The 72,089-nt window shown below is 47.8% G+C and overlaps 1 protein-coding gene across 2 annotated transcripts; it reads right to left on the minus strand.

The window, feature by feature from the left end:
- Positions 1-23,600: 23,600 nt before the first annotated feature.
- On the minus strand, positions 23,601-25,379 carry PJA1 (praja ring finger ubiquitin ligase 1; the record flags this gene model as incomplete). 2 transcript variants are annotated; one of them, XM_084258571.1, is made up of 2 exons in its annotated part: positions 25,213-25,379; positions 23,601-24,639 (listed from the first exon to the last, which is right to left on the minus strand). In XM_084258571.1, the coding sequence occupies exons 1-2, from the start codon at positions 25,338-25,340 to the stop codon at positions 23,601-23,603; spliced, it is 1,167 nt and encodes a 388-aa protein (XP_084114697.1). In that variant the 5' UTR covers positions 25,341-25,379. The 2 variants fall into 2 exon arrangements, with proteins under 2 accessions (XP_084114697.1, XP_084114696.1); XM_084258570.1 differs by having other exon boundaries at positions 23,601-24,648; positions 25,213-25,355.
- Between the last annotated feature and the right edge of the window lie 46,710 nt (positions 25,380-72,089).

The raw sequence follows: 72,089 nt of genomic DNA on the forward strand, positions 1-72,089 counted from the left end.
ATGTGCATGGACATGCCGGCACAGGGCATGCACTGATCGTGGTAGACACCGAGATCAATGAGCTTTGGAACCACACCACCTGAGTCCAAGCCTACCAGCTGTGTGACCCTCGATATGTCATTTTACTTCTCTTCGTTTCCTCCTCATACATCTGGTGGTAAAGATTAACTGATGGAATGAGTGAAAAGTGCATCGAACTTTTGCTGGCACAGTGTGTGCTCTGAGTGTTGATGATTATTGTTATGAGACAAAGGCCTGCGAGGAATGAAATAGAACCCCCAACCTTCTCTGTGGCACCACATCCCCTTCGTGAACAAAGACATTAGTTGAGGCCAGTCAGAACATATGAATGGGGTTCCTTTTATTCCGCTTCCTAAAAAGCACAGAATGACCCCTCCAGGTCTTCGGCCCTGCTTGTCAGGGCTGCTGCAAGTGAAACTTTAGCCAAGATGGCTCAGGCTTGCTCCCATTTTAGGCCAGAACTGTCGAGACCCATGGTGAAGAGATTTCTTGGGTTAGGAGAAAAACCATCAGCTAGCAGCCCACTCCCTCCCTGGGCGACAAGCAGTGGGAATTAGGAAATGAATACATCTTTCACACACCTGGCTCTGCACCCCTGCCCCCTTGGCTGTCCAGACTATAGGCACTTAGTTTATTGGGCCCAGTAGCAGCAGTGGAGCAGAGCACAGCTGAGGGTCAGCCCCTGAGGTCCAGGCCTAGTCCTTTGCAGGCAGGCAGTGCCCTCTGAAGATCCTCGCCCCATTCACAGGAAACAGCTTCCTGGAGACATGCTGCATTTTCCCAGGTACCTGCTCCAGGCTTTCACAGCTTCTTCCAGATACCTGAGACAGCTAGGCCTTTGGCCACCCAGAAGGAAGCAGGAACCCAAGTTCTGTCACCCTTGGGCCAGTGCTCTGGGCTGGGCTAAGACTGCTTTCACACTTAATGCTGCAGCCTTAAGTGACTCCACCCCTCCTTTGCCCCCTCCCCTGACCAGTCTGCCTGCCTGCCCTGCCCCTAGTGCCTTGTGGAGGGAAATCAGGAGAAGCTGAGGAATTGCTGGTAATTAGTGTGTTTTTAAAGGCTTTTCCGTGAGCCTTTAGCAGATTTCTGGGGAAGGCAGCTTGCCAGGGAGCATTGAAATGGAAATCTTGTGTTCTAGCTTGGACCCTCTTGGAAGGAGAGTCTTCCCAAAGAAAAAAGGCCAGAAGCCCCACCCCCTCCCCCAGGTCCCCCTGTGAGCTGCTGTGGTCACATCCGGGCTGAGCCATGTGGGGAGGCTTTGTGGAATGGCATTTCTATTCGCAGGCCTCAGCTGCACTCAGGACCCCTCGGTTGAGCCCCCACGTGAAAGGCTAATCCACAGACCCTTACTCCCATTCTCCCCCACCTTGAGGACACATCAGTTCACCTCCCCAAAACACAGAATAGACAATCACTCACATACCTCACGCTCCCAAAATGGGAGGCACTGGTCCTGGAATGTGGTTCATTCCAGGTGACCTCCTCAGAAGCCACTCAAAGGTCCTATACCCACGCAGGAACTCTAAAAACCAAACAGTCCTATGAGTAGCATGTGACATTTTGCAATATCTTGGCATGTCCATGAGTCCCTTCCCCCCTCCCCCATTAACTAGATGAGGAGCTACTGTGAATCCTATTTCACAAATGGTGCTGCGGGATGACACTAGCAAAGTAACAGAGCTGGGCCCAAAGCCGAGCTCTTTCGGATGCCTTCCTCCACTCCCCACCCAGGGCTGCCTCTCCCACATACTGGCTGACAGGCGGGCAGGACCGTTCTGATACAATCCTGGGGCCTTGTGGTCTGGGATCATTTCCTGTGGCCTGAAGTACTTATTTGCAAATTGTAAGGACTGCCCGGTTTCTGGAGGCCTGGCTGAATGCTTCCAGCTGGGAATTTAACCTTCTCAGACCCAGCTGTGGATACTGAGAGCCATCTCAGTTCCCACCCATTTTCCTAGAACCTCCAAGGTCAATTAGTTGTGTATGGGTGGGAGACAGTGGAGGAACCCTGGACTGGCACCCAGAAGGCCTGGTCTGGGACTGGCTCTGCTGCCCACTTGCTCTGTGACTTTAGGCAAGTCCTTTCACCTCTCTAACCTTAAATCAAGACATAGGAAGAGTGCTTCCCTGATTTGATTCTCAAGCCTATCCTCCTGTTTTCCTTGGAGTATGAATGGGTTAACCTCCCCTTCAGCAGCTCTTCTGCACCTCAAGGTCTTAGAAGATTCTGAGAGTTGGCCAGGTGGGCTCTTGGGAACTATGGAAAGCCCCCTTTCCCCTCCAGTATTGTATAGATGGGCAAGGTGAGGCACAGGAAAGGGAAGTGACTTGCCCAAGGTCATCCAGACAAGCTAGTGGTAAGGTCAGGATTAAAATCCTGCTCATTGGGCCTCCCCTGTGGCACAGTGGGTTGAGTGCAGCACTGTGAAGCTGTCCATAGCCTCTGCAGCACTAGTTCGATTCCTGGCCGGCCAGGGAGATTCCCACATGGCATGGCAGACCTCTCCTGTCTCGCCTGCTGCTCCCCTCAGCAGTGCATTTTGGTCGGTCTGCCTGTTCTGTTCCCCACTCTGTCTCTGGTGAATCCTCTCACCCTTCTGCACCTCTGGCCTATACCCCGGTCTTGTATAAATAAAAAATAATAAAATAAAATCCAGCTCAGTAGTGGGGTAGCTAGGATGGATAGGAGATTTTCACCTTCTATAATTTCCCAACAGCCCTCCAAACCATTTCAATAAAATTGTAATACTATTAAAAGCACATTTAAAATCCTATGTCAAGTGTGAATAAGAACACCTTCCAAAACACTGTTATTTTTGTTTACCTATAACATCCATCATCCTCCAAGTAAATACAGTATTTGCTGGCCTCCAGAGATGTCCAGTCTTCCACTGGACCACTGTTGCCCTTAAGGTCCTCCTAGAGAAACTAAGTGGTGGTGTGGAGGGCGTGAGCTCCTTGCCATCTTCCCAGATGCCTCCTCTGTGTCCGTGAATGCACACCAGTACTGGATACCTCCTCTGGACCCAGCTGATGGTCCTGGCCTCCAGCCCCCAGTCTTCCGTTACACAGGCTCTAGGAAGACAAAGTATAAGGAGAGTCTTAGATTTACAAAAGAGGAAAGGCATGTTCACCGCTGTTTCAGGGAGACTGTGTGTCTTCCCCTGGCATCCTCCTTTTGCAAAAAGGAAGTTTCTGGGTACAGAAACATCAAGTACACATAACATCAAGGAGTCAGAGCATGTTACAGCTGCAGTAGCCCTAGGAGACCTCCAGTTCAACTATCTCAGGCTAGATATGGAGAAACTAAGGCCCAGAGAGGGGAAAGAGACTGAGAGCTGGCAGCAGAACCAGGAAATCACCCATGCCCAGCAGCCATGGCTTTTTTTCGACCCCTCCCTGTACCCTGCTGCCTCTTGCACCCACGTGCAGGATCACCCACGTGTACACTAATGCAGGTTGACAGCTGCTGGGAGAGTCACACAGGGAACCACACAAGGGCCCATTCACTCTGACACATACCCCAGCAGGCTGTCCCCTGACGCATTTTTCTCCACCACCACCCGGCATCCCCTCTTCTGTCCTTGCCCAAGTGCACAGTCAGCCCCATAGTGATTCACATGTCCCTGCCTGCTGGCTGTCCCATCTCTCTTTGTCGATATAACTGCCCAGAGGAGAGCCAGGTTCACAGATGCTGGGGGCGGAGGGGGTGGGGCACTCAGGATCACAGAGCTGAGATGGGTATCTGTGGTGTCTGTGTGAGTTTAGGCTGGATCCAGAAGGCTTTTCTAAGTGGCCCAGGGCACAGCAAAGCAAGGGGAGGAATCTTTAGTGTTTGGAGAGAGAACAGGAGAGAAACGGAAATAGGGCTAAATAGCCAGCAAAGGAAAAGCCCAGGAGTGGTGACCTGGAGGTCTATTCCGACAGAAGTGGAACATAGTCCTAGAAAAGCAGCCAGGCAGCCATCCAGAAAGTGTTAGTCTAGGGACCACTGGACATTAACTGGGCTGGGGTGGTGGGGGATGGATAGAAGTGTGGGCCAGCAAGGGTGCGGCAGAGCCTCTCTGGAGCCTAGATAGGAGTTGCTGAACTGAGAGGCCAGGCAGAGGTCTCTGACCATAGCAGTCCAAGGGTGATAAGTCTCTCCAGGCTGAATGCTATTGGACAGTGCCTGACACGCTGTGGGTGACAACATATGATCACTAGGTGAATGAATAAATGAGTGAGCTAGTGAGTGAGTGAATGAATGTGCACTGTCTCCATTTATCATGATGGTGCCCAATGTCACTTCACAGCCAAGAATGGCTTGATGTGACTGTGTGAGGAAGGGCTAAAGGGATTGTTACCTGGAGAAAAGAATCTGAACCCTTAGGCACTGCTTGCAGTACCAGGAGGCCGGGCACAGTGGGGCACAGTGGCCGGGGAGACATCTGCCTGGGCTAGCAACACCCCTCATGGTTACTTCATCTAATCCATTCCCTGCTCCCATGTTTTGGATGGAGAAACTGAGATTCTGATTGGGGCTTGAATTTTCCCGGATGCCCCCGTGGTGGCCAAGCTCAGCCTGGAGCTTGCTTTTCCCTCCTGGTTTAGGCAGTCTGCTATTTCCCCTTGCTGCCATGGGTCCCACTACAGAAGGACCTTGAGGCTTGAACTCAATGGCTTCTGGACCTGGCTCAGGTAGGCCAGGTAAGGGAGTGGGAGTGACCAAGTAGGGCAAAGAAAAAATAAAGACAGAGGGGAGATGTGTTTCTCTGGGGAGAGAGGAAAGGCCACCTGGCCATGAACAGGGCCGTGCACACGGGAGGAACACATCTGCCAAACCCCCCCTGACACTGCTGATGGTCAAGTCAGGGGCAAGGGGTCTGTTCCCCACTTCCCACACACTCACCTGCACAGAGTCCCAGGGTGTATATCCCATTGTGTGACAGAGGGTAGTTATGAAGACAGCCGCCATCCCCCCCGCCCCCATTCACATCAGGGCTGGCACTGCAGCTAGAAGGGAAGTACTGGGTGACTTGGGGGCAAAGGCCCTTGGATTCCACACACCACCGATGGATATTTTTCTTGTTAACACACAATGCTGCTTGCATAACTGGAACTGGCTAGACACTGTGAGAAATGTTTAGGGCTTAAGAAAAAGCAAGAGGAGGAATAAATAGCCACAAAGCCGCAGGGCCCCAGGGGCTGCTTTCCTGAGGATGTCCTGCTCCCCCACCCTCCCGCACTGCCACGAATGGGGGGTCTGCAAAAGAGGCCATAAGGCAGAACACACTCTCTTCGTAGCAGCCCAGACTAGCTTTGTCAGTAGACAGGGCTTTCCTCTGGGGACCCACTCCACAGTGTTCCATGGCCCCTTGCCTTTTGACCCAGCTGGCCTAGCCTCGTACTCTGTTTGGGATCTGGCTTCCCACCAAATCCACTCTCTAGGCTGGGTCCAGGCTGCGAGAGCAGTGGTTGGGCAATGTCAAGCCCAAGGTCTAATGGAGGTCTCTACACGCCCTGGGTACGTCCTGGTAGTGAAGCCAGTCATCTCGATTCCGCCTGGGGCCTGTCCTGAGTCTTAGCCCCGAATCCAGCGATAAAATCATCCCTGAGATAGTGAGCAGTGGCTTAAGGGCCTGCGAGAGATGTGAGGCAAATGAGAAAAGAAAATCAATTTTATCAGATGATTTAGGAAAGCTGCTTTGGCCCCAAAGCGGCCAACTTCTTTGTCTCCTTGCCTGCCCCCCTTGGCATTCTAGAATGTACAGGCATCATCTTTAAGCAGAGGGTCCGGAAGAAAGAACAAAGGGAACTGTGGCAGGATGAACAACCCAAGAGCAGAAGGAAATGTCTCTCTGGCTGTTGGGAGTAGGTAGGCAGGCACATGGGCATGACACCCTCCATCAGCAGCCAGGGGCAAGGCCAGCCAGGCCCAGAGACCACCTTTCTGATGGACACTTGCTGAGTGAGCCAATGGTGCCAAGACAGCTGAAATTCCCTCATTCTAGGATGCAGGGGGAAGCAGGGTAAGAAATATTATGTACCCTGACCCCTGCCTCTCAGTTACTTTGCAGACAGCACTTCCTGTCACCTTACCCCGATGGCTTTTCTAGAGGCAAGACTGCCTGAAACTTCCTTTTTTCATGCCCACCTCAGTCTTTCCCATCCTCAGAAAATTCTCACCTCCTTTTGGGAGTGGGACTCCTTGAAAAGACCCCATTCTAGTCCCCAAGCACCCCCATTCCAATTTTCACTCTGCCTACCCCCTGAAAATGGGTAAGGGGGAACTGTTGACTGGCACCCCTGGGTCCCTAAATGAGAAGCATGTTTGTTTATAGCCAGATGAAATCCATCCCTACCCCCACCCCTTTCCCCCGGCCACTTCTGTGTATACATCTCAGAAGTTCCTACCACGGCCTCTACACCAGGCTGGTTTCTCCCAACCTTCCCACCCCTGGATCCCCTAGAGGTGGAGTTGAAGCAGCTGCCACATTCGGCGTGGCAGAGCCGCTGGCTCAGTACAAATCAGAAACACATTGGAGGCAGGCAGGCCGGGCGGGAGCAGACAGGCCGCGGCTGGGGCCCATTAAGGCCGGAGCCCGGCCTCACTGTTTGCCATCTCAGCAAAGACTTCAGGTCTGCCTCCTGATTGTTTGTTTGTCTCAGAGATGAGAATACCCAAGAAGGCAACTGACAAGGACCGTGGAGGGGGTGGCGGGGAGGCCCTGACTCTCCCTGGTTCTCCCCACCCTGGAACTCAGAGAGTGCAGGAGAAGCAAGCTGCCTCATTTCCCTACCCCCACCCCAAATTCCAAACAGATGTGCAGTCAGATTCTTCCTCTCCTTGGTTGGGGGAAACAAAAGAAATTAAAAATGGGACCCTAGAGACACTACTTTGGGGAGAATCCTAATATAAAGAAGGGATGAAAGGGAGATACAGGAAGGACTTCCAGAAATTCAGATGAAATGGGAAAAGTGGGGGCAGCTTACCCCTGCCCCTAAAGACAAGTTCCAAAAGATTCCTATCTGGGGCTGGGCGGTCATTGGCAGGGGGTGACTAAAAGGATGATTACTCTGGGAGGTCCCACTTAGTCTCAGATGTAAAGGATTCAAAGATGTCTGTGGACATGAAGAGAATCTATATATCTTGATTCAGTGAATCCTGACTTAATCAGGCTGGTATTCGAGATCATGGAGTCTGGCTCCCTTGCTGGGATCTAGAGCCTCTGAGGCCCAGAGGTGGAAGGCCTCCCGACACCCTGTCCAGTGCGCCTTGTAATTCCCACCGCTCCCTGTCTTGGGTCGTGATTTTGTGAGTCCCTATCCCTCTCTGTCTCTCGCCAGCTCAAACCTAGGGTTGGAGTGTAGTCTTTCAAGAGACCTCTGTGAAGTCTGAAAGGCCTCTCAGATTGCCTTGGCAGCCATGGTCCTCTCTGAGGTTTCTATCAGTGCCTCCTTCCCTGTCCAGGCCAATCTCTAACACCCATTGTTGCTTGTGGTCAATGAGCCATTAGGTGACCGGGCTGGTGGCAACACAGCTTCCAGCCTGCCACTGGCTAAGCCATCCTCAGGCACGAAGAGTCTCATGCCCTGTCTTGCCTCCCTCCTCTCAATCGGCCTGCCTCCTTGCCAAGTCCAGTATAGTCCTCATCTCCTTCCATGCCCAGCAGAGGCCAGGCTCACGCTGTCTTTGGATGTCCTGGGAGCTCCTTCTGGAGACTGGCTGGAGATGTTCCCTACAACACATGCACCTGTGCACACACATAGCCATTTCTAGAAGCATCTAGTGATAGTTGCTCTGCTACTTGACCCTAGGGGCCTGGCCAAGCCTCACAATACATTTAAGACCTGGTGGTAACAAATGGCACATTGTCCACTTGTCCCAGGGGCCTTTGAGAACTCCTGAATATGTTGGTGTCCGTGCCAATGGTGCTAAGCATTAATGCTAAGGGCAGACTTGGGGAGATGGAGATTTTCCTTAAGCTCTGTCCCCTCCTCTCTCTCTCTCTCTCACGCACACACACACTCTCACACACATCCTCATTTCTCTCTCTCCTCTCTCTCTCTTTCTCTCTCTCTCTCACACACACACATCCTCATTCCTCTCTTGCCTCCCTTCCTCCCTCCTTCCCTTCCTCTTTCCCTTGTTCCATCCCTCTCCCTCTCCCTCATCCCACCCTCCCCACTTCTCTTTTTTCTTGCAGTAAATTCCAAACAGATGGGCAAGTCTTCTGTCCCACTTCTGATGTTGAGGGAGAATATCAGCCATGGGGGAGCCAGAAATCATTCCCTTCCTCAGACTGGATCACCCCATCCTCGCTGGCTCTCAGATTCCAGTGTCTCACACCTCACTGGATTAAGCCAAATATTTTAAAGTATTTCCTAAATCCTTTTTGTTCTGAGTCTACTATTGACACTTGTACTTTCCTCTCAGCAGGGTTTCAGACGTAGTGGGGTGGAGAAGGAGGGAGGGTAGCAGGACACATTTTCTAGGATTCAGATAGCTGCAGGGCCAGACCCAGGCTGCAACCCCATTACAGGGGTTGGGGGTGAGCTCAACTCCTGGGCATGACTGAGAATTATCAATGGGATGTAGTGTGTGTGAATACCAGTGCTCTAAGCTTAGAGACAAGCACCAACAGAAACGGCAGCATTTGGAGCAGTCAAGTGCTGCTTCTTGCTTTGCAGCAAAAGCTGGGTCTTGTTATTTGAGCTATAGACAGAGGGATTTATATGTCTCTGTGTGATTTTCCCTCACAATGCCGAGACCCAGAATTCCCATGCACAGCAGGGCTGGAACAAAGCCTTTCACATCTAGAGATGCTCCCAGAAAGAGCATCAGGGCCCAAGTTGAGCTAAATGGCCTGGTTTATCAGGCCTGCCACCTTTTATCAACACGGCTGTGGCTCCAGAGCCACCACCCTGGCCCCGAGGGTTTTTCCCAATCTCAGTTGGAGTGTCACCTGCACCCCTGGACCATTGAAGTTGACCCTTGAATGTCAACATCATCTGCAGCTGGTCCCAGGCTAAGCCATGCCCATCTTCCTGGGCCTCTGATTCAACAGCTAGCCTCCTAGCCCATCAGCCTGGGCCCATTCTAGCACTGCAGGAGGATGCCATATTCGGGGTGCAGTCCCCACTTACTTCCCTGACAAGTGATGACAATAATGCTAACACCTTTTGAGTAATTACTATGTGACAGGCACTTTTCTAAGAGCTTTACAAGTCTTCTTTACACGAGGAGCCTGAAGCACAGAGAGGTTTAGCAACTTATCCAAGGTCACACAGCTAGCAAGTGGCCGCATAGGGATTCAGTCTAGCAGAAGGGTCAGGCCCTCAGCATACAATCACTGCTGCCCACCTCTCCCTGTCATCCCAGGCTTCCCCAGGATTTGCCTCAGACTTCCCAAGCCCAGGCCCTGAAGTTCTGCCTCTTCTGCTTTCTCCTTAGAGTCTCCTTACCAGATACCACCCTCCTATATGACTCCAGACCAGCCTCTGGCCCTGGGCTGCCTGGCCCTGCTACCTACCTGTCCTGGTATTCTAGAAGCTCCTCCATTACCTGCCCTGCCCTGTCTCAGGCCTTTCGTCAGAACTGACAACATGGTTACTTATGCCTATATTTCTATAGGCAACACGAGCCACATGTGGAATTTTCTAAGTGCCAAGTTAAAGTTTTGAAAAAATCGATTTTAAGAATATATTTCATTTCACTCAACATCTCCAAAATATTATCATTTCAACATGTAATCTATATAAAATGATCAATGAGATATCTTTCTTTCTTTTTCTCATATGTTATCTTCCAAGTCACTTTCAGTGCATTGTGGTTCTGATCAGACACATGTGAAGCATCCCGTGGGCACAGGTTATGGGTAGTTACTGAGCAGCATAGATCTAGAGGCAGAGTGTAGACTGGGAGGACCCTGCATAGGAGGGTATTAAAGTCGCCAGGGAGGGGGTTGGCAGCACTGTGTGAGGGAGGTGGGAAGGATGATGACTTGGGACTCCAGAGCTCCAGAGTTGACTGTTAGGGATGATGCCAAGTCGCTGGTGAGAGTAGAAAAGCCTCTCCTTCTCAGATAGTCCAGCAAGAAGGTTGCCATAAAGACCTTCTAGCTTGAATGTTCCCCTCTGTCTCCCCGCCATGTCCATGGTATCTAGTCATCCGCAGAAGCCGAGTCCAGAAAGTAAGACAGTGCTGGAAGGCATGATGAACTCCAGCAGAGCCCCCTTTCTGCAAAACATAAAACAGTGGCTGTACTGCCTCTTCTGGAAATATGCCTGGTTACATGGAACTTTGTCCTTCATTCCTCATGATCAGTGGATGCTGAGACTTGGCCTTGTACTGTCACAGACACGCCTCAATCTCTACAAATAGGATCAGGTCATCTTTCCAGTAACAGAAGGAGTCTGAGCAAAAGTGAGTTCAGCAATGTGTCAGGCAGTAGTTCTCCCCTTTTTAGACAACACGCCTGGCTCAATGATTCTGTCTTCATTCCTGCACACTCCTCCACAGGCTATGTTCCCTACACCAACCAAAAAGGTTTTGATACAAGTTTGAGTTTCTGGAGGTTAGACCAGGGGTGTGGGTGGTGTGTGTTAAAACGGGTATTCTGAATATGCACACGCCCTGGAAATTCTGTAATCCAGCCCCCACCCCCTACCCCTACCTCCTGGCCATCTTAGAGTCACTGGCCCAAACTGAAACCTTAGAGCCATTAGAGCAGTGTTTTTACTAGGGTTCTGATCCTGAGATTTGAGGGAACACAAGAGTTCCCAAGTGATTTGGACTAGTTCTAATACAACTGGGACAACATTGGCCCCATGAGAATGATTCCTTGAAGGAAAATGCAGCCTGCTTCAAGTCATCACTGGAGGAAAGTGATCTTATCACCAAGGTGAAATATCTGTAGAATTCAAATAGGTATTCTGCTTCCAGCTCAGGGAATGATTTTTCTTCGGTGATTCAAGCCTTTGTTTCTGCAGGTACAATCTATATGTCTGTAGGGTCAGGCACGCAAATGGGCACCAGAACACAGAAAAAGGGACATTCTGTTTGCAAGTTATCCCTGAGAACTACAGTTCCAAAAATGGTTCTCAGGCCCTGGCTATGGGACCATGGGCAAGTCTCTGCGCCACGGCACCCCCATCTGCAAGGTGGGAGTCTGCCCTGCCCTACTGTGGCCCAGGGTGGCTGTGAGGCAGGGCCTGATGAAGTAACTGGAGCCCAGGAGGGGTGAAACACATCCCTGAGTCAGAGGTGAGACTGGAAGAGACAAAGGACCCAAAGATTTTACATAGGATCTCCAACAGGATGATGCATAATACATTTTTTAAGGTTTATTTTTATTTATTTATGTGTACAAGAGCTGGGGTGTAGGCCAAAGGTGTGGAGTTTGAGAGGATTGGCCAGAGATAGATTGGGGAGCAGAACAGGCAGATTTAGTGAAATACACTGCGGAGGGGAGCAGGGGGCGAGGCAGGAGAGGTCTGCTGTGTCATGTAGGTAGCTCCCTGGCCAGGGGTCAGACTCATTCTGCAGTGGCTGGTGATAGCTTGACAGAGCTGAGACTTTAACCCCTGTACCATGAGGGCGGCCCACATAATATATTTTTAAAGCATGTTGTGCCTATGGCAGTCTACCTTTTGAGAAACACTTGTAGGAATTTTAATCTTCATAGCAACACTGGAAAATGAGACTTTCCATTTTACTGCTGAGGAAGCCGTAGCCCAGAGAGGGTCAGTTACTTATCCAAAGTCACACAGTTAGTAAATGGCAGAACCAGGGCTTGAATACTAGGCTGTCTGATAATAGAGATATTCTCTCCTTACATCACACTGCTCCTGATGCTAGAACTGTGCACAAGCACATAACACTTTTTGACAGACTCCTAAAGTCCAGACACTACCCTAATCCTTTATGCATATTAACTAATTTACTGCTCGCTACAACTCTTAAGTACCGTTATTACCCTCCTCATTGTATAGAAGAGAATATGGAGGCACAAAGAAGTAAAGTCACATAATCTAAGGTCATCCCCTGCCAAATGGCAGAACTGGGATAGGAAACTGGCATCCTAGGTTGAAGCGTTAAACCACTGCCCTGAGCTGTTAGACCAGGCTGTGTTCCTGGGCCTAGGGGCACTCTGCAGGCTGAAGGCTGCATTCCTTCCCCAGGAGCATCAAGCCACCATGCCCACCTTTAAGAAAGCCCAGCCAAGCAGAAGCAAGCTCAGTCTGACAGAGAGCAAGGTGGTATAGTGGAAAGAATGTGGCCTCTGGCATCAGACAAACCTGACTTGAAATCTGGGCTTTGGAAATTACTATGTGACCTTGGGCAACTCACCAACTTCTCTGGTTGTCAATATCCTACTGCTAAGCACCTTTGTGAGGAGTAAATGAAATGGCTATATAGAAACATGAATTATACACTCGAAAGTGCTCTAGAAGGTTAGTTGTAATTGTTAGTTGTTCTATAGGGCTAAGTTTCTCTGTCCAGGCTGGGCCCAAGCAGTGACTCAGAGACTGGGCTTTAGAAATGCTAATGCCAGGCATGAGTGACAGGCCATGGACAATGCAGGAGGACGCTGTGAATGGGGCAGTCAGGTCTGGGAGTGGGGCTCCCCACGTGGGAGAGAGAGGGGGAGGCTGCCGGAGGGGGGAGGCCATTCCCAGCAGAGGGGATCCCAGACCCTGCTAATTGGAAGGGGCTGGGGCTGCGGGGGCAGGAAGGGGGAGGGGATTACCTGCGGGTTGCAGCTGACAGAGGCGGGGGCTCTGAGAAGGGGTCCTGCCAGGGGCTAGGTTGGAAGCTGCAGGAGCCTAAGCCCGGGGGCCAGGGGCTGCAGACCCTGAGTTGGATACCAGAAACAGCAGACAAAAAGGGTGAGGGCTCTGGGGACTGGGAGTGGGGACTAAGCAGAGGGTTCTGGGTTGGGCAACTCTGTCCTGGACTGGAAGTAGGGAAGGCATGACAGCTAGTTTCCACACTCAGCTAGGAACCTGACCCCCTTTGGTTGACATGGGACTCAACCTCTGCAGTGTCTGAGCACAGTGAGGGCAGTGTGAGTGTGTGTGTGTGAGAGAGAGAGAGAAAGAGAAAGAGAGAGAGACACAGAGAGAGAGAGACAGAGAGAGAGACAGAGAGAGAGAGAGAAAAATTGAGAGAGAGAGAGAGAAAGGAGAGAGATGGATCAGGGTGGAGATGTAAGGGCTGCTGGGTCCCTAACCTCCTCCTCCCCCTTCTCCTCCCTTCCATCTCTTCCCTCTCCTCTCCCCTCAGTCCTCTCCCTTTGCCCTCCCCTCCCCCTGCAGCATGAAGGCTGTTTTTGTTCCTCCTCCTGGCCTAGCCCCTGAGGTGTGCAAACAGGAAGGACCTCTCCCTGGGCATGAGTAAGGAGGGAAAAATGAGGTGTTGAAAAGATGACAAGTCACCCTGTCAGAGCTCACCTTGGCAGGGAGCAGGCGGCAGGGCTGGCGGGCCATGGGGGGGGGGTCTGCCCTGGAAGCCAGCCTACATGTGCCCAGAGTCAGGCAAGCAGATCCTCAACAAGCAGGCACTGTGTATGCATTTGTTTGGTTTAGAAAAGTGCCCCCCATCTCAACCATCAAATATTTCTTCCTTTCCTTCCCAGTAGGAAGAGTAAAGGCTGCTGGGCAGCGGTTTGGAGCATGATTGAAGGGAGCTGGGTGATGTGAGGGGGCAGAGCAGGAGGCCCAGATCCCTCTTCTAAGCTTCAGCCTGTCTCTAAAGGCCTCCTGGACATCCCCTTATGTGTCTCAAAGGAACCTCAAATTGGACATCCTAAAGTAAAGTCTTCAGGGACACTCTACCAAGCCCTGCACTGCCCCTCCTGTAGGGTCCCATCTCAGTGAATAACTTCATCATGAAATCACCAAAAAGCCCATATCTTGGGAGTCATCCAAGACTTCTTCACACCAATAACTGGATTAGTCTCCTGATGTGGTCAGTTCTCCCACTTCTCTCTCCAATTTGTCTCTTCTCTTCCTCCCCAGGGTAACACTCAATTTTAGTTTCATTCATTCATTCATTCATTCACTCATCCAACAACTATTTAGCCACTGAAGATACAGCTGTGAGCATCTGACCTCACTGGTGCTCCTGTAGAGTTTTGGGTCAGACATAGCTGGGCTTACTGCAGTGGGGTGGAGTTGATTGAATGAACCAGCTTCTAAAACTTTCCTCTAAAGCCTAATGGTTAAGAGGAGTGATTCTGGAGACAGCCTTCCTTGGTTTGGATTCTGGCTCTACTATTTATGGCTATGTGGCCCTGGGCAAGTCACTTAATCTTGCTGTGCTTCAGTTTTCTCACATAGAAAATGGGTTACTGATAGCACCTACTTCATAGCATTATTTAAAGTTATCACGGTGTTTATTGGTATTGTTAAATTTACTATTTAAAGTTTGGAATCAGGCAGGGTCTGATGATAGACCAACTTATAGGATCGCTGAGGGGGACCTGCCTAGAATGTAATGGATTAGATGGCAAGAATATGGCAGCAGATGCTTGTCATGGCCCTGCCAAAAAGTTTATGTGGGAACTCCAACAGAGTCCTGACTGACTAGCAGAGACCTGTCACAGGACATCCAGGCACAGAATTCAGAGATCCAAAGGGTAGAAAGCAAAGGGTAGCATAGTAATTACTGTCAGGAAGACTGGGGTACCAGCCCCAGCTCTGCCACTTCCTAGCTGTGTGATCTTGAGCTGGTCATGTCCCCTTCTAAGCCTCAGTTTCCTAAGGATAGCAGTCAGCAATGTGTCAGATACTGTTCTGTGCATTTTAACTGTTCCCTGAAAAGGAAACGAGTATTATTTAACTCCCATTTTACAGATAAGAAGACTGAGGTTGGGCCTCCCCTGGTGGCACAGGTGGTTGAGCACTGCGCTGTGAAGCTGTCCGCAGCCTCTGCAGCGTCAGTTCCATCCCGGCCGGCCGGCGAGGGTCCCACATGGCAAGCAGACCTCTCCTGTCTCGCCTGATGTTCCCCTCAGCAGTGTATTTCGTCAGTCTGCCTGTTCTGTATTCTGCTCTGTCTCTGGTGAATCCTCTCACCCACCCGTGCTTCTGGTCTGTACCCTGGTTCCTGTATAAATAAATAAATAAATCTTTAAAAAAAAAAAAAGAAGAAGAAGAAGAAGACTGAAGCACAGAGAGGTTAAGGCACTTGCCCAAGGTCACAGACCAGATGAAATGCAGTTAGGATCTGAAGGCAGGTATTTCTGAGACTAGTGATCACAGTACCTTCCTTGCAGAACTACTGTGAACACTCACGATATGCTTGTAGAAGTGTTTGGTAGCTGGCTGGCAGGCTGCCCAGGGAAGACTGTCTTCAGGCGATGGGTTCCAGCTGCTGGACCAAAGCTGCAGAGACTGGGCCAGCAAAAGGAAACCTGGACCTCAGGCATCTGATAGGATACAAGGCAGCACCACAAGGATAGGCTAGAACCCTCCTGGTGAGAAACAGGGCTCAAGGTTAAGTCTGGGTTAGAGGCCAAGGGAATGTGAACCCCTGAGACTGCTCGAAGGCAGAGCCCGTGTTGGGCAGTTCTGATTTCCCCAGTGCACCACAAAAGGAAGTAATTAATAAATATAGGAAGGAAATGCCACTTTCAGAGTGTCCCTTATGTACTGCCACTGTGATGGCCCATCCCTCCTGTCCTCTTCACAGCAGTCCCATGTGATCATCCCCATTTTACCGATGAGGAAACCGAGACTCAGAGAGGTAAAGTGACTCACTCAAGACCCAGGCCTAATAAATAAGTAGTTATCAAGCAGCTCTTTGAACCCAAAGAGGAAAAAAATCAGTAAAGACGAAAGCCCCCTCTCCCATGCATGCAGAGACGGGAGGTCCACTTTAACATTCCAGTTATACATATCTCACCACCTCTCCCTCATGCTGCCCACATGAAGGACAAGCTCCACTTCTGCAGATCCGACTGGACTGGGACTCAGTCCATCAGCTCTTCAAAGATGTGTTCTAAGCTTTTGCAATGGAAGCCCTACCCATCTTGGGCCTGAACCTGACACTGTGGGACTCCTCTGCTTAGGAAAAAAAGAGGCCTGCAGGAACTTCCGACTCCAACAGGCCCAGATGAGATCCAAGCCGACTACTCTTTCAGCCTAGACAAGCCTTCAACTCTGGGCAAGGCTTGGGCTTTTTTTTCTCCAGTGCCCAGCCTTGGAGGGAAGTTTTGGTCGATGTGGCAGCCATGCCTAATCAGACGGGGCCCCATGACACAAAGCTCCTTCATTTAGGCCTGAGGAGGGGTCAGGCTGGGGCTGGGGAGGGGCCGCAGCAGACACAGAGTCCATCCAGCCAGGACCAGCCCACATTCCTGAGCAGGCCTGGATAGGGTGGGCATGCTCAGCAGGAAGCCAAGCCCCTCACCAAGAGGGACTGGGCTGCCACCATCTGTACACACAGACAGCAGTGAGCAAAGGACCTCGGCCAGCAGAGTCAATTGCACAGAAAAAAATAGCAAACATTTTCTTCCTCCTCCTCCCCCATCTTGCCTCACTCAGCTTCCAAGGGGAATGCTGGACTCCTGCTAAGTATTTTTCTCCAGACCAGGGCCAGGCCTCCAGATTCAGCCTGGCTAAATTACTGAAGAGAGAGAATGATGTGTGTGTGTGTAAGGTGTGGGGGGTGGATCTTACGACCCCTGGGCTCGTATTGTTCTACCTCCAAAAAAAGGCTAGAAGACATGGTAACAATTAACAATAATAATCGTCTCATGTTTATATAGCATATATAGGCCATTCCCTTATCTCATCGGCTCATTCCAACTATCCTGTAAGACAGCGATTCTTTCGGCCCATTTTAGAGATAAGCAAACTGAGACTGAGAGACAGGGAATGTGCCTTGAAGAAAAATCATTTTGGACACAGGTCTGACTAAAATTGCTGTGGTCTTTAGTTGCCCAACTGCCAAAGGACTAGGTTGGCTGAGGGGGGCCTTCCTGACTTCTCTCAGGAAGAGCTGCCTTGAGAGGTTTGAGTCAGGGTTCCAGTAACATTTGATTTTCTTTTAACCTTTTGTCCATGATCACCTGCTTGCTAAAGGGAATTTGAGAAATGCCCTGCCCCCCAAAAAATGGAAAGATAATTACCTATAATCCCACCACTGAGTGAGAACCACTGTTAGCTGACATGATGGCAGATTTCCCAATAATCTTGCTGTTATGCACATAAGCAATCTGGAGATCTCTTTCACATACCTGAGATGAGTGTGGAGCTTCCCTGGGCATGAACCACCCTCCAGCCCCCAGACCTCATGAGGCCAGCTGGTCCGTGGACTTCTCCCTGTAAGACCTGCTTGGACCAAAGTTTCTGGTTCCCAGGGGGCCCAGCCTTGTGGCTTATGAGCCCTGGCTGACTGCCATTCTCTCACTTGCATCCTGACAATTGACTCCCCACCTCATTACTAGAAGTCACCTGGGAGAATCCCTGCTCCAAGACTCAGGGCCTAATATACACAGGCGCACACATGCACCACACTATTTCATCCTCCCCTGCCCCTGCCTTTGTTCATCCAGTTCCCTTTGACTGAGGTCTTTGCTCTCCTCTCTCCCCCTCCCTTCTCCTCCCTCTGTCCCTCTTATACACAAAGTAAAAAGAAATCAAATTAACAAATATTCCAAAGAGACACAGCAAAAAGTAGGCTCCTTCCCACCCTGACTTTAGCACCTGTTTCTTGTGGATCTTTCCAGAGGCATTTCTACTACAGGTGGGCATGTATCTCTTGTATCTCATGCATGGTAACTGGATCCACTCTTTCATGTTTGGCTTTTGTAACTTCTTGGTCTTCTTACAGGCAAGCTCCACCTCTGCCTCCTGCTGAGTAAAGCTGTCTAGTGAAGTGTCTGAAGGCTGTGCCATAATTTATTTAACCAGGCTGTTAGTGATGGACATTGAAATGCTTTCCAGTCTCTTGCTACTGTAAACAATGCAACAATAAATATCCTTGTACAGACAGCCTTGTGATTTTGCTCTTGTAGGAGAAATTCCTGCTAGTGGAACTGCTGGGTAAGGGTGTGCATATTGTAAATATCGCTACATTTCACTAAAGGGCCCTTCAAACAAACCAGTTGGCACTCCCACTGATAGATAATATTTGAAAGGGCCCATCTTCCCTCCTTTATTTCACCTGGCTAACACCTCCTAGTGCTTTGGGGGCGGCTGCATCCTGGATACTTGCAAGGACCAGTCCCCCTCCCCTGCAGTCAGCCAGACTGCTCCCAGGTCACCCCAGGGTGGTCTTGAGTATCTTGCTATCATCTCTGGGCAAGTCTGTCTGCCACACTAGATGGTGAGCACTTTGTGGGAAGGACTACATCTTATTCAGCTCTTGCAGTCCTCGGTCCGACAAACCACAGGCAGAAGACCAATACATATTTGATGAGCCGAACTAGTCAGCATTGATTCCCCAGCTCCAAGAGCTGAGTGGCCAGGCCTGCATTTGCAGAACCTGAGCGTGGTCCAGGCTAAGCAGTGCTTTGTTCCTTGTTCCCCTGAGTGGCTGGAGATTTGTTCTCCTGTATTTATTTGGTACCTGATTCCTGTTTTCCTCCAGGCTGCCTCCGAGGCCAAGCTCTAGCCACACTCCTTCAAGTGTCTATAAGCAGCTGCTACCTCCCAGGCCCCACATCTGGTGGAAAAGCCTTTCCATGATTCTGCAGCTCATGACTCCTCTTTCTCTGCCCAAACGCCCAATGCCTTCTTGTGGGGGGAGGGGGGGCAGGCTGCTCTTGCCTAGTCCTTCAGCCCAAGACCCCCACCCAATCCTCAACACACAGGGGTTGGAAAAGGGGGGAGAAAAATATCCATCTTACTTCCCACACCTCGTGAACCCACCCCCACCCCTGCAAACAGACTTTTGTTATCTCTTCAGAACTGCCACCACCTGTCTGAACCTTGGCTTTCTTATCACGTGACTTCTGGGGCGTGGATAGGAGGATCTAGTGACATCACCGAACATGAAGGGATCTGAGGAAATCTTATCGAAATGTGAGGGATGATGAAAGTTCCCTAATGTTTTACTGCCCTCTTTGGGGCAGTGAAGTCCTGAGGAAGGAAACAGTATGGGAGACCTGTGGGGGTTGGCAGAAATGGGCAGCAGTATGCCTGGTTGCAAAGGCCCATTCTGCAGATGGAATGCCAAGGCAGGCTGAAAGTGTGGCTCAAGGATCCCAGCACCTAGCTTGCTCATCGCCAGGCCTTGTCCAAGGTGGGCAGAGAGAAGGTGTCCTCTCAGCTCTGTGCTAAACCCAGGCCAAAGAGGGGTGTGCTGAGACCAGCTGCTCTATAGTGTCCATCTTCAAGATGAGCAGCACCGCCTCTCCACAGGCTCTGGGCCTGACAACGGCCTCTGAAACACTGAGGATTCAGCAGGACAAACAGAAAATGGGAGAGAGGGTGGGAGGGGTGAAGAGGAGTCCGGGGGCCTGCAGAGGCTAGGGCAGGAGTGGGACTAAGGCTGGGTCAGACACATTTGGTTGAGCCAGGGTCCCCCTATTCTCCCATGACTATTCCTGGGTTCTCTGAACATAACCCCTGCCTGAGCCTACCTTTCAAGAGAACTCATCCATCCTATGGGCAAGTGTTGCCGAAAACTTTCTTGTCCCATACCAAGTGCTGGAATGATGGAAATGATCAGGTATCTCCTGGCCTCAATGACTCACAGAGATGGGGCACAGAGATGGGAGGAGCTAGGGGTATCAGAAAATATTGTTTTTAGAGCTGGCATGCGACCAGAACTCTTTAAAGGTTGGGTAGAATTGACAGCGCTGGAAAGGACATTTCAGGCCAGAAGTCCAGGCATAAACTTAGAAGGGTCTAGCTGGAACAGACAGCTAAGAAAAGATGGGGCCTTAGAGCTGGGAGGGACCTTAGAACAGTACAGCTGTCCTACCGACCAGCAGTGGGGGCAGGGGGTGACCTCAGGAAGCTGGAGTGCTATCTTGTAAGTAGTCGTTTATGCTCCAAATCAGTGACCACACAGGTGGCCTATTTATCGCAAAGTCAAGAAGCCAGTCCAGAACCCCACAAGGGTGGTGTGGCTATGGCACCTTTAATGAATATGCCAAGTACCCTATTCTCAAAAAACGACTGCTTTAAGGCTGAAGCCAGCCGTTCTAGAACCACGGCTCCAGGTGGGTAATGGGTCCACCGCCTTGTTAAGAGAACTCGCCTGATACTCAGCTATTCGGGATATCCCACGTGACTAAGAAAACAGACACAAAAGTGGGCTATGGTATCAGCAAGCAGGCCAGTTAGGGTTCTTAGTTACAAATAATGGAAATCAGCTCTAGCTAATTGAAGCAGAACAGTTTTAATGAAAGCGGGGGGTGGGGGTGGCTTGGGAGATTGTCAGGGAAGCTGGAGAATCAGAAACACAGGAACCATGGAACTGGGCAGCCAGAGACACAGCCACATCCTACACAGGAGTTACTGGGTGCCAGAACTGACCTCAACATGGCTGGGTACTGAGTCATCACCACCGTGGCATCACAGAGGCAAATGCTTCCCCCTGCCCCAGCTCCTTGACTCCCTCCCTCTAGAATGAAGGTATTGCACATGAGGCTCGGATACACTTAGTTGAGGTCACAAGTTTGAGCTACTCAGGACCCAGAGGCCCAGGTCTAGGCCTTCTGGGCCTCCCTTGTTTGGAGAGCTCACCTCCAGCATGACCCTCTGCACAGGCAGGCTTCTCAGACACCAGCAGGGGGCTGCTCATGCTGGGGAAGAGTACCCTTCCACAGATTTGCTTATTGTGACTAGGGGAAATTAAGGGCTGCTGCTGTGCACAAGAGCAGGGAGGAAGATGACCGGGGCCCCAAAGGTGCTCCTAACCTACTTCCTCATGGGGTGCAAATCAGTCCCTAAGGTTAATATGAGGCCAACCACCACAATCCCACCCAAACTGGGCCCTCCAAGGTCACAGACTTCTGAGTTCCCGTGACAGCTGAGGTGCTGGCTGAAGGCCAAGAGGGAGTACAGAATGGCTGTAGGGGGTGAAGTTATAAATATCAACTTGACCAGTTGCAGAAAAATAAAAGGCCTGTGGCTTCCACCCATGATTCCGTATTTGTGGTAAGTGAATACTCCTTTCTTTTTTAAAAGTAGGGAAATGTTTTATCTATTTTGTTAATATTCCTGAAAATGGACTGACAGTGAAAAAAAAAAATCAAACAAATCACTTCTGGGGAAAAATATCAAAAAGCGCCCTTCCTCACTCCATTCCTACCTCTGACCCTCCCCAGAGGTCACCACTGCCATCAGGTTCTGGGTCTTCCAACATTTTTATGCATTTGCATATGCAGTTTGGTTTTGTAAGGTTTTGTTTTATAGTTAACAATTTGTCTTGGATAACTTTATAGTTAACAATTTGTCTTGGATATTTGTATCAGCACCCTTTGTAACTGCTGCTTAGTAGTATTAATTCCATACTACCTCAGCATCTAAGCTGGGCGGAAGGACATGTGCCGCCTTGTACTTTGAAAGATAGCTCCTACAGATTGCTCTCCACAAAGGCTGCTATCGATTACATTCACACCAACAACACAAGTGTTCCCATTTCTTTTCTGCCTTGCCCAAACTGGATATTATCCTGAAGAAAATCTATTGCTTTCTGATGGACACAATATGTTTCATTGTTGTGTTAATTTATGTGTCACTGATTGCTAATGAGGTTGAACATTAACAATACCCAGGCTGTTGGAGCTGTGGAAAAACAACTCTCATAAACTGTTGGTAGGAGCATAAATTAGTGCGATCACTTGGGAAAGCAATTTGGCAATATCAAGTTAGGTTGAAGATGTTCAAACCCTGTAAACCTAAAAATTTCATCTCCAAATACTTACCCCAGAGAAACTCACACAGGTGCCTCTATTAAGTAGGTTCATTACCACAAAATAATGGGAATGGATAAACTGTGGTCATTCACACAATTGATTATTTTAATATACAGCAGTTAAACTGCATGAACTAGCTCTGCATGTATCAAAATGGCTCAATCTTTTTTTGAAGATTTATTTATTTATACAGATCCGGGGTACAGGCCAGATGCACGGGAGGGTGAGAGGATTCACCAGAGACAGAGGGGGAACAGAACAGGCAGACTGAAGAAATACACTGCTGAGGGGAGCAGCGGGTGCGACAGGAGAGGTCTGCTATGCCATGTGGTACCCTCGCCGGCCGGCCGGGATTGAACCAGCTCTGCAGAGGCTGCGGAGAGCTTCCCAGCGCTGCGCTCAACAGCCTGTGCCACCATGGGAGGCCCAAAATGGCTCAATCTTGAAAACAAAGTTGAGCGAAAAAATCCTGTTGTAAAACGATACATACATTCTATCAATGATATCCATTTAAAAAACAAACACCCTATATTGGTTATGGATGCATGTACATGTTAGCCTACACATATACATATAGCTACACATACATGCACACACATGTAAAAACAGAAGTGAATACACTCTGGATAGTGCTTACCTCTGTAGAGGAAAGAAGGTAAATATAATGGGTTGGGCAGCAGGAGAGAGCATGCACGAGAGTGAGAGTGAGAGCGAGAGCAAAGCTGAAGCCAATATGGCCAAATTCATTCTGAGTTCACTCTGTGTAGCTGGGTGTAATGTAGGTGGACACCTTTTTTAACACAGCACTGGTCTGGCAGGGACTTTTCAATTCCTCTGTGTCACTGTGTTAAGGCATGTTATAAGCAGCTTTTTTTTTTTAACCCATTCCCTCTGAGATTTCTATTTCTAAAAGTTGATGTTAACTCCTTCATCCCTACAGTCAGTTTGGATTTATTCCCATTAGCGTGCCCTGGTTTTACCATGCTTTTTGTTTCTTTTGTTCCCCTAGACCGACGGCGTCTTCTCCATTGCCCCCATCACAGTATGAAAAGCATACACTTTACTCCTACTTTCAAAAAGAATTATCCTTCATTTTTGCTGCTGAGTCCGCATTCCCAGTGAAACTAACGTCTTTTCTACTCCAGGAATGCCCACAAAACCTATTGAATGTAGATGCAAGGGATCAATGAGAAAGTCACTTAGTACCACTGTTTTAGGTTTTAGGCAAAGCCAAGCAATTCCACCATACCATGTAAAACCAGAAGAAGAACTTTAATAGGCTTTTACGGGCACTGCAATTACAGGAACATTAACCCATAACATGCAACAAAAATGATGCCTCTTGGACATAGTTAACAGATTAACCTGATGTTACAATTAACAGCAACATATTCTACTAAAGGAAACAACTGCAATTGATTTCAACTTTCCTGTTAGAAAATGTATGCTCTTACTGCAATCTCAAGTAGCATTTAGAAAGTTTGGTTTTTCCTTTCTAACCTTTAAAAGACAGTATGATTTTTAATGAGTCATACATGACCATTTTCACATTGGAGGAAAAAAAAATCACAAAGAATCAACAGGTGTAGATTAATCAAATGATTGTTTTCATTTTAATGGTTTCAATTTAATTGTTAATTGTGCAAGGGCTCCTGCAGTATAGTGGATTTCAGATGGGGAAAATCATCAGACCAAGAGTAAAGTGCCTTGGTCTTACAGTGGGGGAGGGAACATGCAGCGGCACACAGGGCAGGTGCCTGACTTCTGAAGCCAAATGGACACGCATGGCTTGTGGAAGTAGTGGTGGCAGGGCAGCTCGGTGGCTACCTCCCCCTTCACATATTCACTGCAACAGATTGGACAGCACATTTCCTGCCCTACCGCACTGTGGTCTTCAGTGACCAGGATCTCAGGGAGAGTGTCGATGCTCTCCTTGCTCGCCGGCGGATTGGCCACCTCCACGTCTACCGCGAGAGACTCTAAATGCGCAAGGGCAGTCTCCATGGCCTGGGCCAGGCGTTCTTCGAGTGCCATGTATGTAAGGAACTGAGGATCCACATAGGAGATGGCTTCGGCCACACCGAGCCCATCGGCAAACCCATCAAAGAGGCTCCAATCCACTTCGAGATCTTCGCTCACACTGGAGTCGTCTTCCAGGTTGTTGTTTCCATCCAGCATGAACACCCCGGGCTGCAGAAACTCCTGGCCCGAATCATTGTCACCCTCGCTGCTGCTCTCATTTTCAGTATACTGGTGCCAAGGGGCTTGTCCTCCTGCTGGGGATGCCTGCACCTCTTCCTGAAAAGATGGTCCGCAAGCTTCTCCGAGTTCTTTGCTGCCAAGGCTACTGGCACCGGCGGTGGCACCAGCAGCGGTAACAGCACTAGCTTTAGCTCTGGCTTGTTCAGTTTCTGGCTCTTCTTTCCCCAGCAGTGTCTCCCAACTTTCACTGCTGGAGGACAGAACTTGCTCCCGACCTCTATACTTACGACGCAGAGTGGCGGTCCACTCTTTATCACTGTCAGAGTCTTCATCACAGTACTTGTAGTAGTCATCACTGTATGTCCAGAAGTCAGGGTCGGCCATGGTTCGCCTCCGTCTTGGCACCTTTTCTGGCTTCACTTGGTCGCTCCTGGCTTCCCTCTTGTCTTCTGGGTACTTTGGCTCACAGTAGCCACTTGAACTCTCACCTCTGCCTCTTCTTGCCAGGCCATCTGAGTGGCCATCATCAGCATTGGCAGTATCTCTCCACCTGGAAGTACTGTGTGGCATATCATCATCATCATCAGTATCAAAAAATATTTTTGGTTTCACACAGTTGGGACTGGCCAGATTTCTAATTTTGGGCCTCACCACTGGTTCCTCTGCACTCTTTGCGGTGTTTTCCCCACCACCACAGATACTCACAGGAGCCCTGCTGGGACACACAGGTAAATTCTGCTCCTGTCTCTCCCTCTCCAGGTGGTCACCATTTGTAGCCACCTTGCATTCTGCAGGCTTCTGAGAAGCCATGCTACCTTGCTGCAGGAACTCGGCTCTGCTAGCAGAGCACCTGGCTGCAGGGGCTGGCTCTAGCTTGTCAAGCTCCTCTCTCACATCATGGTTAAAACCAGAGAACTGTGAGGGCACTCCCGCCAAAGACCTTGCACCTTTCTCTGCATCATGCAGCTTATCATCTTTAAACTTGCCAGTTTTCCCTCTCACCGGTGCACGCTCAACAGGCCCAGCCCCCTCCTCCTCACTATCATCTGCCCCCAAACAGTCAGCATGTCCATAAGCCATTCCTCTTCTGCTCCCCGAAGCCCTATACTCTCTTGGCGGGTACCTGGAGTAGTCCTCATCATCAACATTCAGGCTCGCCCCTGAGCTTGCACTGTCGTCCCAAATCCGACGTGTGCTAGAAAAAGGCGATCGGCTCCTCTTGGTGGTTTGGCTGGGGGCTGATCTGTGCATTGGGACTTCAGATGTCGTATTTCTCTGCCAGTAAATCCTTTCCTGCTGGCTCGTGGATGGCCTGAAACCAACATAAGCATGCTCTCTTCCATATCGCCTGCGCTGCTGCCACCTGAAACCCTTCTGCTGGCTTGGGCCATACAGGCTTGCTAGATTCCTGACTCACTGCTCTAACTTAGGAGGCTTTCCAATACAGCTGGGGCACAAGTGGAATGGCTCCTGCCCCCTGCACACTCTGCAGAAGAGAGTTAAATTGGTTCAGAAGAAAGAAGCAGGGAGACTTATTTTGCCTCCTGCAGACAGGTAACAGAATAAGGGGCATTTAAATTTAGTTTCACTTTCTTCTAAGCCCTGGAGTAGCATTCCAGTGGCTGTCAGGTAAAGACCTGGAAAACATTTTCAATATTGGCAAAAGGATCACAAAACTGGGGTTGTAGGAAAGCCAGATTTAGGAGAGAATCTGACAGAAGGTGGAGGTGACTGGACACTTGGCAGGTGGATGAAGTACTGTGGAACTGTGCCAATGTGGGAAGAGGAAAGAGCACCATGCCTTTTTATTTATGGGGTGTCTGCATTTTTCTGAGCCCTACAGACATGCAGGAGAAATGCAAATTGGAACAGGGTGGAAATCAGAGATCACAGCATGTTCATGAGTGCCTACATATCAGTGGGGAGAAGAGGGGCAGGTGGAGGGGGAGCAGTGATGATGCAATGGAGAGCTGTCTATGTGTGTAGGGGGGAGGGCCAGGTAATGGTGGGAAAAGATGTGTCAGAGAGAATGAGACCCATTCTAGATGTGAGTAAAAAATGAGAAGCATAGGAAGGGTGGCTTCAGAGGAGAAGGGTGTGTGTAAGTATCAGAGTAAAGTGGGGGGGGGGCAGCTGGAATCTCTGGGCTGCCATGTTTATGTTTGTGGCAGGCATAGATGGGTATGGTGGCAATGGACAAGGGTGTGCATCAGTACATGTGTGTGTGTTCATCCAAGTGGCAAGTTACATTGGTGAGGAAACAAAACTAGAAAGGGGTGTGCTTGCTGTGGGCGGACCAGGGGCCAGCAGTCAAAGGATGTCTGCATAGGCAAAAGTGGATAGCAGGAGGGGGGAGGCGTCCCCCACAAGGATTTATGTGTCAGTGTATACACAGCAGGTGCCAGAAAGGAGGGCTATCTATGCACATACGGGGCAGACAGAGAGCAGGAGCTGGGAGCATTTGAGAGGGTGTGTGAAGGAGTGTGCGTGGGTGCACTTGTATGTAAGTGGAGTATGAAAAAGGAGCAAGCAATCCAAGATGTCCTTATATGTGTGTTGTATGTGTTGTGTGTACACATGAGAGCACACAGGCACAAGGAGAAGGCGGTTGCTTCTGGAGGTGTGTGTGTGGCAGGCAGTGAGAGGCAAGGAAAGGCACTGGATGGTGTGTGGTGCTGTGTGGGGGGGGGAAAGGCACAGGAGGGCATGACAGTGTGTGGGAGAGTGTGTGTGCATGTATGCATGCAAGCACTTACTGGGGAAGGGAGACCAGAACGTTGAGTATTGGGGTGGCGGGGAGTATTGGGGTGCAGTGTAAGATTTCTGTGTGTGGGTGTATGGGTACAGGTGAATGTCTGTATGTATGTATGCCTGTGTTTGTGGTGTTTGTGTCCCAGTACACATGACCGACAGGAGGTTGGGAGGGGGCACAATGTCACACGGAGAGACATGAGAACATTATCAGCTCCATGGACAGATCAGATCCAAAAGGATGGCGGGGGGGGGGGGGAGTGGAAGAAAGGGGCGTGTGGGGTATAGTATTTCCCTAGGGCTAATTTGTTTTTGCAGAAAATTCTTTTCCTGGAAATAATATATTTACCAAAAAAATGCTAACAATTCACCTTTCAGTAAGACAACGGCAAAATGGGGGAAGAAAGGCCACGGGGTACCCTGCAGAGAGACCAAGAGGGAAGGAGGGGACTAGAGGCAGAGGAGGTGGGAGAGGGCCTCGACCACTACTCCCCTCCCAGATAGCGATGTTTGGAAACCCTGGGAAGCCTGGACAGGCCACACGAAAGGGACGGAGGATGGGGCCCACGAACCGGCCAAAGGAGGACACGAGCCTCACTCCGCAGTGAGGTCCCGCGTCTGCCCCACCCCTTCCCGAGGGGTGAGCCTGAAAACTCCGTTCGCTGAGACTCACAGCCCCAAACCCTCGCCCCCGCGCCCGGTCGCCGGCGCCCACGCCGGGCCACTCGGCCCTCCGCCACGTCGGGCCGAATCGAGGCCGTCCACGGCCTCTCACTCACCCAGGGACGACGCCCGCACGCTCTCCGGAGGAGCAGAGCTCTCGGACGTCCAAGCGCCACGACCGCGGAGCCGCTGCTCGCCGGCCTTCAGCTCCTCCCCCCGCCAGACAGCAGCGCGGCGGGCGACGGCGGCGGAAGTGATTGTGGCGTCGCTGGTCCCCGCCCTCTCGATGTGGCGGGGGCGGCAGCGGCGTTCGACAAATCAGGGTGGGCTCAAAGGCATTATTTCATGTTAAATGACGAAATCATCAAGGATACTGAAAAAGACAGCAAAAAATGTAACCAACAGCCAGCTTTCACAAATGTTAAACCTCTAGCCATCTTCCCTTCTGTTTGTTTGTTTTTTTTTAATAAAAGGAAATCTGCAAATTCTTTCTGATTAATTCCAGTGTGAAAGTAATTATAGGAATATATCCTATCCTAAATTAGATGTTACGGTTTGTACTAGATGTGTTAAAAATGTGAAACTATATTTAGGGTTACAGTAAGCTTGGATTTTTTTCTTTAACTTGGTGGTTAAAGCAAATTCAGCTGTTTATGGTGGAATTTGTTGCTGTTAATCACAAAATCAAACTTCTCTGCCCCAAACAAATGGTGGATCATGAAGCACAAGTCAGGTTCACAATTCTGAACCCTTTTTTAAATCGCACTTTATAATGTATCTCTGATATTTGCATCAAAGACACATTTCTTGTATTCACAACAGTAAAGTTTTGTTCTTAGTGGAAATAAAATGCATATTAGGATAACCAGGTTATGGGGGGGAGGACAGAAGATTAGAAATAGAATGTATCAGCCTCAAACCACTTAAAAAATGTGTAGAACAAAGAAAAACCCAATCTTTCAAACGGCACAAATGGAGTGGGAGGAAACAAGAAAAAATTTTACAAAGCAAAGGGCAGTAACAAACCCAAATATATCAGTATGTATTATGAATTGACATCTCCTATATAAAAAAAAGTAAACTCTCATTTTGAGCATTTCGTTTTTAGAAAGCCATTATATGCTATGTATATGAGTTTCACCTAAAGGAATGGAAAATACAAATCAGTTAAATAAAAGCAAGCACAAAGGGGCAAGGTCTGCGGGAGGGAGGGAAGAAATTTTAAAAAAGCACAGTGTACCACTTCAGCAGTAATAGATGAGGCAAACCTTGGTAGGATTATAAAGAGAAATTGGAAAGTGTGCCATCACAGCGGACATTTAATGACACTTTTTATGGCATAGAAAGATCAGAGTGCAAAATAAATAAGGATATAAAGAGATTGAACAACACAATAATAAGCCTGATCTATTTTTTTGTATTCAGAAGAGGATGCATTTTTCATAAAAATACTTTCAAATATTTCAAACACACTAAAAAATATAGTGTAAAATAAAAGTGGGGATGTACATCCACACAGATAGAGGAAGTTTTATTTTCTTCAGATACTCAGATTCCTCTGATTTTAAAACAAACTATTACAGTTGAAACCCTCACTTTATCCTATTCATCTCGTGTTCCCAAAAGAAGCACTGGTTTACAAGTTGATGTTTCCTTTCACCCATGTTTGGCTTTCCTTTTCTACATATGCATATATCTACAACTGATACACAGTATTGTTTTCTCTAATCTGAATTATGTACATAGTATCATGATATTTAAGTGGCAAAATATATTCTCTTGCCACTTAAGTTTTTTGCTCTATTATTTCTTTTGAAACTTGGTGATTTTGATACATTTAAATCTAGGTCATGTATTTTACCTGCAGAATACTATGGTTTCAATCTTGCAATATGATATTACTATAACATGATTGCATGGACTTCTGTTCCATGAAGTATCCAATTTATTCATCTCCTTCCCTGCTGGTGGACTTGGGTTGTTTTCTGCTTTGTTTAATCATCAATGAAAATTCAATGAACACCACAGTGCATGGTTTCTTGTCACCATTTGGAAGAGTTCGTCTGAGGCAGAGCTTCCCATCTGGATAATGACATCTCTGATCTATTCACCCACCCTTCTAATATATGCATTCAATATTCAATATCCAGGAAGATGGCATGGTATCATCCAGGTGGTGCTGTGGGGATTTTTCATCCCAGTGGGCTGATAAAATTACAGCATTTTTAATGTGTGCTTTGATGTGAAAAGAGTTGGAAAAAACAGCTCTGGTGTATGTACACTGAAATAGAATTTTGGAGTCAGAGTATGTAGTATTTATCTACTGATTTGTAACAAACTGTCCCAAAATTTAGCAGCTTAAAGCAGCAAACATTTAGGATATCACGGTTTTTGTGGGTCGGTAATCTATGCCTGGCTTAGCTGGGTGCCTTTGGCTCAGTCTCTAACGAAGTCACTCTCAATCTGCCATATCATCTGGGGCTGCAGTCTCATTTGTCGGCTCAGTCGGGATGGGAGTTCCACATTCAAGCTCTTTACATGACTGTTGGTGGGCTTCAGATGACCCACTTACACACTCACTCATGTGGTTGCTGTCAGGCTTTGATTCCTTGTGACGAGGGCATCCTGTGTCTCCCCACAATATGGTATCTTGTGAGAGAGCCAGAGAGTACCCAAGAAAGATGACTAGCCCTTTGAGCCCAGAAAAAGGACTTGTAAATCCTTATGCTCAGAATAACATCCAATACTTTTGCCATAATCCTATTTATTGAAAACAACCCACAGGATTTGTCCATTTCATCTAAGTTACATGGTGAGCATAGAGTTGTTCAAAATATGTCATTATTATCCTTTCAATATTCATAGGGTTTTTAATATTAATAATGTTGTTCACTGTTTTATTCCTTGGTCATCCTGTCTAGAAACTTACCAATCTTTAAAATAAAATCAACTTTCTGTTGGATCTTCAAAAAAAGAAATAAAATATACAAACACCTAGCCAGTCTCACAAAGAAAAAACGGGAGAAAGCACAAATAAATAGCACCACAAATGAAAGAGGAGGCATCACAAGAGACACAGCAGAAATAAAAAGAATAATCAGAAACTACTATTAACAGTTATATGCAAATGAGTTCAACAATCTTGAAGAGATGGACAAATTCCTACAACTTTATAATCACCTAAAGCTAAATAAAGAAGAAATAGAACACCTAAACAGACCAATTACAAGCAGTGAACTTGAAATGGTAATCAAAACCCTCCCCTAAAACAAAAGCTCATGACCAGATAGATTTACAAATGTATTCTACCAACATTCAGAAATGAACTAGTGTCTTTCCTACACAAACTCTTTCAAAAAATTGAGAAGGAAGGGATAATACCAAACATGCTCTATGAAGCCAACATTACACTAATACCAAAACCAAACAAGAACAACACAAAGAAAGAAAACTACAACCCAATCTCTAATGAACACTAATGCAAAAATCCTCAATAAAATTTTAGCTAACAGAATCCAACAATATATCAATAAGATAATTCACCACAACCAAGTAGGATTTATTCCCGGAATACAAGGATGGTTCAACATCCAAAAATCAATCAATGTAATCCAACACATCAACAAAAAGAAATATAAAAGCCACATGATAATATCAATAGATGCTGAGAAAGCTTTCAACGAAGTCAACACCCATTTATGATAAAGGCCCTCGAAATTCTCTGGACACAAGGAACATACCTCAACATCATAAAGGCCATATATTAGAAGTCCATAGCCAATATCATTCTCAGTGATGAAAAGCTGAAAACATTTCCCTTAAGATCTGGAACAAGACAAGGATGTCCACTCTCACCACTGATTTTCAATATAATACTGAAAGTCCTAGCCAGAGCAATAAGACAAAAGAAAGGCATACAAGGAATCCAAATAGGGAAGAAGAAGTAAAGTTATCACTATTCGGAGATGATATGATAATACACATAAAGAACCCCAAAAACTCCACAGAAAAACTTATCAAACTAATCAACCAGTTTAGTAAAATAGCAGGATACAAAACCAACATGCAAAAACCAGTAGCTTTCCTATATACCAACAATAAATATGAAGAAGAAGAAGAAGAAATCAAGAAAACCAGCCCTTTTATTATTGAAACAAAAAAAAAATCAAATACTTGGGAATAAACCTAACAAAATAGGTAAAGGTCCTATACAAAGAAAATTATAAAACAGTGTTAAAAGAAATAAGACACAAAGAAATGGAAAGACATCCCCTGCTCATGGATTGGAAGAATTAACATTATCAAAATGGCCATCCTACCAAAAGCAATTTACAGAGTCAATGCTATTCCAATAAAAATTTCAATGACATTCTTCAAAGAAATAGAACAATTATTGATGAAATTCATATGGAGCCACAAAAAACCCCAAATAGCCAAAGCTCTCCTGAAATAAATAAAAAAATAAATAAAAAAGGGAATGGAGGTATCACACTCCCAGACTTCAAACTATACTACAAAGCCATAATAATCAAAACTGTATGGTATTGGAACAAGAACAGACACACAAACCAATGGAACCAAATAGAAAACTCAGATTTACAGTGAACTAAACTTTGACAAAGGAGCAAAAAATATGCAATGGAACAAAGAAAGTTTGTTCAATAAATGGTGCTGGGAAAACTGGGCCGTTACATGAAAAAGAATGAAGCTTGACTACTACCTCACATCATGCACAAAAACCAACTCAAAATGGATTAAAGAACTAGACATAAGATCTGAAACCACAAAATATATAGAAGGAAAAATAGGTGAAACACTGCATGACATACACCTCAGTAACATCTTTACAGACACATCACCCAAAGCAGTGATAGTGAAGGAAAGGATAAACAGCTGATACTACATCAAATTAAAGAACTTCTTTACAGCAAAAATGACAGTAACCAAAATAAAGACACGCCACTGATTGGGAGAAAAATTTTCACACAGCACCAATGATAAGGAACTGATCACAAAAAATCTACAAAGAGCTGACAAGACTCAACAAAAACAAAATAAATAACCCAATCAAAAAATGGGCAGAAGACCTAAAAAGAAACTTCTCCAAAGATGAAATGCAAATGGCCATGAGGCATATGAAAAAATGTTCAACATCGCTTGTAATCAGGGAAATGCAAATCAAAACAATGACGGGGCCTCCCTGGTGGTGCAGGCAGTTGAGCATAGCACTGTGAAGCTGTCCACAGCCTCAGCAGTGTGGGTTCGATCCCAGATGGCTGGGGAGAAACTCACACGGCACGGCAGACCTCACCTGTCTTACCCGCTGCTCCCCTCAGCAGTGCGTTTTGGTCGGTCTGCCTGTTCTGTTCCCCACTCTGTCTCTGGTGAATCCTCTCACCCTCCCGCACATCTGGCCTGTACCCCGGTTCTTGTATAAATAAATAAATATTTAAAAAAAAAGGATAGTGCTTTTTAAAATAAAAATCTACAATGAGATACCATCTTACACCAGTGAGAATGGCACATATTAAAAAACTAGCAACAACAAATGTTGGCGAGGATGTGGAGAAAAAGGAACTCTCCTATACTGCTGGTGGGAGCGCAAACTGGTCCAACCACTATGGAAAGTTGTGTGGATGTTCCTCAATCTGCTAAAAATGGAGCTTCCATATGATCCAGCAATTTCACTCTTAGGTATCTACCCAAAGGACACAAAAACATTAATTCAAAAGGACACCTGCACCCCTATGCTTATAGCAGCACTATTTACAATAGGTAAGCTATGGAAACAACCCAAACACCCAAAAATAGACGACTGGATCAAGAAGATGTGTTATATATACACAATGGAATATTACTCAGCAATCAAAAAAGATAAAGTCATGCCATTTGCAGCAACATGGATGGAGCTGGAAGGGAACATGCTCAGTGAAATAAGCTGGAAAGAAAAAGAAAGATACTGGATGGTCTCACTCATAGCAGGAATTTAGAAGACCCAAATAAGGGATCAGGAAAAAGACTAATTATAATAAAGTAAAAATCAAAATCAACAGGCAACTGTAAACCTGATGTGGTGGGGAGAAAGGAGTAGGATCCAAACAAGGATAGTGGGAATTTTACAGGGACTATAACCAAGATGAGAATGCAAACATCATACAAAAATGAAAAATGATGTGAAAATATAAAATTTTAAAAATAAAAAATCAAATTTTGTTTCATTGATATTCTCGATTGTTCTGTTTTAAATTTCATTTATTTTTGTTCTTTTATTATTTCTTCTGCTTTTACTTTGCAATTAATTTGCTCCACTTTTCTTGTTCTTGTTGGAAGCTCAGATTATTGATTTTATACCACTTTTCCCTTTTATACTGTATGCATTCAATGTTACAAATTTCCTTCAAATATATCCTTTTGCAATTTATTGCATCTCACAAGTTTCATTTTCATTTATTTCAAACTTTTTTTTTATTTCACTTGAAACTTCTTAATTCATGTGTTATTTAAACATGTTCTTTAACCCTAAAATATTTTGGGATTTTCCAGCTATTTTTCTATTATTGATTTCTAAATCAGCTCCAGTATGGTCCGAGATCATACTTTGTACAATGTCTATTCTTTTGCATTCATTAAGGTGTCTTTTATGAACTGAGATGTCATCTATCTTGGTGAATGTTCCATGTAAACTTAAGAAAAATGTGTATTCTGCTATTTTTGGATGAGGTAGTCCACATATGCCAATTAGATTTAATTCACTGATGGTGTTACTCAGTTCAACTACAACCTTACTGATTTTCTGTCTGCTGAATCTGTCAATTACTGACAAAAGAGTGTTGAAGTCTCCAACTATAAGAGTAGATTCATCTGTTTTTCTGTGACGTCCTATCAGTTTTTGCTTCATGTATTTTGATGCTCTGATGTTGGGTGTGTATACATAAATGATTGTTATGTCTTCTTGGAGAATTGACTCCTTTTATTATGCAATGCCCCTACTTATCCCTGATAATTTTCCTTGTTCTGAATCTTTGTTTGAAATTAACATAGCTACTGCAGCTTTCTTTTGACATGTTAGCATGTTTGTCTTTCTGTATCCATTTACTTTTATTCTGTCTGTGTCTATATCTGGAAGATAACATATTGGTTGGTAGACATATTGGTCTGGTAGACAATATATTGTTGAAACTTTAAAAACATCAATTCTGATAGCCTCTGCTTTTCCATTGATATATTTAAAGTACTAACATCTATAGTGATTATTGATATAGTTGGATTAATACTTACCATATTGGTAACTGTATTCTTTGTTTTTGTTATCTTTTTTTTTTTCCTTTGGTCTTTAATTTCTACCATCTGAGTTTAATCAAGAATTTTATATGGTTCTATTTTCTCTCTTAGAATGACAATTACACTTTTCATTTTTACATTTTTTAGTGATTGTCTTAGAGTTAGCAATATGCACTTACAACTAATTCAAGCCCACTTTCATTACTATCCATGTCATGGGTAGTAAAATTACCTTATAAGAGAGTATTCTCAACTCTTCCATCCTAATCCTTATTAATATTATTATCATTCATTTTACTTATCCATAAACTATGAATACCCAATATATTATGGTTATTATTTTTTGAACAAAGTTATTTGTTAGACTGGTTAGGAATAAGAAAAACAGACCATTTATTTCATTTATTCCTTCATTTATTCCTTCCCAAATGGTCTTCCTTTCTTTATGTAGATCCAAGTTTCTGACCTATTTTATTTTCTTTCTTATTCCTATGCAATATTTCTTCAAGGCAGATCTCAGAATTAACATCCTAACACACTTGCCATATTCTATTAAACATGAGTTACTAGATCTAGCCCTCACTCAAGGAGAAAGGATTGCAGGGGGGATTCTAGGAGGTGCAGTTATTGGGGGAAAGAGAGGGTAGGAGCATTTCAACTTCAATATGCTTTTCAAAGTGGTTGTACCAATTTACATTCTCACTCCCAGTTTATTCACATCATTCCCCCCACCCACAGTCCACTGTTCTTGATTCATTAAGATGTAAAACTTGTTGCCAATTTAATGAATATGGGATATTGTTGTTTGACCTTGCTTTTCCCTAAATTACTTTTCTTGTTTGTTGGCTATATGGCTTTCTTCTTCTCTGAATTGTTTGGTCATATATTTTGTCTATTTTACTGGCTTTATCTTTTTCTGGTTATGTTCTTGTTATTATTCATTTCTAGGAATTCTTCATGTATTCTGGATACCAGGTGTCAATTATATTTATCCAGTTGCAAATACCTTCCCTCATTCATGATTTTTTAAATATAAATTGAAATTATAGAAGCACTTAAAAGAAACCTCCAGGGAATATTTTTTATAATCCTGAAATGAAGATTATGACAATATATACAGGAGCAAAAAGGAAAGAAAAGATTCAACTACGTTAAAAACAAAATTTTATGGTAGACATATGTGTGTATTATAATAAATAATTCTAGGGCCTCCCCGGTGGCGCAGCGGTTGAGTGCTGGGTTGCAGTCTCTGCAGCGCCGGTTCGATCCTCGGCTGCTCCCTGGCCACTGGAAGAGGGTCCCACATGGCGCACAGACCTCTCCTGCCGCCCGCTGCTCCCCTCAGCAGTGCACTTCATCATTCTGCCTGTTCTGTTCCCCGCTCTGGCTCTGGTGAATTCTCTCACCCTCCCGCGCTTCTGACTGTACCCAGTGCTTGTATAAATAAATAAAAATAAATCTTAAAAAAAAATAGTCTTAAAAAAAATAATTCTAAATAAGGACAAATGAAAACCTGAGGAAAATGTCTGCTGCTAATTTCACAAACATAGTGCAAGTGCTCCTATAAATGAATAAATAACCAACAAACTAGTTTTAAAATGAACAGAGGATACAAGTAGACACTTTATTGGAAGGGACATAGAAATGGCACAGGGGAAGATACTCAAACTCCAAGAAGTCTACTTCTAGTAATTTACTTACAGATATGCTTACACATGATTGAAATGAAATCTATGTAATTATACTCATTGCAGCATTGTTTTTGATAGTGAAAGAGTAGAAAACCTGAATGTTTGTCAAAAAGGAAATGAATAACTATCATAATGGAATACTTACTATAGAGCATCTAAAGATGCAGTGTCTAAATCTACATGTATCACAATGAATAAATCTAGAAGAATAAAACATGTTGTAAGAACATATGCACTTTAAAATAGCATTTATATGTTTTTAAAACACATATAAGGCATGTGGGTATGGATTCTTCTTCTTTCCAGAGAACTGATCATTTGATCACTCCTTGTCTCTAATAAGATTTTGGGGCAAAGGTCAATTTTATCAATACTGCTTCCTAGTTCTCTTTTGATAAGATATTTTTCTGCTATGTTTTTACTCATCTTTTCTTTAGAATAGTTTAAGTCAGTATTTTTAAAATTACATGCAAATATTTATGCAATTTTAGACACTCTCATAGAAGAAAATCCCAAGTATATGCTTTGAAAATTGTTGTCTTTTTTCTTTTGATTTTTTTCCTTTCTCCTTCCTCTGCCTATATCACTGCTTCCCAAAACCTAGTCAATCATTTTATATTTTCCTTCATACTTATCTAGTCATATACAGACTTTGTATATGTATATACTTATGTATATGTATATGTATATACATATATGTGATACTCTTGTAGGCTTTTATCTTTCCTTTTTAATGAAAATGAAATCATATATATGTATATATATATATATATATATACATACACTTTCCAACTTTCATTCTCATTTGATAATACCCAATGGAAATCAACTGGTATGGTTGTAATTATTAATCTTCAATGCCTACATAGCATTTCATGCTGTGGCTGTACCAAAATCTAGCCAGTCACCAACCTAATTGATAGGCAATTATGATTTTCTGGGTTTTCAAAAGAGATATTATGGGCAATTCTGAAATATACATCTTTGTGCATATAGGTTGTTAGGTGCAAGGGCTTCCATTTCCATGGAATGATATCCCAGAATTTCTAGGTCAAATATGTATTTCATTTTAGTAGATGGTGCCAAAATGCTTTCTCAAAAGGCTAGAGCCTTTCCCATATACATAAGCAATGCATGACCCTTCATTGTGGCTAATTTGACTTGTCCTGGGGAAGAGAATCCTGACCCTTGCTGTGTAAACTGGACTCCTCTCTTGGGATTTGAAACTCAGAAGGTGACACATAGAGACCGAGAAGATTAGAGCTGAGTAATGTTCACATCAATCAATTCTGAAAGTCAGCTCAAAGTCCTTATAATATAGCCCGAATTTTTGCCCAAATTAACCAGAGTTTAATTCCGTTGCTTGCAACCAAAGGAGTCTTTCATAAGCCTTGCTCACCAAATGAGCCCTGAACCTGGTCACAAACTTAGCCTTGATCCCAGCTACAGATTCAATTCTGATCCAGGCTGCAGACTCACACAATGGAGTCAGAGACCTAGGGCCATTCCTGACCCAAGATATCACTAACCCCTGCTTAGCATCTCTCCGAGGTATGCACCGAGCTGCAAGGGGGACCAGTTGACCTGTGGATACATATCTTCAAAATGCACTTTAAGCCTGGCACCTGAAGTTAAGGACGATTTACAGCAACTAATGCTGTCTTTGGAGACAGAGGGGAATGCTTTGTGCTGCATAATTGGTACAAATTAAATCAAGAAGTTTGGGGGGCTTCTGGGTTGTAGGGAATAATGGATCCAAAGGGAACCTATTGAAGGGAGAGGACCAAGGGACTGGTTTGTGGAGGCAGGGAGTGAAGGCAGCCAACTCAGAATCTGTTTCAAGGGAGTGGACACAGAGCAGAGATATGGGAGCTCAGGAGGATGGGGCTGAATCCCCTGCTGGAGCCTCAAGGGCCCCAAAGAATCATAGAAACTGTGCTCTCCAGGATAGGCTAAGAGGAATTGCCATCAAGAGAGGGCCAGGCTGCCCACAGTCCAGAGGTGTCCTTCTTTGACTCTCCCAACAATTCGGCACTGCTTAAACCGGCAGGCTGGGTCCCTATGCTGCTGGGTCCTTTCTTTCCACCTTTCCTCCATCCTGACACCCCCACCAGACCCCCCTGCAGCCATCTGCCTCTCCCTCCTTCCCTCCAATCTCCTACCCTTCATCTCTTCCTCTGGCCTAGCTTCCCGTTGCGTGCCTCCTGCTGAGTATCAGGGATTAGGACTGTCTACTGTGGGACACAGCTCCCTTCTCTTCTCCTCCCCAGGACCTGCAGGCTCTTGCCAAGATATGGTCCCAGCCTCTCCCTGAGGTTTGCTGGCATGAATCAGGCAGAAGTTGCTGGAGTTCCTGGAGGGGCAAAGTCAGAGTGTGGGGAGGGGACTGCCATTTGTCAGACACCTATTACTGGCACTTTAGCTACACTCCCTTGTTTAGTCTTCTCAGCAGGCCTATAAGAAAGTTTTGAAGTTCAGATGGGGAAGCTGAGGCTTGGAGAATATAAGGGATTTGTCCAAGTCTAACCAGATACAGGTGGCAGAGGGAATTTGGAGCCAGAACTGTGGAATCCAAAGCTGACTACTTCTAGGCCGTAGGCAAGAACATGGTGACCTCCGCTCCTGAATAAAAGGGTAGATAACTTCTTGGAGAAGGCCTGGAGCAGGTTCCTGGATCCACGGCTGAGCTCCTGGCCCTGAGCTGCAGGGAGTGAGTGGAGAGGACTGGCTAGGGTAGGCCTGTGGTTAAGCTAGAGAAGCAGAGAATGGGTTCTCCTTGTCCCTCCTCCTATAGCCTCTGCTCAGCAGGGCTAACCACCCTCCTTCCCTGAGGCTTCCCCTCTCCTCTTTGTGCCTCCATGATCCATCCACAAGGGAGAGGAGTGAGCTGATGGTGCTGGCAGATTGCGAAGTGGGGGTGGTGGTGGCAGGATAGGCCAGACGCAGTTGACAAGCAAGAACTTGTGCCTAACCCGGGGTGGATTACTTCCCCTCCCCAGGCCTCACTGTTCCCATCTCAGCAATGGAGAGATTATAGCAAACAATGGCTGAAACCCAAGCCAGCTTGGCCAGTGTGTTTGTGGTGGGGCCTGCCTGGCAGGGAAGTGCTGTGGCCATGTCAGCAGAGAGAGATTTACCCTCAGAACATGATTGGGGGTTTGGCAAGGGCAGGAACAAGGGTGAGTCTGGAAGAAACATCGATGGCTGGCACAGGACCAGCTCCTCCTGGCCCCACCTGGGATCCAAGCCCTGCCCCTGGCAGCTCTGTTTACAATAGAAGGGTGGAAGAAAGCAAATATGGAGGTGAAAATATGCCTTTTTTTTTATTTTTGCAAAGTGGAGTACTAGGAGAAGTGCAGAAAGGTAAGAAAGAGCTGCAGACATTGCTGGGTGCTGAGAGAGAGAGAGAGAAAATGGCACCTCCCCCCTCCAAATTCTACCTTCTGACTTCTAAGACCTGCGATAATAGGTCACTTCTCAAACTCAGTTCTAATTTCAGGCCTGATAACCCTGCTTGCCATGTGATCTGAGCAAGTCTTCCTCTCTGTGCCTCAGTGTTCCCTCTGCATAATGAGTGTTCAGGTGTAAATTCCCTCCAAGGGCTTTGACAGCTCTCATATTCTAGAATCTTCTACAAGTCTATTCTGAGTCAAACACCTGGAGCTCAGTTCTGCCTCAGGCACTGGCATGTGAGATGATCAGCTGTGGAAGACAGAGCATCACTGGGACTTTGGGATCAATCTAGAATCCATTGTGAACACTTTACCATACCCCAGAGACATGGATTCACTGGTGTCCTGTCTGTCTTTCCAGCCTCCCCACCCCAGGTTCTACTGATCTGCTTTCCTTGCCAAGTGCATGTCATACTCCCCTATTGCTTCAGTACATTTACATTTGCTGTTCATCATACTTGGAATGCCGCTTCCCCACCTCTTAGCTGGTGAAATTTTCCTTCTAATTTGAGCTGAAATGTCTTCCAGGAAGTCCTCCTTGCTGGCCCCATAGCCTAGGGTTGCTCTGGCTCTGATCCACTCTCCTCATGCCACAGTACTCATCACATTAGTAATTACGTATGTCATGATTTTTGTATCCATCTCCTACCTCAAATTACCATAAGTTCTGTGAGGGCAGAGACCCTGTTGTGTCCTTCATACTCTACCCCTGATGTCCAGTAGTCCAGGAAACTTTTACCAAACAATTATTTCTTGAAATAAAAAATCCCTAATAGTTCCCACATGTAGTAAACTTACTGGGGAGCAGGTTCAGACATACAGGGTCTAGTTTGGCCCTTATGCTCCCCCTTCTCATGTCTTAATGAGCTGATAGAGGGGCAGAGAGGGGGTGGGGTTTTGTTGTGCCAGATTTTGTCTTGGCCCAGTGGCTGGGCCATGCAGAGTAAAGGCTGGGAAGCATGTTGCCTTCTTCCTGCCTCCTTTTTTGCTGCCACCACTCTTCGGGAGGAGCAGCAGCTGTGGCCTCTCCTCATGTTCCCATAGCAACTAGTGCTTACCTCCCGCTCATACTGGTTCCTAATTGCCTGATTATGCATCTTCTCCCCCACCAGCCCAGAAGCTTCTTGAGAGCAGGGTCCATGGTGGGTTTTACTCACCATTGCATGCTCCAGGCTCAGTGAGTATTAGTTAAATGAACAAAAATGAATGCATGACCATCCATGCACATGGGTTTTTAAAAGCTTTCATCACAAACAAGGCACCTGGCGTCCTGTAGTGGCTGAGGGAGGGGACTGGAGGACTTGTGCTCCTCAACTTACCTCTCCTGAGTGGTGTGGGTGGCCGCCCCCCCCCTCCCTGCTGCCTGGGGAAGCTCTTTAGAAAACAGGCCAGGCCGACTGTATGGAGCTGTCTGCGGGAGGGCATGCCAGAGACAGTGTGACACCCTCCCCTCACAACACCCCCAGGCACACTCCCTCACCACCCCCTTCTCAAGAAAGCCATCTCAAAAGGCCAGCTTTTGCTTTGTGAATGACCAGAATCATTGAGTTTCATACTCACTTCTGATGTCTGTGCAAGCTCTCACGGCGGGCCCTTCCCCTCTCCATTCTCACTCAACCATCCTGATCCAACTCAGCCATTTGCCCCCTGAGCTGCTCCAACCACCATTTTCCTGCTTCCCCATCGTATCTCTTTGCCTCCTCCTTCCCCATCTCCTCCAGCACATAGCCAGGGGGTCCCAAACAGAAATCAGCTGCCATGTTCCCAGGCACCCTCACAAAGACAGTGGATGCTGCCATCATTTTTGCCTCATGAGTCCACCCAAGCCACTAAGGCTGCTAGAGGGAAAGGCTGAATCAGCAGCACCTTAGTTTGATTCTTAAATATGTGTTGTCTTAAATGTTTGACTCTGGTCCAGGTGCTCAGCTAGTGAGCCCCTAGCTCATGAGGATGGGACCTATGCAAATTCCTACCCTAATGCAAGGGATAGGGGAAAAAAAGCAAAGCTTGGTGTGAGCTTCACTTTGCACAGGGTGCCACGGCAATGTCTGCTGAAGTATGCTTGTGCAGAACGAGAGCAGGCCCATTTGGACTGGGTTTTCTATCAGAAACTATTGTTTGCAAGCAACAGATACCGTCTCTGATCAACTAAAGAGAAACGAGAACTTATGGGGCTGGGTGGGGGCTAGGTTCTGAGCTTACAGAATCAAGGAAAAGGCTAGAGAACTGAGTTTGGAAATAGGTGTAAGAAAAGGCAGCATTGGGGGAGGGGTGGGAGAGACCTGGAAGCAGAAATGGTTTGATGCAGATGCTGCCCCAGAAAATGAAGACGTTCCTCTATCCTTTCATGGCTCAGTCCAGAGCCACATCCAAGGACAGTATCCAGTGACCCAACTTAGTCCCCTGCCCTAACCTCTCCCCACTAGACTGAGCTGAGGAAAGGACTGCTATGTTCCCTTGTGTAAGGGTAGGAAGGACACAGTGCAGGTTTTCTGATCCAGCAGACCGTGTAAAGGAGTCAGAGTCCTCAGTGGCTTTTGAAGGCTTTTATTGGGATTTTACTGGGTACACAGCAGGCAGGTGGGGGGGGGGGCGGGAGACTGGCAGTGCTCCCAGCCCCCAGCAAATCTTCACCCTATCTGGCCTCTCCGGCATTCTCTGGTGGTCTCTGCTGCTCTGCTCTCTCGGTTCTACTTCCGCTTCTCTGCTTCTCGGCTTCTGCTGGCATCTCCGCTACGACGCCGCCCCTAAAAGCCCAGTCTCAGCCCAGGTGAATCCCATCTACCTATGCCCACACCCTATTCCAGGTGCCCGCCATCAGGCATGCATTCGGGACCACAGGGTTCCATCATCTATCCTAATGGCGGGAGGGCAGAAAAGACCGATACTTTTATCTTACCCTACACCTTGGCATCCATGGCAGGAGGCAGACACATGGAGCCACTTTTCACCAACCTTACCCCCTGTGAGACAGAGACAGTTCACTCAAAGGAAACGGAAACCTAAGAAAGTGACAGGGATGACGCACAGAGTCACAAGTGACAAATGTCCATTCCCTGCCTGGCAACAGCAGAAGAGGAGGAGAAAAATGAATGGGCAGAGCTGAGGGGAAATCTTTTGTGTTTCATGCTGGTGAAAGGAAAGAGGTGAGGCAGGAGGGAGCGGACAACTGCAGTGTGCCACATGGAGTGGGTCACAGCAGGCTGACCAGATGGCTTCTAGAACCTTTACTCTGAAGGTGTCAAGAATGGATCAGGGATGGCAAAACTGGAGAAGAGACCCGCAAGAAACCCTTTCAGGAGATGGCGAGGCTTAGATTCCAAATTTGGTCATGGACACAGAAGAAATGATGGATTCAAGAGCCAGTCAGAACTCAGAATGTAGAGAAGTGCAAGAGCTGATGTGGGTGTAAGATGATGTGAAGGGGTTCAAGAAGAGGAAATGTTTGGAAGAGTTGGCACATTCTGCATGGGCTTCAGGAAGCATCCATACAGTACTCATTAATTCAATAGTTAATGTCAACCTAGCCCTATTCATATGTGTTAGGAGAAGGAAGGAGGGAGGGAGGGAAGGATGGAGAGAGAGAGAGAGAGAGAGAGAGAGAGAGAGAGAGAGAGAGAGAGAATAGGCCTTCTCATACTATGGGTGGGAGCCTAAACAGACCCAGTTGCTTTAGAGAACACAATCTGAAAATGTTCCATTGTTTTAAATATGCATACCTGGCATGTTGACTTCCAGGAATTTATCCCAAAGACATAATTTAACAAGTGTGTACAGATCGATATATGTGCAAGGATGTCACAACACTGTTTATAAGGGTAAAAAACTGGAAACCACCATGATCCTCATCAATAGGGAACTGATGAAATAATATGGGGTATTACTTTGCCACCAGTAAGGAGGGTCACAGATGGATCAGAGATGACAAAACTGGACATACCCCTGTCCTCTACATCAGGCCTGCTTTCCAGTCTGAAAGACCCCAGCAGAGGAGAAGCAGAAAGCTTTAATATAGTAAAGTTTGGGATTTCCTCACTGACAACTGGCCATGCTAATTCCCTAGAGGAACTGGAGGAGGATGTTTTTTAATTCTCTGAAAATGCGTGAGAAAGTTACGAATTTCATCCAGAAAGGAGAAGAAAAATGGGTCAGAGAGAGCTTCAAGGAAGAACATTGTTTTCTGCTTATGGTGTTCAACCTGTTCACTAAAAGTTACAGTAGCAATGATTATCTCTGAGGAGCTAGGATTGAGCCAGGAGGCAGAGCTTTTAGTTAATACTTTCAATACTTAGTATTGTTGGAATGTTTTACAAAGTGTACAAATCACAGAAGTTCAAAATCAGTGGAAACAATGAAGATACTCACATTTGTGAAGCAGTTGGAGGTACTGACAAGAGTTTTGAAGATGGAAACTTCTAAAGAAGGGGCCCTCTGGCTGCCTCAGCATTGCTGACCTGGGAGGCTGATACTTTGTTACGAGGCCTGCCATGTGCACTCAAGGACATTGAGTGGAGCAGCATCTCTGGCCTCTACCCACTAGCCACTAGTATGAGCCCCCACTCCATGTTGGGACAACCAACATGTCTCCAGATACTGCAAACATCCCCCTGGGAAGGCAAAGTCACCTCTTAAACAGGTCACTGACAACATCTCTCTGTGCTCTACTGGTCTTGGAGTCAGGAGATGTGCTTGATTTTGGTTCAGTCACTTAGTAACTATGTGACTACAAACCTCACATTCCTCATCTGAAAATGAGGTGAATAATAACATGGTGCTGGGGACTGCTGTGAAGAGGAGGTGTCTGTGGTCCCCTGGTGGCCAACTGGAAAGGCATGACATGGCTCTCCAGCCTTCACCTCCACAGAGTCCACTACAGGCTGCAGGTGCTTCTAGGCTCTGGGGAACCCCCACAATCCTTTGGGACAAAGGCTGACCCCAAATGGGCTCCTAAGTCTCCCCTCCCTAACCACCCACCATCAATTTTAATAAAGGAACTGCCTTTTATTTAAGACCAAACTTCCACTTGAAGCTTGAAGTTTTGGGGTACAAGCATCTTTCCAGCATCTCCACTGTCCCCACAAACACAAGTATCTTCATCGTTTCCACTGACTTTTAACTTCGGTGATTTGTGCACACTATTCATGTCTGTATTGGGCCCCCTGTCATCCTGCCTCCCTGGAGAATCTGACCACACCCGTGACCTCTTCCCTCTTCAGGACCACCAGCTTCTCCCTTCCAACCGGATCTTTCCCAATTTAAAGTGCTCGGTTCTCTCTGATAGAAAGAACCTCCTTCCGGGTCTCTATTTCCTCCTCCCACTGTTGCCCCATCTCTCTTCTCATCTCACTCTTTTAAGGTACTTCACACTCAACCCATCTCAAACTGATCACACCATCTTCCTCCCCAACTCTGCTCTCTTCTCCTGCCCCTTATCATAGCAAAGGATGCCCCTCCCACTACTTGCACAGACCACAGTCCAGGAGTCAGTTCCCTCATTGCCCACACCACCAAGCCCAAAGCCAATCCTGGTCACTTTAATTTTTTAGTCACATTGCTTTAATGATTATTTCTAAATAGATTCAGAAAATCAAAATAACATAAGAATGATGGCATGAGAAGTCTCACTTCAATTCCATCAACCTCGGCCACCACCCCAGACATACAGGTGAACCACCTTTATTATGGAGGGGGATTCTGCCTCAGAGTCCTTAGGGAACAATGAGCACAATGAATATTCTTATTTTATTTCTCCCTTTCTTCCCCAAATAGACAATGTCCACACTGTTCTGTACTTGATATTTTTCACTAAACAATGTATCTTGTCACTCTTTCTGCTAAGCCAGAATGGCAATTCTAAAACACAACTTGGATCCCATCACGCCCCTGCTTAAAGCCCATTATGGCTTTCTGGGTTCATTCAAGGTAAAGACAAAACCCCTTGTGACAGCCTGTGAAGCCTTGTTTGCTCCCCCCACCCCCTGTCCACCAGTGCCTGGACCTACTCTGGCCTTCCCCCTTGCCCCTGCACCCCTGCTGACTTTCCATGTCTTCTCTTGTTCCCCTGAATACAACACTCCCCCCTCCTCTCTTCACCTGGTTCATTTCTATTTGCCTTTCAGATCTCAATTTACCTGTCTGCTCATTGGGGAAGTCTTCCTTGACTTCTCTGCAGGCCAGAGCTCAGGGTTATATTCTCATTAGCTCTAATCCCAGGTAAAAGTATCCTATTCCTTATAGATCCACGAGGACAGGGGACTGATCTGTCTTTGCTTAGTATCAAGGAAAAATGTTGACACAATTAACAATAGAATAAGGCATATAGGGGACCAGCAGAGGACCTGACATGTAGTAGCTGCTCAGCAAGTAGTGCTTTCCTCCTCTTTGCTTTCACTGTTCTCTCTCTCTCTTTTAAAAAGATTTATTTATTTATGCATACAAGAACTGGGGTACAGGCCAGAGAAGTGGGGGTGAGAGGATTCACCAGAGACAGAGTGGGGAACAGAACAGGCAGAATGACTGAAATACACTGCTGAGCGGAGCAGCGGGCAAGACAGGAGAGGTCTGCTGCGCCATGTGGGTAGCTCCCTGGCCAGCCAGGGATCAAACTCATGCTATAGTGGCTGCAGTGAACTTCATTGCTTGCATCTTAACCCCTTCCGCCACCAGGGAGACCCTCACTATTCTCTCTTTGCTCTGGATCCCCTGGCAGGCTGCCTCCCCTTCACACTTTTCAATAATGCTGCTCTCTGAAACAAAACCTGAGAGCTTTGCCTGGGCCTCCCTCTCTGCCATTGGGCCCTTTAATTCACTCCTTCCTCCTGGAAATCCTCTCTCTCATTTAAAAATGAGCCCCGTGATATGCACATCAAAGACATCTTTACAGACACATCACCCAAAGCAGTGATAGTGAAGGCAAAGATCAACAGCTGGGACTACATCAAATTAAAGAGCTTCTGCACAGCAAAAGAGACAATAACAAAAACAAAGAGAAACCCCACCAACTCGGAGAACATTTTTGCACCCAACACTAATGATAAAGGACTGATCACAAAAATCTGCAAAGAGCTGATGAGACTCAGCAACAACAAAGAAAATAATCCAGTCAAAAAATGGGCAGAAGAGCTAAACAGAAACTTCTCTGAAGAGGAAATGCAAATGGCCAACAGACATATGAAAAAATGTTCAACATCACTTGTAATCAGGGAAATGCAAATCAAAACTACCATGAGATACCTCTTACACCAGTGAGAATGGCACATATTAAAAAAACTAGCAACAGCATATGTTGGCGAGGTTGTGGAGAAAAAGGAACTCTCCTGCACTGTTGGTGGGAGTGCAAACTGGTCCAACCACTGTGGAGAGCTGTGTGGAGATTTCTGGACCTACTAAACATAGAGCTTCCATATGACCCAGCAATTCCACTCCTAGGTATTTACCCAAAGGACACAGAAACATCAATTACAAAGAGCACCTGCACCCCTATGTTTATAGCAGCACTGTTTACAATAGCTAAGCTTTGGAAACAGCCCAAATGCCCAAAAATAGATGACTGGATCAAGAAGATGTGGTACATATATACCATGGAATATTACTCAGCATTCAAAAAGATAAACACATGCAATTTGCAGCAACATGGATGGGCTGGAAGGGATCATGCTCAGCGAAATAAGCCACAAAGAAAAAGAAAAATACCGGATGGTCTCACTCATAGCAGGAATCTAGAAAACTTAAATAAGGGACCAGGAAAATGAATAACTATAAGAAAGTGAAAATCAAAATAAAAAAAAAAAACTATGAACCAGAGACACTTTTTGGGGGGTGGGGGGCGGGAGGGGAGAGATTGGGGTCAGAATGGGGGGGTTGCAATTGTATGGGGAATATAAAAATAAAATTTATTATTTAAAAAATAAATAAATAAAAACAAAAATGGAAAAGCAAATAAATAAATAAATAAACATGAGCCCCTTTCTCCTGACTGTGTCTTCTCTACCATCTCTCTCTGCCCACCTCTGCGGTATTGGGGTCCCTCAGTTTCCATCCCAAGCCCCTTTGCTTCTCCCTCTATCCACTTTCTTCTGCCAGCTCACCCATGCTTGCAGTTCCTACTACCACATGTATACAGACAATGGAGCTGCTGCCTGGGGTCTGCAACACCCCTCAGGCCCCTGTATTAATGCCAGCTCTGCCACTGAAGGCGCAAGTGGAGCCCCAGAGCAAACTGTGTCTCTGTTTGTTTACTAGTCCCCCCAGTCCCTAAAGCAGCAGCTGGCACATAGTAGTCACTTAGTAAGTATTGTCCAATGCACTTGTGTGTGGGGGCCGCGTGAGGAGGGAGACAGCTGCCTCCTCCAGATGGGGCCTTTTTCTTGGCAGGGCAGTAGGACAGAGAGAGGGGCTGGGCACTAGGTGCCAGCTCCTGAATTTCCCTGTGCTGGGCGCTAGCAGATACCTCCTACTCAGAATAAGGAGAAAGGCAGAATTCCATGCAGGATTCGCACCCAGGAGCCAGCGGTCCCCCAGTCATCCAACTGTCTTACAGGCTAGTTTTTCCCCTTTGCAAACCATAAGGCAGCCTTTGAACAGAGAGGGTCACACATGAGAACATGTTATGTCTGGCCTTTAAGCTGATGGCAGGCATGTCAGAAGGCAGGAGAGCAAAGGCTGAGGCCCCATGTGCCAGGACAGGGAGCTGAGTTGAATACTTGTTCTACCTGGAAGGGGGATTGGGCCACCCTTCTCTCAAGATCAGGGCCTCCTTCTCACAAGATCAAGGTCAGGGGTGGGGAGGCTGGGTTGGGAAGCAGAGGAATTCTGCTGAGAACACTGACACCGCCTGAGCTGTGACCCTCCTATGACAGGCTCATCCAAGTGAAAGCCAGGAGCCTTGCTCTGTGTGCTGTGAGAACTAGCTCAAAGTAAAGAATGTTCTGAGTCACCTGTTCCACCTACCCTGTAGTTCTGATGGAAAAACTGAGGCTCAGATTAAGGCAGAAACCATCCTACAGCAGGTCAGGGTTTCTGGCTTATCTCTTGGCCAGTTGCCTTTCACCTGCTCTGTCCAATAGAGTTAACAGTCTGTTTACATTGCAGGGGGGAGAGGCAGACACAAGTTAACAAAAAGAGAAGCAACACAATAAGTATCATGAAAAATGGTGTTAAGTGTTCTGGAGAAAAAGAAAACAGTGAGGGGGGCTCCCGGCACCAGGGGTTTACAATTTTAGATGGAGTGTGGTCAGGAAGTTCCCCTTGAAAGGGGGCCATTTGAGGCAAACCTAGAAGAGAGAGGTGTGGAGCCTGTGCTTGCAAACATTGCCACAGGACACCGGATGCCTTCCCCCAGAGTCACGTGAGAGGCCTTCCTGAGAGATGACCATAGGGATTCTGGCCTGGTTGCAAGGTCAGGAATAGTGTATTTTCCAAAGCTGAAGCTGGGCACAGCACCAAATACTTGTGACATCCTGGGCCAGGTAATGCTGTTAAGAACAATAGTGCTAATGCAATAGCACACCATTGAAAGCTACCTTAGGCACTTGCCACATGCCAGTGTTTCAAGCATACTGCATGTGTTAGCTCATTTCATCCTCTAGAGGATCCTGTGAGGTAGGTGTTATTTCTATATCCATTTGCTAGATAGAAAACAGAGGCCCTGTTCTAGAACTTGCCCAAGATCAAAAAGCTAAAGAACAGCCGAATCAGACTTGGAGCCTAGACCTTTGCAGCCCAAACATTACAGACAGCAGCTTTTTCAGCAGGCTGGCTTGAAACAGTCATCTGGAGGCAGAGAGATGACACCATGTTTTTGGTTCTCTGTTGTGACCATAAGAACAGGCAGCTCAGGGAACTGAGTGTCTGATATGGCAGGTGACCTAGGTGGAGGACAGTATTTGAGGCCTCCACGGAGATGGTGGACTTCATCTCCTCTGAACCTGATCTCCTTGAGGCCCATGTCCTGTTACCTAAGCCCAGAACAGTGCCTGGTACATAGTAGGTAATCAATCAATATTGGAATATATGAGAAAAGAGTGAATGAATGTTCTACTCCCATCTATCAAAGGCCTACCTAGTCCCCCAAACCACCATCTTTACAAATAACTTGTAAACTCCTTGAGAATGTGAAGCAAAGTAGGGCGTAGAAGTCCAAGGAGCTCGGGAGACACTGCTGGGGGCTGGAGGCTGCACAAAGCCCAGAGTTCAGTGCTGGGAGGTGATGGGAAGGGGTACAGAGGGGGGGCCACCCCATCCACTTTCTCATTTTATCCCCACAGCCCCAGGAGGCAGAGATTGCTCTTATCCCTAAGAGAAAGATGCAGAAACTGAATCCTGGCGAGGTAAACAACTCACCCTTAAATCACAAGAGCATCGAGCTTCGGTGGAGTCAATCTGGGTTTTAACGTGAAACTTACAGGAATTGGCAAGGCAAGCCATGTGCTCGGTGTGGTCTCTGGCTGGGGTACATGCAGAAATTCCCACCCTACCCCAACCTCCCAAGCTCCTTTGCACTATACTGCCCCCTGGGAGCCAGGCCCCATCTCTTCAATCTCCCCAAGGAGTGGGGGCTCTCATGCAGCAGCTCCTCCCTACCACTACCTATCCCAGAATGTGGGACAAGGCCAAATTTAAGACAAATCTGGGTTTTGGTCCTGTTTCCTCCACTTACCACTCAGAAAGGCATACCTTCCACCTCTCTGAGCCTCGGTTTCCTCCTTTGTGAACTTGGGAGAATATCACCCCATCCCCTAGGGCTGTTGTGAGAACTACCTGAAATCACTGTGAAATTTGTTGGATTCCAGGGAAGCTGGTAACAGGAAGAGACAATCATAATAATCTCCCACAGAATGCAGAGCATATTTCTGTTTATTTCAAGGTGCCCCTTTATTCTACCGACTACTCTTTGGGTAGAGTGCTTATACCCATCTTACAAATGAGAAAAGAAGCTATGAAAACCATGTCTAAGGCCATCATTAGAGCTGGAGCTGGCCTCCATGACAGTCCTCCCCATCAATAGCTCACAACGCCATGTTTGTGTGTGGCTCTGTGCACAGGGAGGTAGGCTCATGCCTTTGGACAGAGTGAGTATCCTATCTATTGTTGCCTGTACATTTCACACGCTGTTCATTTCAGACTGTTCATTTTCCACAGAGTCTGGGTATCGACTTATTTATTTATTTTTTATTCACCTCCATTCTCAGAGTGAATACCCTTTCGGCCTGAGAACACACATCTTTCAATTCTAGAAAATTCTCAGCTATTTTCTCTCAAGTATTGCCTTTCCCTCATTTATTTCCTCCATTATCTATGTAAGCATCCTGTTAAACAGGCTGGAGCCCCTCAGTGGCCACCTTCTTGCCTATCAATTTCTCTCTCAAAATATGCATTTCTCTGCTGCTGTGACTCCCTCAATACTAGCCTCCAATTCACTAATTCTTTTCATGACTGTATCTAGGTTAGAGCTATTCCATGTATCAAGGTTTTCCTATTTTACTTTAATTACCATATTTTTAATTTCAAAGATTTCTAATTGATTTTCTTTTTATCTCATTCTTCCACTCTGATATAAATCATCTGTCATCTTTTTTAGGACTCTCATGCCTTCATTTATCTTAGTGAGAATCCTACTCATGCTTATTTTCAAAATCTGTCATCTTACTCTCCAAAACTTCATCTGGAGTAAATTTATGTGTTGATTGTAGATGTTGTTGCCTCTCTCTGAGCATTAGATTTCTTTATATGTTTTGAAATTCGGGGTTGAGCCTCATTTGGAAAGGAAGAGTTGGCATTGCTTTCTGTTTATATTGTCTCTCTCTCTCCCTCACTGCTACTCCTCCCTCCCTGTCCAGTGGTTTTGTGGTTGCCTCCACTGTTCTCCCAGACCCTAGTTCAGAATCAGGGACTACTGGAGGTCTTCTCCATCCTGGAGTTCTCCTGGTTTGGTTCACTTCCTGTTCATGACTCTGGGTCTAGTCCCTTCCAGCTCAACATAGTCCAGGCTGCCTTGGCAACAGAACTCCCAACAGCAGCTCCTACTGGGGAGTCCTCTCCCTCCTCCCTCTGGCTTCCATAGTGAACCTGGCTTGGTTCTTCCTCCCACTTGTAGCCCCCAGGAAATGAGTTCTGGATACTCCCCACCTGTTCTGTAGCTCAGACTGCTGTACAGTGCTGTGTATGCTGGTGTATCCACTTTGGACCCTGACTGTCTTTGAGGTTTTCTCTTTTGACAGTGTATCAATCACCCATAAGTCAGATTTGGTTCAGAGGGTCCCTGCAACCATCTTCACTGGGAGTGAACTTTAGTTTTATTGTGTGTACTCTATGTGCCATAATCAATTATTTAACCAATCCCCCAGTATTGGACATTTAGGTTGTTTTCCATCTTTGGCTAATATCAACAAGGAGACAATAAATATCCTCCATGTGCTTGTCTCAATTCCTACTGCAAGGTTGCTGGGTCAAAGGGTACAGTAATGTTTCAGTTAGTTACGTGTTTCATTTGGTGTGGACCACACTGATTGCCAGCAGTACACCTTCACCAGCGTCTGACTTGTTGAACAGAATCAAGAAGACCCTAGAAAGAAAGGCAGCTGTGCTTTTGTAAACTTGCTGAACGCAGACGAGGCATACTCTGGCCACTCCGTCTCTGTTCCTTGTTCTGCTGGAACCCCAGCTCCTTCTCAAGAGTCATTTCAATTGGTCTGTGCAGAAGTAGCTGCTCTCCAGTTCACCAAGCTGCAGAGGGGAGGCCTTCAGTCCTCTGACCCATGTGTTAGGGAGTTCGGTCCCCTCCATGGGGTTAAGGTGTGACTGTGGCAACTCCTAGATGTCTGGGCTAGGCACTCCATGGCAGCCTCCACCCAGTGGAGACACAGCTGGCTTTGCCAGTCAGTTCTGCTACTTCCTGGTTAAGCAGACATGAATAAACTCCTCCAGTTTCTCACTCGGAGGCACATGGACTCTGGACCAGATGGACCTGTGTTTAAACATCAGGTATGCACGTCCCTGTTTCTGGAGATTGGGAAGGTCACTTCACTTCTTTGGATATCAGTTTCCACCTCTGTAAATTGGGAGTTATGAGACCTCTCTTGAAGAGGCGTTCAGATGAAAGGAAGTCTGTGTGCCTCGCACATAAAAGAGATGCAAGTTTAAAAAAGAAAGATAGATGCAAATAAAGCCTGTTTCAAACAGTAAGGGTGACCAGTAACTTATCCAGGCCTGCCAGCCAAGTGGTTGGGACCCACCCTGTTCTGAGTCCCCATACAGTGTTCTTTCCACTGCAAGAATCACAGCCTACCTCAGTCTCATGTTTCACACTCCTGCCCAGCTATGCACCCCCCTGTGAAAAGGAGGGATGTAGGAGCCCAAAGCTCTGGTGCCCCCTCCTTCAACCCCAGCTTGTCTCCACAGAGCCTTTCAGTACAGCTGGGCTGGCCGGGCTGCCCAACATAAGTATCCCAGTGTTGCCCAAGAACCTCCACCTGTGTCCTGGGACCCCCAACTCCAAGGCTCTGCAAGCTGCGGCATGCAGGGAGGGCTGCAAGGTTGCAAACACTGAGGAGCATGAAGCTGAGGCTACCCCTGGCCTGCACAGAGGTCCCATCTCTGGGGGCTATTAGTAGTCTGTTGCAAGACCACAGAAAAACAAAATAGAATAAATTCCACTTCAGAGCCGGCATTTCCATTGCTCCTGGGAGGCAGTTATGACTGAGGACTGTGCTGGGAATTGCTGAGGGCTTTCAAAAGCTGAGTTCATCTGCCCTCTCTTTCCTGGGGACACGAGACACATCCCAACCGTGCTAGGGATGGAACTCTTAGGACCACGTGGCCTAAGATGGAAGTCCTGGCCAACTGGGGAATCTCCTTTGCTCAAAGTCATTGCATATGGATCTGTTGATGATCTCAGTGTAGGGGCATGGACTGCAGGTGAGCAGAGGTGAAGCAGGGATACTTGGAGGCCCAAATCCCCACAGATATCACCTCTGAAAACCCAGATACCAAGACAGGCAGGAAGACTGCCTGACATGAGACATTAGGACCTAGGAGATAAGAACTGAAGAAGTGGGAGGCCATTGACTCCTCAGTCTACCTAATCACTTGCCTTCGGGTTGCTGTGCCCACTCCCCACAGGCTGTGCTGCCTGGTGACCCTGTTACCAAAGCTGATTTATCATGCCTGAGCTCTGTGCCAAGCCCACTGCTCCTTTCACACTCAGATAGCAACTACCTCCTCTGTGCTGCTGAGAAGAACTAAGATTGATGGCTCACTCTCTGCCAGGCAGTGTTCCAAGCATTTCACTTTACTCCACTGAATCTTCACAACAAACCAGGTTTGTTGAGGTTGGCACTACCATTACCTCAAGGCCTTTACTTGAAAGTCCTACAGGCTCCTCAAACCCACCAAGGCCAAAGCTGCACTGGCACTCCCCCTGCACCCATACCCAACACCCACCTCCTCCTAGAGGCCCACCCCACGCTGGCTCTCCCACACATTGGAACCCTGGACATTATCTTGCATTCCTTTGTCTTACCCTCTGTGACACCCAAAGTGTCTTTTCTCCTACGCATTCGAATTTCTGAAATCTTCCTTCTGGTTTGTCTTTCCTCAGTATTCCTTTCCTCTTTGGGGTCTTCTTTCTCATGTCTCTTCTCCCCTCCAATCTCTGCACTGCCATGAGGAGAGCCCATGACTGCACCCCCCAACACACACACACACACACGCACACACACACACACACACATATACTTGGAATCTCTCCATGGCTCTCTGTAGTCAAATTCCTTACCTTACATTCAAGGCTCCTCACAGTTATAGCTCCAACTACCTGCTGGGCTTCATTCTTTGCTCTTCTATCCACCCCCTCTAGCCAATCCGGTCTCCTTGCTGCGTTTCCAGTATGCCTCTCTGTGCCTTGAACCCCATCTTTGCTATACCTAATCCTATCCCCCACACTGAATACCCTTGTAATACGTTCCTCCTTCTCACCCACCCCTCCTAAACATCCAACTCTGAGTCCCATCCCGAATGCCACCTCTTCCATGAAGCCCTCCTGGCCTTTCCTAGTGGAGTGCACCCTTTGCTATTTCTGAACTACGGCAGTGTGACATGCAGCTCAGGAAAGACAGTGAGATTTGAAGAGAAAACTGACCCTGACTCCTAACTCTTTTTCTTTCAAGATTTATTTATTTATGCATACAAGAGCTGAGGTACATGGGCCTCCCCGGTGGCTCAGCGGTTGAGCGCTGGGTTGCGAAGCTGCCCGCAGCCTCTACAGCGCCGGTTCGATCCCCAGCTGCTCCCCGGCCACCGGAGGAGGGTCCCACGTGGCGCGCAGACCTCTCCTGCCGCCCGCTGCTCCCCTCAGCAGTGTACTTCGGTCCTTCTGCCTGCTCTGCTCCCCGCTCTGGCTCTGGTGAATTCTCTCACCCTCCCGTGCTTCTGACTGTACCCAGTGCTTGTATGTATGTATGTATCAATCAATAAATAAATAAATCTTTAAAAAAAAAAAAAAGAGCTGAGGTACAGGCCAGAGGAGTGGGGGATGAGAGGATTCACCAGAGACAGATCAGGGAGCAGAACAGGCAGATCTACTGAAATACACTGCTGAGGGGAGCAGCGGGCAAGACAGGAGAGGTCTGCAGTACCATGTGTGTTGCTCCCTGGCTGGGGATGGAACTCATGCTGCAGTGGCTGCCGATAGCTTCATAGTGCTGATGATTAACCCCTTGCACCACCAGGGATACCCCCCACACTCTTGATTGTTGGACATCTGGGAATTCTCTTTAAGTGCTTTGTGCCTCGGTTTCCTTACTAAGCAAATGCAGTCAGAAAACCTCTTGTCCAGGTGTGAGGGCTGAGTTTGAGGTGATGAGCACGGAGTGAACAGGCCACGTAAGAGCCCCTTTCCTTTTCCTTGCAGAGCTCCATGCCCACTGGCCTCTGCTCTACAGCTCACCAGCAAGAGTTGTTCAGCTGGCACCCAGTCCTGGGATCTCCTTGTTCTAATCCTGGCCCAACATTTAATAGTGCCTAAGGATCCCTGAGAGAGGGAAGCCCCAATGGGGAGCCTCTACCTGAACAGTCTCAGTTTGGGGTTTATTACACAGATATCCCCCAGTATTAACAAGCCAGGCCTGTGTCATTGCACTGTGCAGGTGACTGTGCTGCTTTTCAACTCCACTGGCCCTGGAGCCTCCAGGAATAATGAAGACTGGCTGGGGAGGCCAAGCACAAGCCTCTGTCTCCCCTTGGTTGGGGAGGTCTCAAGGCATGGTCTTCTCCCCTGAAAAAGAGCGCTTCGCCTGAGCATCACTGGGCTCTGGAATGGAGGTATGAGCTCTGTAGACAGAAAACCTGCTCTTGGAGGATACTTGGAAACCTTGTCCCTGGGTTTAACAACCATCAACCTTGGCAACTGTGTCCACTGGATCAAGGGACAGAGGGGACATTGGGGATTTGAATACACAGTCTGTACTTCCTTCTGTTCTTCTCCCAGCCTGATCAAAGTCTGTCCTGGGACCTTGTTTCCTTGCTCCTTTAATGCTGGATTCAGGTTTCCCTTTGAATTAATGTTTATGTGTCCTTTGGTTATATTCCCAGGAGCAGAATCGCTGGGTCATGTGGTAGATAAATTTTTAGTGTTTTAAGGACCCTCCACCCAGCTTTCCATAGTGGCTGGACCAGTTTGCATTCCCATCAGCCCTGTAAGAGGGTTCCTTTTCCTCCACATCCTTGCCAGCATTTGCTATTGCCAATTTGTTTGTTTGTTTGTTTTTAATATGGGTCATTTTCACTGGTGTGAGGTGGTATCTCATTGTGCTTTTGATTTGCATTTCCCTGATTATAAGCGATGTTGAGCATCTTTTCATATACCTGTTGGACATTTGCATTTCCTCTTAAAAGAAGTGTCCTTTTGGTTCTTCTACCCATTTTTTGACTGGGTTGCTTGCTTTGTTTTTGTTGAGTTTTATAAGCTCTTTGTAGATCTTTTATATCAGCCTCTTATTAGTTGTATTGTGCGCAAATATTTTCTCCCATTCCATAGGGTGTCTCTTTGTTTTGGTTAATGTCTCTTTTGCTGTGCTGAAGCTTTTTAGTCTGGTGTAGAATAAAAAAACAACAACAACACTGGATTCAGGGGGGCAGCCAGGGGAAGAGTGCTGAGACAATGCAACTGAGCTCAACATGACAAAAGATAACTGGCCCTTGGATGTGGCTGGGTCCCCAGCCACAAATCACATTCCCTGATTCCGAGACTCATGGATTGGTGATGCCAGGGCATCTGCATTTACCTCAGTCCCTTTGCATTACAGCCTGGAAGACTGAGGTATAACAAGGCAAGGGACTGACTGGAGATCACAGAGCAAAACAACGACAGGGTATAGGTCTAGAGACTCCCAGTCCAGGGCCCGGTCGCTCACATCCATGACCTTATCTGAGGAAGTGGTGATAAGTGGGAGGTAGAGGGTGGGAGAAGCCAGCAGTGGAGGCTGCAGGAGAAGGGACTTAAGGGGAGGAACATGGGAATGGAAAGTGGCTGGGAAGCACAGCCCCCAGCTCTGAGTGGCAGCCCACCCTGGAGACATCAGCCTAGTTATCACACTGCTTCCATTGCTGAGGATTAGCACAAACATCCCCCAGCTGGGGGCCTCCCTGTTGGCCAGCTGTGCAGGCTTTGGGTGGCGCGCCCCATATGTGGGAGGCCCCAGGCTAGAGGCTGGACTTTCTCTCTAGTGACTTGTGTGCTCTCCCGGCATCCAGAGGGCATGGGCCAGCCTCTGGCTCATCTCTGCTGTCAGGCCCAGTGAAGGACAGTCAACACTCCTGGCTGATCAAAGGCACTCCCACCCTCTAGCCCCAGGAGTGTTGGGGGCGAAGGGGAGTGGGAAGAGCCCAGATGCCATCCTGCCAGGCTTTGAAGTCCCAGTGCATTCTGGGAAGGGACTGGCTTTGGAGTGGGACCTGTGGAACACAAACTGAACAAAAAATTCCTGACATGTGTTATAATGGAGGCAGGACAGTCGATTCCTAACACCTTAGGCCTGTCCTTTCACCTCTTTAGGCCTTGGCCTCTCCATCTGGGCCAGCTGGATTCCACAGAGCAAGGGCCAGACCAGTTCTCCCCTGCCCCCATGACTGTGATTTCTCTCTCTTCTCTCTGAGGTCAGGTGGGCAGGGAGACAGGCTGGCTGGCAGCTGGGGATAGTTGTACCCTGACACATGAGCACTGGCATGTAGGAGATCCCTTCTTTCTTCCATTCATTGAACACCTCCTGGGTGCCTTAGCCCAATGGCTGGACATAGGGTACCTTAATGTGCTGCTCTGCCCAACCCCTGGCCTGGCCCAACCCCTCAAGAGCACTGAGTCTATTCTGGAGTGATGCCCAGCATGCTGGTTCTATCAGTTGGCAGGGGCCCTATCCAGTAGGGATTTTAGTTGAACCTGACTCCTGCAAAGTTTAGCTGAAAAAGGACTTATTGGAAGACTTTGAGGTGTCTCAGGCTGTTTGGGGAAGGTGGAAAGGCAGCCTCAGAGGAAGGGCAAATACCCAGTGAGGCAGGGAGAAGTGTCCCAGAGCCAAAGGCCTGCAAGGCCAATGTACTATCTCCGCACTTGTTTTCTTCCACCATGTGTAGCACCCTGGTTGATACCAAAATTGGGAATCATTTCTTGAATGTCCCTGCTTCTTTATGGGGGTACAACTGATTAGCTGTCAAGTGGCTAAGAGAGGGAACTCTTTGGGACTCTGGCCATCCTCCCTTGGAGACTCCCCTTCCTCCAACTATTGCAGCCTTGACCCAAATTGATGGTGTTTGCTTTTTATGGTGACACCTGGAGGGGCCAACATGCCATCTCCCTCACTGGTCCTGATCACCTCATGCTGGCCCAGGTGAATTCAAAGGCCTGTGACCTAACACTTGAATCACATCAGGGTAAAGAGTGAAAGTGAGGTACCAGAACCTTCTGCAGAGGGGGCGCCCCACCTACTGCAAGAGCAGTAGGTCCCAGACTTGTGATTGCCCCTGGAAAGCCAGTCTGCAGGGAGCCAGTTTGCTCCAAGCCCTGGGGGCTGAAAGGGCCCTGTGCCGGCCTCCCAGGAGCCGGCTGAACAGGGGGACAAGCCAGCATGGGAACCACACCAGGGGCTTATGGTGCTGACCCCTGTCATTGCTGTTCTATGAGCCCTTCCATCTGATGCACTGGGCATCTCTCCCGCCCTGCGTGTGGCTCACTGAGATGGAAACGCCCTGCCAAGGTGAGGGCAGTGGGAGAAAAGTAAAGTTGGTCTTGGGACATTATGTGACTTGCTTACTGTTATGGAGATGATAATGAGCATGACTGGAACTCCTAGGTCTTCAGTGGGCAACAAAGTGCTCCAGCAAGGGTTGCATTGTACCAACTCCCCCAGATAGCTGTTCCTGTCCTCTTCTGGACATCCAGCCTCGGGCCTTAACTCACTCAGAACCAGCAGCATGTGTCAGAACCGGAAGAGACCTTGGCATTAAGAGCCCGGTCCCCAGCCCCAACACATGCACATGCAGAGCGCACAAGGGAAAATGAGGTTTGAGGAGGGAAAGGGGGAAAGAAGATTGACAAGGGAGTTGATAGGTTTTGAAGCCACATCTCTCGGTGCCGCAGGCAGCCATTGCTGTGTCCAGACCTGACTGCATTCCTGTTCTTCTCTCCCTGTAATCTGGATATAGCAGCTCTTACTCCCTGCTCCCCCTTCATCCTGTCCTCAAGCTGTGCACTCAGGGGCCAGGGAGGCCTCCCACCCTCGACCTGAGCACAGAGCACACAAGAATCAGCTGGGACCCCCAAGCCATCCCTGGTGGAAGATCCACCTCACTTCTGCCCCACTCTCTGCTTTTTGGATAACATGTATGAAGAAGCTATTGGTATCAGAAAGAATCCATGCAGAGGGAGGCCCTGACTGCTAATGGAAGAGGCAGTTCCTACCCCTTCATCAAAGCCTTGGAATCTAGAAATGCAAAGGCCCCAGGGAGGAAGTAAAAGGAAGCCAACTTGCTAAGTGGCTGCCCCCAGCCCTTGCTGCAAATGTCTGCCAGGCTGGAGAGGGGGAAGTCCAGCGGAGGATTGATAATAACCATCCTTCACATCTGGACAGCCCTTTCACACACCACTAACTGGCTCACCATCCCTGCTCATTTCTTAGCCACACAAAAGGGTGACCATCCCCACTGGCCAGATAGAGGCTCAGACAGAATGAGAAAACAGCCTAGGGTTGCCCAGCAAGTCAATGGCCGTGTAAGATTCCATTCTGCATTCCAGGATTCGACCTCCCACACTTTAGCTTTCTGCCTAGTCTGTGGTCGCCCAGGCTCACCAAGGGTACCCTAGGAGGGTGCAGAGGGCCAGATGTCAAAAAAGAGCAATTCTACCCCTGTCCCAAGTTCCCCTACTGCCCTTTCATATGAACAATTCTCTTAGCATTTCTCTTAGAGCAGATCTATAGCAACAAATCCTCTTTGTTTCCCTTCACCTGAGCGTGTGTTTACTTCTACTTCATTCTGGAAGGGTATTTCCTGTGAATATTAAATTCTGGACTGACAGTTCTTTTCTTCTATAGCTTTAAAATACTGTGGCTCTTCCTTCTGGGCTCCATGGAATTCCACAATCATTGCTACCCAGGTCTTTTATGCTTCCAAGGGTCTGTTCAAAAGGAGTCGGCTGGAGCGGAGAGGAATGCTGAGGATGGGGAGTTGAATGGCAACTCCGCCATTTCCTTGCTGAGTGACTGGAATAGTCCTTCCGCTCTGAACCTCACTTTCCACATTGTTGCATGAGAGCATGGGATAAGGTGGCTCTCTCGCGGCCCTGACATTCTCTGGGTCTCAGGGAATGACTCTGAGAGTTCCCAGATTCCCCACCACTGGGATCACCTGGTGAAGAGGAGAGAAACCCTATGGGAATGTCCTCTGGCTCTGCCTGCCCACTGGGGAGGTGGTACCCTTTGTTCCCCTGACTTCTGCCTGCCCTGACCCAGCCTGACCTGTTCATCTGGGGAGGGTTTTTAGAATTTTTTCAACTTACCAGTCCAGCTCCCAAATCCTGATCAAGTAGGGGCACACCTCACTCCCTCACCTGAGCCATTTGTCAAGTCCCCCCTGGTGGGCATGGGACAAACTCCAGGACTACCCCGTGTCCCCCTCCACATCCTGCCATACACCCTAGTGGCCCTGATCCCCTGATGCTCCCCTGCTCTCCTGCCTCCATTTTGTCTCCTCTGCCTGGGCGATCCTTTCTCCCTTGTCTACTCGGCATAGTCTTACCAGAACTGATACTCGCTCTCTGCTTCACCTCTCTCTGTCTCAGTTTTCTCATCTTTCAGTTGGGGATAACAATAATAATCCTTCATAAACATGTGGGGATCCAACAAGCGAATCCCTGTGGGATGTTTTGGACCATGCCTCTATGCCTAACTCACTCTGCGACCCCACCCAGGCCCTAGCATGAGAAAGCCTGGGGTATAGTTGCCCTAGAACCCTAGATTCTGGTCCAAGATCTGCCCCAACTTTCTGTGTAATTTTGGGTCAATTCTCTTCCTTTCTAGGCTTCCTTTCCCCACCTCACACATGAGGTCTCTAAGGCACCTCCCGGATAGGACAATCCTGCGCAGATTCCCCACAGCCATCCCAGTGCCAACCCAACTGAAGCAGACTAGGTACAGAAACGGGGTCCCTCCTGTGCTGCCTCCACCCCATGACCCAGCCTTTAGCCATTCCTGGCTCTTCAGCTCCCCACCTCTGAATTTTGAGGGTTGAGGGCAGTGCCTGGCTTCTGTCTGGAGGCTGCAGTGCTGGGGCCCCAGCAGGAATGTTCCTGGGTTTATTTTGGTCCTCTAAATTGGAAGGCTGGGGGCTCTAATTTAGCTCACCCTGCCTGGAGCGGGAGCCCAGGCTGGGGTGGCCTGCCTCGGCTGCCAAGCATGAGCCCCACACCAGACCACAGCCCAACCTCAGAGTTGCCTGTGGCCGGCCCTGCATAGCAGCACCCCAGACAACAAAGGCCCCTTAACCCTCCTCCTCTAGTGGAGATTGTGGTGGTGGCTGCCGCCACTCGGGGGCTCAGCAGGATGGGGCCCAGAACAGGGTTTGGGGTAGCTGTTAGAACACTAGGAAGGCACACAGAGTCCCTGTGCCCACACTGGATGTCTGCCCTCTGAGAGTCTTGGCAGGGCCATGCAGGCTGCCCCCCCTGAGTTAGGCCAGACTGAGAAGCATAACTAATGGAAAGTGAGACCTAGGACCTGGAGGGCCATGGGCTGCGAGGAAAGGGCCAGCTGTTTTCCATCTTTACTGAGGGCTGAGGGAGAGGAAACAGGCAGGAGAAACAGAGAGAAGAACTGACAGTTCAAAAGATAGCTTTCTGTTCTAGGCAACCACGCAGAGATGACTGGACCACCAGTGTCCCATCATCCCACTCCCGCAGAGCCACCAGAAGCACCTTGCCAGCAAAGACTTGATGGGATTCTTTCTTTAAAACATTTCTATTGCTCTGTACTCGAGAGGGGAAAATCCAGTCCTCCCTCCAAGGAGCCAAGGCTCTGCATAGTGCAGCCCCAGCCCACCTGTCTGTTACTCTGGAAGACTCTCCCCACTCCCACCCACCCTACAGTGCAGCCACTCAGAATGCTGAAACTCCCCCAGGAGCTCCATGCTCTCTCATGCCAGCATTTTGTTCCCTCAGTCTGGGAGATCCTTTCTCCCTTGCCTACTTAGGAAATCTTTGCTGTCATTGAAGCCCCACCTAGAATGTCCCCTTCCTGGGACAAAGTTAACTCTTCTGTTCTCTCTTTTGTGCTTCCACAGTGTTATTAGCAGATCTTTTGTTATTCAACTAGCATTTGTTGAGCACCTGCTCTCTGCCGGTGTTTTAGGCACCAGGGTTAGCCTAGAACCCTGGGTGAGGAAAACCATAAGCCACAGACCTTGCCCTCATGGAGTGTACATGCAGGGCGACAGATAACAAAGGAGTGAAACAAAACACGTGGAAAATGATTTCAGGGAGTGAGATGTATAGGGGATCCTGTCAATGTTTAACCAGCTTTGGAGGAAGAGAGCCCTGGCCTGATTGCCGTGGCGTAAACACTCCCATAGCAGCCAGTTCCAAGCTGCCAACAGGAAACTGCTTAACACTGAGTTAGGGAGAGCCAGCTGCAGTACTGTCGGGGGCTGGTCCATACTCAAAATAAAAGAAAAGTTGATAGAATAGAGAGAAACCAGGGCACAGAGCTAGGAGAGGGGTGTGTTACTAGATTATAACAGGTAAAGGGAGGTCAGGTCAGTCTTCTCTGAACAGGTGACATTTAGGGGCAACTTGAATGATAAAGAACCAACAATGCACAGATCTGGAAAAAACTCTTAGCACATGGGATTTTTAAAATACTTTTTCTCGTTGGCAGTCAAGTGCACTGATCTTAAAGTGTTCTAGCTCCATGAAGTTTCACACATGTACCACCCTATGTAACCACCACCTAGATGGAGATGCAGACAGAGAGCACTCAAAAGGCTTTCTGGGGCCTTTTTCCAATCAGTAAGCCTCCCTTCATGCCCCAGGGGTAAATACTACTTTGACTTCCAGTCCCATGTATAGGTTCTGCCGGTTCTTAAAATTCATATACATGGGATATAAAAGGGGTGTGCAATATAGTATCTTCTTTTTGTGTGTTCAAATTATTTTGTCCAATATTAATGCTCAGAAGAGTGATCCAGGTCATTGTGTATAGCAGGGGATTAATTCATTTTCATTGCTGGGCAGTGGGCCATCATGTGACTGTGTCCTGCGATGTTCCATTGTAATGAGCTGTGTCCCTGTCAGTTGCCCCTTCAATCGTGAGAGATGGCCACATAGAATACTGGAAACAGCCTGGGCTATGGAGTTCAACTGCTGTGAGCTATAACATGGTCTCAGCCACTTCAGAGGGGGGGGGATTTGAAGTGAGGCACGACATTCTGCCCTTTCATCTATAACATGAAGAGGGTAGTGAGAAGTTCTTCTAAGGCTGTGACCAAGACTTGGGGGAGATGATATACATCAAAAAAATTCTTGGAGGTCCTGCTAGAGGGGTCTGCTCAAGGATTCACTGAATGCCTCCCCATTCCTTACCCTGTGTGTGTATTTAGGGGTGTCTTTAAAAGATGGTTGACATTGCTTTGGGGATGGATGGAGTAGGAACAGTTTTGAGGGGTCAGAGTTACTCTCACTGCATACAGAGCATGATGTTTGAGGTACCTCCCCATCAGGCAGGGCCAGGATGTTTAGAGTGACAGAAAGAGGCAAGGATACTCATGAGCCCTGCCACTGCCTGTGGAAAAGCAGGAGCCCAGGGAATCTGGGTGAGGTTTCTGTTCCCTGCACTCCGTTTGGGGAGGGTGGCCAGGCAGGGATCATTTTCTTCACTTTACAGTTGCAGGTTCCCAGGCTCAAAGATGTAAGTTAACCAAGGTCATATGGCCTGGCAGGTGGTGGAGGAGAGAATCTAACATGAGCGTGTTTGACTCAGAGTCATTGGGTTAGGGGCGTCTTGTGGCTGTTCAGGCCAGGGACCACGACATTATTGATTCAGCCTCAAGAAAACAGAAAAGCCAGGTGAGTAGTTTGGATTCTGGACTAGAGGAGGGCCTTAGGTCTGGTGCCATGGACTGCAAAGGGGGCCACCTTGAAGCTCCTGCTAACACAGCCCCACAAAATGAGACTCACCTAGATATCACATTTTCTTTCTTCTCTCTCCACTTCCCGGGAGGAGTAGGCAAGAGAGGAGGGGTACCTAATGGGCAACATGTATCCTCAGCATCGCAGCAGCAGTTTCCCGCCTGTCTGCTCCCTGCCCCACCCCTGGCTGCCCCACCAGGTTGGACCCATAAATGGCCTTGTCCTTGCTATCTCTGACCCTCCTCCAGTCTCCATTTGTCCCCCTTCTCCACAACCCAAGAAGGTCAATTGTTCTGCATGACAAAACTTGCTTCTTATTTTCACTTTTACCTCTGTCTTTCCTTGGCCTTTGGGGTACACCAGCCAGGTGTTCAGAGGGACAGGTGGGGGCCCTCCATAAGGCACAGGAACATATGACTCCCAGTCCCAATTGTCCCAATTCTTCCCTGGGTGCCCTGCATGTCACTGAGCCAGGCCCTTCCTCCTCGCCTCTTTCTCTATCTGTACAATAGGCCTGTCTCCAAGGATCTTGTCAGCCTTGGGTTTCTCACCAGGTGGCAGTGGCCTGTCCTCTCCAGGGACCATTTCCCTGATGGGGAGAAGAAGAACTGACCCCACTCCAGCTCAGGGTTGGGAGCAAGGCCCTGGAGGGGAGGAAGATGAGTGGTTTCTGTTCTGAGCATAAGAGGGGGCTGGGGTCCTGTGGCCCTTCCTGCAGCTGCTCATGCTACAGTCATTCAACATATCGTGATAGAGCAGCAGCTCTGGCCCAGACATGGACTAGGAGTCCAGGGCCAACAGTGGCTGAGATGGACATGGTTCCTGTCTCAGAGAAATGGCAACAGGTCCTTGGGCCTCAGTTGGGCTTAAAATCCCACCCATAGCATCAACCCCCTCAACCCTGCAAACCTGGAGAAAATTGGGGCCCAATTGTCAAAGCTAAGTGGAGAGTTGAAACATAAGAGAGGGCTAGATCCCGATCCTCTGACCACCCTGCCCCTACCCTGGCCTTCTTGCTAAGACTCTTCTCCCTAGAATCCAGTCTTGCCATCTGATCTAGAAGGTGCTTTCCTCATAGGCCCAAAAGCCTGGAGATGTACAAAAGGAAACCATGACTGGAAATTGCTCAGCCAGCTAGAAAGCTACCTCAGCAGGGAAGTCTTCATGGATGGCCACAGGCGGGGCTCATGGCCCCCCGCACTGCACCCCCAGAGCATTGTGTTTGCCCTCATGGGCACAGCAGGAATCAAGAATCATCTCTGTTAACATGTATTTGTGTGCCCGCCTCCTGCCTGGAACTGGGGGATTTTTGTGGGCAACTCTATTCCATGTCTATTTCGTCTCCTAGGCCTGGACCAGGAAACACAGAGCAATTCAGTGGATGTCCGTGATATGGAATCAACTATTTTGCTCACCAAACACGGTTTCTTCTATGGATGCCCGCAGTGTGTGAGCATGTCCCTATGAACACCTGGCGGGTGTGCCCCAAAGGCCAAGGAAAGACAGGGGTGAAGATGGAATGAAGAAGAAAGGTTTGTCATGCAGGCAACTTGGCTTGGCATTGTGGTTCCATCACTCACTCACTAACTGAATCTTTAGAGCAGTGACAGACTCCATGTGCCTTGCCTTGCACTTAAAATGGTAAAATGGTTGTAGTGCTCACTTCATGGGATTGCTGGGATGCACCCAAAGTAGGGCCTGGTACATAGTAAGTGCTCAATACTTGTTCACTGCTATGACCACTATTGCCATTTGTAGCTAAGGACATATACACCTTTTGCTTGTCTAGGCTGCCACAAATAGATCTTCCTCATATTTGGTCTCAAAGTCAGGTACCAACCGAGCTCTTATTAAGATTTCTTGTACCCAGGAATTCTGTGGGAAAGTTTTATGAAAATGAAGATTCTGATTCAGCAGGTCTGGGGTAGGGCTGGAGTCTGCATTTCTACTAAACTCCCGGTAGAGCTGCCCCTGCTATTCTGGGAGGCCGCTTCCAAGCGCCCCATTCAGTATTCATTACCGGGAGAGCCACCACCTAGCACAAAGCCAATGGAGGGCCCAATGTTCTGTGCTCCAAGTGCATCCTCTCACTGACTTCCTGCCACAGCCCAGGGTGGGGGTGGGGTGGGCAGGCGGGAGGGATGGTCATCCCTATTTCACAGAGGAGAAAGCTGAGTTCTGGGGCCATCAAGCAAGTGACTTTCCAAAGGTTGCATAGCTTGGCCATGGCAGGCAGGACTTGAGCTGAGCCTAGGCTGACTCCCATCTGGCAGGCAACTTCCCTGTGGCCTGGCATCCTCTAGAGGATGTGCTGCTGAGAGGGACGACAACACTGCATTTAGGCAAAGTGGCGGTGGAAACCGCTCTCTGGTCAACAGCTCTTTGGAGTGTTCAAAGCACCCACCTGGCCAGCGCAAGCTCAGGACTCCATTAAGATTGCTGCACTCATTTCTGCTGGCCCAAAGCCCTAGATTTCGAGGTCTCAAGCAGAGGGCCCATTTATATGCTTAGGGTACAGTGTCAAGAGCCTGTCTTCTCTTTGGCTCTGTGCCATGAGGCGAGGCTACCGTGGGGGCAGAGGGCTATGGTAGCTCCATAGCTCAGGGTCACTCAGTCCCAGCCAGGTCTGGAGAAACCCTCATACCTCCTAGATCCCTGATCACCCCTGTTCTTATCCCTAGCTAGGCCATGGAAACCTCCTGTTACCCAGTGTGTGATACAATAAACATGTCCTACCTTCCTGGGTGTTTTTTTTTAGGATCATAGACCTACAGGGTATCTGAAAGATGGGATTCTGGGGTCTGAGAATGGGCCAGGCTGTGTGTGCACATGTTTCCTGGGGTGGCTCTCTATAGCTTTTACCATCATTTATTCATTTAGCAAACACTGATCGAATGTCTTCTCTGTGTGGGGCATGGAATTGGGCACCAGGGGTACAGTGATGAGTGGGACAGAGAGATTCCTGCCTCCAGGCCACTTCCCATCCAGGAGGAGTTAGGAATGAAAAATCAAACTGAGAATATCTCCACAGAAGGACAGATGGTGACACTGGGACCTGGATTCTGTGGCATCCAGTGCCATTCACCACAGCAATGGCTTCAGTAATGGTTTTTGAAGGGATGCCTGAGTGAGACCCAGGGTGGGGGAGAGGGCAGGGCTGGCCCAAGGAAGTACAGATACTTAGGGGCAGGACCCAAAACAGACACCCTGGCTTCAGGGTTCCCAGTGTGGGGCACTGACCACCGCATGCACATAGTGTTTAAGTGGGCGCCAGGCCAGGGGAGTTGCAGGAGAGATAGAGCTCCTTTGGGTCTGGGATATGACATTTTTTTTTTTTTTTTTTTGGTCACCAACAAAGCCACTCCCACCTCCATCCTTGTTCTTAGTTCATCCATTTCCAGCCCAGACTGCCTATGGGGGAGCCTCATCCTGTGCTCCTCTTACCCCACAGGCAGCTGTTCTCTTTCGAGCCCGCTGGGTGGGCTCTGGACCTTCCTGGGGCCTCACTCTCTGAGAAGGTTCAGCTGGCGGGTCCAGCTGGGGGTTTGAGGGAGGATAGGACCCATCTGGAGGAGGCTTGGAATGAGCCGCAGGGGCCACAAGGGAGGGAGAGACTCTTGGGAACAGAGATTCTCAGAATGGGACAAAAAAGAAAAGGAAAAACCAGGTACCTGTGGTTCCTGAGGGTCTTCTGAGACCTGAAGGGAACTGGAGCATCCTCTTCAATCACCTTGCCTCCCTCCAGGGTGCACCTCATCTGTGTTTCAATCTGTGTGACTCTCCTGTTTCCAAAGGCTCTTGGCTGGCAACTGACCACCCTGCCTGCCAGCACTCCCTGGCACCCTCTACTTTCTTCTCTGGTGGAGACTGTGGTTCAGGTAGTGAGTGAAGGCTGGAGAAGTCCTCTCTGCCACAAGGCCTTTGGTCTCCTGGGGGAGACAAAGCCTACAGGATTGACTGCAACATACCATGGTTAGTGCTCAGGGTCTTCTGAAGAGGGAGAGAGGATGTTTGTGGGGGCCGGAAGGAAGACCTGACTGGAAAGGAAGAAAATGACTCCCAGAAGAGGCACAGAGAAGAGGAGAAAAAAATATGGGTGGAAGGCCCTCTTGGGTTTCCAGGAGGCTGGTCCAGTTGACTCAAATCTCCATTGTGTTGTTCCATCCCTTCTACCATATTTATTTTCAATAATGGATTTTTTTAAGATTTATTTATTCATGCATACAAGAACCGGGGTACAGTCCAGATGTGTGGGAGGGTGAGAAGATTCACCAGAGACTGAAATACACTGCTGAGTGGAGCAACGGGTGACGCAGGAGAGGTCTGCCGCACCATGTGGGTTGCCCCCTGGCCAGCTGGGATTGAACCCTGCGCTGCAGAGGCTGTGGATATCTTCACAGTGCTGCACTCAACTGCCTGCGCCACCAGGGAGGCCCCCTTCTACCATATTTTATCCAACGGGTTGACCACCCTCGGCCTTCCTGCTTCCTAAGATGTGGGGCTCGTTCCATCTCCAGAGAGACATCATCTCAGGAGAACTCTTAACTCTAAGAGAGCTCTTTCCTGAATGGGGCTGAAGTTTACTTCCCATTGGCTTCTATCCTTCGGTTACAGGGCTGCCCCGCGGGGCCCCATAAACTCTGTCTTCTCCCTCTGCTCTAAAATAACCCCATCACCATAATTTCTGTGTCCTCTCTAAGCCAAACAGCTCATTCAACTGTTCTACATAAGACGAGGGCTTTAGCTTTTGTTTCCCTTGCCAGGCTCCAGCATGTCTGTGGCATCCTTAATTTGCAGGTCTCAGAACTGACACTATATTCCAGAACAGTCTGTCACCCCTTCATTCTAGAAATTTCATTTCTGTGTTCCCTACAGATGCAGCTTAAGGCTACTTGGACTTATTTGGAACTGACTTCTCTCTGCTTCCTGCCCTCTCACCTGTGACCCCCGGCCAACCTACTTCTGGGCACTGGGTTTGGGATCTAAGAGTAAGATGTGACATTTCTCTCTGTCGTATTTACTTTGTAAGTTTCAACCTCGCCTTCTTGAATATCAGCAAGTTCTTGAAAACAGATACTCTAGGCTGATGAAATGAGCTCTCCCCCTACAGTTGGGTCTGTGCTCCAAACCTGATCAATGAGTAGCTCTGTCTGCACATATACAAGGCACTTTTCTCTGTGAATTAGCCCTGAACGACTTTGTCAGCTGCCTGGAGGATGATAAGTCAGTTCCCCCGACACTGTCCAAAGGGGCTCCAGGAACCTGAAGAAGACACTAAGGGTGTCCAGCAGCTGATGGTGCACCAGCGAGCAGAAGGGCAAGGTGCCAATCACTGTCCCGCCAGTCACCAGTCAGCCAACCTTTCCTGCAGCTTGCCAGAGACTGAGCAAGAAGGAGGTGCAGCAGAGAGCCCAGGGAGACATTGGGCACTGTCTCTGCCCTCTGGGACTTTCCAGTTTTTCCAGAAGACCAAGCAGGTTCCTAAGGGGATGGAGGATACTGAATAAGGTCCCCCAAAGATATCAGGTCCTACCCCCTGGAACCTGTGTATCTCATTTGGAAAAGAGGTCTTTGCAGATGTGATTAAGTTTTTAGATATGAGTGAGTTATCTTGGATTATCTAGGTTGGCTCTAAATTCAATCATATTATAAGAATAGAGATTTGACACAGATGGAAAAAGTGGAGACCATGTGACCACAAAGGCAGAGTTCAATGATGCAGCTGCAAGCCAAAGAATGTGGGCAGCCACCAGAAGCTGGAAGACACAAGAAACAGTGACTCCCCTAGAGCCTCCAAAGAGATCAGGGGCCCTGCTGACACCCTGATTTCAGTTCACTGATACTGAGTTTAGACGTCTGGCCTCCAGATCTGTGCAAGAATTCATCTCTATTGTTTGTAAACCACTGAGTTTGTGGTAATTGGTTGTAGCAGTCTCTAGAGACTGTAGTCCAGGCAATGAAGGGGTCCAGCAAGCAGGTGAGGAACCCAGGCCCAGACTGGGGAAAACCGGGAGGTAAGCGACTACAGGTCACAGGCAAGGCTTTCTGGAAGAGGTAGACCTGGAGCTGGGGCTGTAGGAACAGTGGTGGTAGATGGGAAGAGGGAGGAGACAGGACTCTGTGGGCTGCAGAAATGGGGCAGATCAGACCTGGCATGACCAGAGGACACTTCCATGGCAGAGAGGAAGGATGCTGTCTGTGTATATGAAAAAGTCACGTCTTACCACATTGCCATCTTACCTATCTTCCTCCTGGGGAGTGAGAAGCAGCACGGTGCAGGGCCAGACAGTGACCCTTTGCCATGCTAGATGATGCCTACTTTCAGAGTTGCACAACCTGTTCCGGGCCTAGCTCTGACACACATCACTGCCTACTGCCTCTCGGAATCCCCCAGTTGGTAAAATGAGAATGTTGATATTGGCAACATTTCCAAGGACAATTTCTCATTTTTCAGCTTCCCTTCATTGCCTCAATTCTTCTCTTAGTAGATATTCATAGGTAAGAATGGGGCTGGCTGCTTCTTTTTTTATGAAGGGGTCTGAAGGGGGGGCATGGAAGTGCTCAGAGCCTCCTCCTTGGGATATGGTGAGGGTCTGGCAAGATAATAGGCTGTTCTCATTCCAATTTCATGAAGGCCAGTACCCTCCCCACTTGCCTCCCAGAACCACACGGCCTGGGCAGGTACCCTCTGCCTCAGAGAGCCTGCTCTTCTGGCACAGCTCCTCCCTCTGACTCCTGCCAGCCCTGCTCCCAGGCAGCCCAGACTTGCTATTTATTATATGGGATGTGATAAACACTTCGAAGAGATATATCCTGACAGACCAAATTCGATGGGGATTACATAAGCACTTAGGTCTTTTGAGCTCTCTGCTTGCTATCTTCTCTCACCAAGGCCTCCAAAATTGTTCATGAGCAAGACTTTCTTGCTCATCAGACATTTATACTTTACAAGGACAGAGTGAAACTGATTCAGCTAAGCCAAGCAACTCTCCCTCTCCACTGGGCAAGCCACCATCTCCCTGCAGGTCCCATGGTGGTGGAGGGGTCTACAGGGCTGCCCATCAGCCTGCTATGTGTTCCTGGGCCAGCTGCCACTGTGCGTGAGTGCTCTGTGCATTGGTGCCTCTATCCTGTATAAGGGGGAGGACACCTGGCCCTCAGTGCCATCGTGAGGATTCCATGAGAAACTGTAGGAAGGCTCTCAGCCTGGCTGACAAGGCACTCAAGACATGTTGAATCTCAGGGTTCCTTCTCCTTCTGTCCCACAAAGGGCAACGAGTTTGGCTCCTTGTTCTTTGATCAACCCTTTCTCACCCCCACCCTTGTCCCACACCACAGGCTTCCCCCCAAGTGCTAATGCTTGCCTTCTAATTTATTAAGCTGTTAATGGGCCTGTAGCATCTCTTGCCAAGGGTGAAAGCTATCTGTTCTGAACAAAGCCCATGTCTCTCTCTCCCTTCTTCCAGTTGCAAGTGGCAACACCCATTGATGCCCAGTG

The sequence above is a fragment of the Talpa europaea genome (genome assembly GCF_964194135.1).
Source record: "Talpa europaea genome assembly, chromosome: X".
In the NCBI taxonomy this organism is placed as follows: Eukaryota; Metazoa; Chordata; class Mammalia; order Eulipotyphla; family Talpidae; genus Talpa; species Talpa europaea.